The sequence below is a fragment of the Microtus pennsylvanicus genome, chromosome 8, assembly GCF_037038515.1.
Source record: "Microtus pennsylvanicus isolate mMicPen1 chromosome 8, mMicPen1.hap1, whole genome shotgun sequence".
NCBI classification, from domain to species: domain Eukaryota; kingdom Metazoa; phylum Chordata; class Mammalia; order Rodentia; family Cricetidae; genus Microtus; species Microtus pennsylvanicus.
This window is the reverse complement of record NC_134586.1, coordinates 4,538,425-4,610,513: the sequence shown is the minus strand read 5'-3', so window position 1 is coordinate 4,610,513 and position 72,089 is coordinate 4,538,425. Positions and strand designations below refer to the sequence as shown.

General features: G+C 45.6%; 1 protein-coding gene across 1 annotated transcript; it reads right to left on the bottom strand.

The window, feature by feature from the left end:
* Window positions 1-16,252: 16,252 nt before the first annotated feature.
* Window positions 16,253-66,460, bottom strand: Lmntd1 (lamin tail domain containing 1). The gene is made up of 8 exons (XM_075982157.1): window positions 66,412-66,460; window positions 62,401-62,651; window positions 58,901-59,096; window positions 47,378-47,564; window positions 45,455-45,574; window positions 39,563-39,783; window positions 38,677-38,849; window positions 16,253-16,308 (listed from the first exon to the last, which is right to left on the bottom strand). Exons 2-8 carry the CDS (start codon window positions 62,585-62,587, stop codon window positions 16,253-16,255), a joined length of 1,140 nt encoding a protein of 379 aa, XP_075838272.1. The 5' UTR covers window positions 62,588-62,651; window positions 66,412-66,460.
* Window positions 66,461-72,089: the final 5,629 nt, after the last annotated feature.

Below are 72,089 nucleotides of genomic sequence, written 5' to 3'. Positions count from 1 at the left end.
GCCCAAAACCCCAAACAAACAACAAACACAAAACAAACACAAAAGAAAATAAATGAAAAGAGGAGAAATGGGGCACAAGAGCCCTGGGATTGGACCCTCCCAGACCCACAAAGAACAGTCTTCTAAATCTATCATGGAGACATCAGAGAGGGCAGAAGGAGCTGGAGAGGCCAGATGGATTTCAAATAAATCGTGAAACTACCCAGGAAAAACAAAAAAATAACAGATAGAATCTAATATTCTGTCATCAAGACTCCAGGTCTTGAACGTCAGTAAGACCAAGGGTTACGTGATGGTGGACAGGGTTTTCCCGAGCAGGCTGGTAAGGCACACTAGTTGAACCAGTGAGCTCTGACCTTGACTGCAAGGCCCTGCTGCCAAAACAATAAGGTGGAGGTCAACTGAGGAGGGTTCCTTACCTGGGGTCCACACGTACACGCACACACACATTCCTCCATGTCACAGACATACGGATGGAAGAATCTATCTTCACACCTGTCTCTAGCTGTGTTTATTGTGAAGTTTCCATCATGGGACACGTCACAGTTTCTAAAACGCCAGACCTTTGGGTTTGTTCCTATTTTTTTCTATTACAAAAATGTTTATGTTTTGAAATAATATTGTTCCCTATATTGTTGTTAAAACAATTCAATTATTTTTATTTAAAAAGAGCAAAGTCTTTTCTCCATACTGGAGCCTCTCAGTGTCACTGTTTTCTGTGACGCTAACTTCTCTCTGGCATGCACATCCTCTATGGTCCTCTTTAGCCCTTTGTTTACTGTTTGAACAGTGGGAGAAACTCCAAAATGATCATAGAAGTTTGAAAAAGCATTTAAAAAATTACACTTATAGATAGGGCTCTTTTGGTTGAGAAAAGAAATTTATAATGTAGAATTCTTCGTTTAATTATAGCCAGTAATTTGAATGACATTTCTGCCATTGGGGGGCTGAGAAACAAAGCTTGTCACAAATTTAAAGTCAGCCTGGGTGACATATTGAGTTTCAGACTGGCCTGAGTTAAATAGTATGACCTCTATCTCAATAGAGAAAACTAAATCCTGAGACCAAGTCATAATCTCTGATAACTGCATTCAAAGGTTTAGCCCAAACGGTTGCTGTTCACCACGATCCCCTCTTGCTGTGTCTTTCCAAGGATGCATTTGATGGGTGGTTGTTACTGTGGATTTCTCCCCAGAGCTTTCTAATGTGTGGTGGGTGTTTTATGGAAGGGTTGGGTTCATGTTCTGCTTTACATCACAAGATGGTTGTGGGACAGAGTATCGGGAAAGCTGGGAGGCCACCATCATCGTCGGTGTCTGTGAGTCAGGCCTCCTGCACAGGGTTGGATATGGTTGTCAGTCTGAAACTGATAGCGTGTTCGTGTCACAAGACAGAAACAGAAAGGAACGACAAAGAGGGCCTGCTACCCATGACTGGGAAGGTCGTGTGATTTTCCCTGGAGAGATAAGAGCACACACCTCATCTCTCAAATAGAGCAGGAACAGCAGGACTAAGAAATGATTCTCCAACTCCAGCCTGGAGAAGCAGTGGATTTTCTGGGGCTACTTAAAGGAGCCTGGAAACTAAAGGCAGCTGCCTGGCTGCAGAGCCCACCGCAGCAAGAGTCCGTTCAGAAAAGCCACTGCCATGGATGGGGCATGGGGGATGAGTGCTGAGGGGGGATCTGGTCAGAGATCTGCAAAGGGCAGAGAGCTACGGAGAGAACTGTAGCAGAGACATGCATGCCTAGACACACCGCCCGGAGCAGGAACACAGAGCGGTGCTCCACGCCACAGTCTCAACCACCACCGTGCATTCTCATAACATAAATGATGAATGGAGGGGAGGCAGGTCCTTCATTTTTATCAAGAGCATAAAGAAATGGTTTGCTTTATCTTGGTATGTTTTTGTCAGAAAGGCAAAGAAAAATGATAGTTTTTCCTCTAGAGACTCATTAGGAAAAGGTGTATCTGGATAAACTGATGTTAAACGTAGCCCTTTCTGAAGGTTGGTGAATGGAATGGACTAGATTTCATTTTATATGGACTTTGAGACTTAGTAATAAAATTAAATCTAAGTTTAAATGGCTCTTACTGGATTTCAAAAAACAATATTTACCAAGTGGCTATCCCAGCAGAACTAGCATTGTAATATTATTGGATTTTCAAATCATTTTTTTAAATTTTAAGACATTTAAATGTACTGAAGTATTTCTCTCACTGTGTATCCAGAAAATATGTTATGAATTTTCTCTAAATCATCTTGTTTTTTGTACTGTTATTTCCTCAAAAGTTTACTTGTAGCAAAATGACAAACAATAAATCATGTTAGTTCAATAACTGAAAAATAAAATGGACATACAATCCAACCACAATTTCAAAAATCATGGGATGCAAAAGCAAAGTAAAGAACAAAACCAAACCAGCCAGGGAACTGTACCCCTTCCTTGGGACCAAGCATGGATCCTATTTTTAAATCAAACCCCACTGTATATTCATGACACAAAGTACAGCTGTGAGGATAGGTATTTGCCAGGCATTATAAAATGGCATTATAAAGTGCATTTCAGACGCACAAAGTAGTTATACTTATTTTGTGCCTCCTTACTATTTTAGATTTAAAAGATTCATTTTGCCAGCCTGGTCTACAGAGCTAGTTCCAGGACAGGCTCCAAAACCACAGCGAAACCCTGTCTCGAAAAACCAAAAAAAAAAAAAAAAGATTCATTTTGAGTGTGCCTATGTGCATTGAGTGCATTGTCCTCAGGGTCAAGAGAGGGCATTAGATCTCTTGGAGTTGTGCACTGAAAAGATTTGTCTCTCATATTGGTTTAATAAAATGCTGATTGGCCAGTAACCAGGCAGGAAATATAGGCAGGGCGACCAGACTAGGAGAACTTTGGGAAGAGGGAAGGCTCAGTTGTCAGTCACCATCCAGATGTAGAAGAAGCAAGATGAGAATGCCTCACTGATAAAAGGTACCAAGCCATGTGGCTTAATATAGACAAGAATTATGAGTTAAGTTATAAGAGCTAGTTAACAATAAGCCTGAGATAGTAGTTAATAATTTATGTAGGCCTCTGTGTATTTCTTTGGGATTGAATAGTTGCAGTACCAGGTGGGACAGAAACTTCTGTCTACAGAATTGGAGTTAACAGGTGGTTTTGAGCCATCCAACATGGTTGCTGGGAATTGAACTCAAGTCTTGCAAGATCCCTCCAGCCCTTCTCAGATTTTTGTCCTATTTTAGCCTTTGGCCTTGGGGGAAGACCTCAAAGTCTAGTCTATTGCTTCCAAGGAGTTTTGTACATTACTCTTTTAGATATTCAATGGGTATAGGGATTTGCTGAACCAAAATTTGATTCATGGGGTGTGGCATTTTAAAGTCACTTCCAGATTTCTGTACTATCTTTGGGCAGTATTTGGGCACAAATGCTAAGATTCTTTGGGAAATTTTTTGATAATTTGACAACATTAAGGCAGAGCTTCAAAGTTGCTTATCATCTAGATCTCTACTATGAAGTGTACACAGATAACGGGTTAAACCCCAGTACATGTCCTTTTGGTTCCTAGAAGGGGAATTGTGCGAGACAGTTGATCAGGGTTTTCAAGACTTCCTTCCAACCAAATCCTTACTTAGTGGAAATTAGTCAGAGGGCACATCCTCAAACCACAGACACATTGCCATTTCTTCCCCTTTCTCTCTCTTCACATGTACTGTGTCTATATGAAATATGCTAATAAATGGTTTATCAATGACATATCACATAATATATATGAAAGAAAAAACACATTCCTGAAGGTTTCTAGCTAACTGACCTTCATTGGGAAGCTAAGTGTTCACCAGGCTAGCATGATGACATGAAGTCAGATCCCTCCCCATCACTCAGTCAAAAGCCAGGCACATGCAATGACATGTGTTTGTAACACCACTGCTGGGAGGGCAGATCCTTGGGGCTCTCTGGTCAGTCAACCTACTCTAGGGTTAGTGAGAGACCTCATCTCAAAAAAAAAAATAAGGGTAATTACTGAGGAAGATGCTCGATTTCCAGCTTCACATGTGAGTGAACACACCCGACATGCATGCACATGTACTCACATACACAGGTACTCACATGCATTTTGATCTCTCTCTCTCTCTCTCTCTCTCTCTCACACACACACACACACACACACACTTTTTATAACAAGTCTTTATTGATTCTTAGGGAATTTCACATTATGTACCCCAGTCCCATACAACTCCCAGTCCCTCCATTCTCTCCCCTCACCACTGTAGCCTCCCCCTACAAGATCCCCCAAACCAATTAAAAGCAAAACAAACAAAACCCCACCTCACTCCTCCGTCTCTCCAACACCTCTTCATTCATCCTAGTGGCACTGGGTGCTGTGGTGGATCACACAGTACATCCTTTTGTCCAGTCAGCCCCGCTCACAAAATGCTCATTGCAATGAGTCATTGGTCTGCTTCAAGGCCCCTGGCACACCATCCCCACTGGAGACTCGCCAAAACTCCCTTCGAATATCCTGCAGCTATCCCAAGTCAGGGGGACCCTGCAGCTATGGTTCCACAGGACCAGGCCCTCCACACACCCCAACAGGTCCTAGATGGGGTAGGGTGGGCCAAGTCAAGGTCCAGGATGTGGGTCTCAGTTGTAGCTGAGCCGACTGGTCCAGGCCACTGGAACCACCTCCCTCAGTCAAGGGGCAGTCGTCATCTCTCCCACGCCCATGCAGAGGGGTGGGGCCAGCTCTCTCATGGGGGTGTGGCCAATTCTCTTGCAGCAGTGATCAGCAAGGGGCAGGTCCAGCAATCCAGTAAGGGGCAGGGCTGGCTCAGTATGGCCCTCCTTCAGATTTCAACATGCAGGGTTCCTATGACCCCCAATAGCAACAAGGAGCCATGGGCATCCTCACAGACCCCAGCTGCAGCAGGACCAGGGACCCAGACATGGCCCTCAGCACCAGCTTCAGCCTGGGCATCATCATGGTCCCGTGGCAGCACGGGCCACCCAGATCAGTATGGCCCTGGTGGCAGCAACATACTGCCCAGGGCACCAACATGGTCCAGACTGTCCAGACCTTGGGCATCCACACAGACCCTGGTGGTATCAGGAGCCACAGACATCAGTTCATGCCCTGCTGCTGCTGGATCACGACACACAACGTTTAAAGTTGTTTTCATGTGTTTTCCCCATGGTGATGGACAATGGTTGGCTGTTGACTGTGAGTCTGTTTGGAAGGCCGCTCAGAATGAAGATCAGGATAAAATGGAGACGCGACAGGGACTCCTCATCCCTTGCTCTGAGTTTCAGGCTGTAAAGTCACTGTCTTCAGCATGGATGTGTTTGGCATTGTGAAGTGATTAATGGGCTCAGTTCAACTAGGACCCCCAGAGGAGAGCATGCTGTGACCAGATGGGGCTGTATGCAGATCGGATCCCTAAGTCACCAGCTCCACTGTCTCCAGCAGGTTTCAGTTTACATTTCCCAGTAATTATATTTTATTTGTCTAGATAAATTATCCTTAAAATGCTAAGATTGTCAGCTTACTTTGACGAGGAAACAAAGGATTAGTTGTAAGAGTTAAACCAACACTAACAGCCAACCAGCATACCTGTGTGAACCCATGTGTCTCATGATTTGGGTTGTCTCTCGTTCCTTTTAGACAGAACGGCTTAAATGTCAGGTGCTGAAGCCCCCAGTGATTCAGCAACAAGAGAGTCAGAGATGAGTCGTCCCTCCTACGCTTCTTACAGCAAGAGACGAGAAGTGGCTTTAATCACATTTTCTATTTTCCCAAAGAAGGCCCTCCTGTCTCCTGAGCCAGCCTGGAAAGAAGGCCCTCCTGTCTCCAGAGCCAGCCTGGAATTTCCTCAGAGCTCCTCAGGCCCCAGGTGCAGGGCTGGGCGACTGTGTCTTCCTCCTTATTTAGAGGCACAGATCCAGGAACAGCTGTCGACAATTAAATTAATTATCCTTCGTCAACAGAGGCTCCGAGGCTCCGAGGCTGTTCCCAGGTGCCGCGGGTTGCAGTGCGCTTGGCGCTCGTTCTCTGCCGCCCGCCTCCCTTGGCACAGTACCACGCCAGTGTTTCGGTCAAAGACTGTAAAATGACCATCGCCCAGTTCACTGCCCTTTCCTGCTATGTCCACACAGTTCAGTCTGATCGCCATTTCTTTAAGAACTATGGCCCTTCCTCCCAGGTTTTGACGTGTCCCTAAAAATGGAGGAAAATCAACAGAGAATAAAATGGCCATCAGGCCTATCAGGGTGTCTTGAAGGAGGACCAACGGTTGTGATGTAGGGTTAGGGGGCAGGAAAGTTATGCATAATAACCGTAGGTATTTACCTCTTTGGTTAAAACACCCCTTTCCCGACACGCCTACTCTGAAGGCTGTGGATACTTTACAGACGGCAGGACCGCGTGAGCCCCTAATCAGCCTTCAAGGTCGGATCTGTTTGCACAGATCAAATGAGGGAACCAAGGGAACTTTCCTCAAACTGGCCAGACATGTGGGCCTAGGGAGGGAGGAAGAAAGAAGGGGAAGGGAGCAGACGGGGGAGAAGAGGGAGAGAGCAAGAGTCTGAGAAAAAAACAGCAGCTTTTGGAGCTTGGACCTATCTTTTGGAAACCAGAAAGCAATTAGGAGTTGAGGATGGGAAATGCAGATATAGAAAATATCTGTACCTTATCCACTAGAGTTTTCAGTTAAATACAGAAAATATCTGTACCTTATCCACTAGAGTTTTCAGTTAAATACAGAAAATATCTGTACCTTATCCACTAGAGTTTTCAGTTAAATATAGAAAATATCTGTACCTTATCCATTAGAGTTTTCAGTTAATATAGAAAATATCTGTACCTTATCCACTAGAGTTTTCAGTTAAAGGGACATTCTCTAGGTACTTCTAGGATTTATTTATCTCTTTTATATGATACAGTGATTTTTTTCTAGGATTTATTTTTATGTGTATGTGTAAATGCCTTCACCAAAGGCAAGCCCAGTGCCTGGAGATGCCAGCACGGTGCATTGGGTCCCCTGGGTTTGGAGTTGCTGGTTTGTGAGCAGCCATGTGGCTGCTGGGAACTGAACCTGGGTCCTCTATAAGGGCACTTGGTGCTCTTAACCAGAGCCGTCTCTGCAGAGCCCTCTTTTAAGTACTTTTAAAAAGAAAAGCGACCATTAGCATTTTCAATATTTATATATTTGGTGGTTGGTTTTGTCAACTTGACAAAATCCAGAATAACCTGGACAGGGTCTTAGGGAGGAACGATCTACATTTGTTTAGTCTGTGGACAGGTCTGTGTGGGATGGTCGTAGCTGATATAAGAAGACCCAGCCTACTGTGGGCTGCACCATCCCCTAGGCAAGAGTCCCCGATCTGCATAAAGTGGAGAAATCGAGGAATCGAGCTGAGCATAATGGAACTAGCAGCATGCGTGAATCTGTTTCTCTCTGTTCTAGACTGGATGTCATGTGGTGGTCCCCACACTGTGGCTTCCTCTCAATGATGAGCTATAACCTAGAATTATAAACTGAAGTAAACTTTTTTCCACAAGTTGCTTGTCAGGTTTTAAAGTTACTTTTTATTTCCTATTTTTATTATTCACAGGAACAGACATAAAGCTAGAACAGATAAAAGGATCCAACAATGTTGTGAAATAATCATTTTGTACACTGTAAAGATGTGTCTTTGCCAAGGCGCCTTTGGATTGGTTTAATAAAGATCTGAATGGCCAATAGCGAGATGTTAGGCAGGACTTCTGGGTAGAGAGAGAAGAAGAATCTAGGCATGGGAGAGACACTAGAGGACACAGAGGAAACAGGAGGTGCGAGATGAGAGAGAGATAAAAAGCCACAAGGCAAAACGAAGATTAATAGAAATGAATAGAAATGGGTTGGTTTAAGTTATAAGAGTCAGTCGGAGAAGCCAAAGCTATAGGTTGAACTTTTATAATTAATAATAAATCTCTATGTTGTTTTTTTGTAATCTGGTGGCCCAAAGAAAAATTCATCTACACACCAATGTTTCTTGAAGCATCATTTACAACAAAAAACAACTCATTTAGTTATCCCATAAATGAATGGAAACAGATGACGAGGGCTTTGGTGCAATGGTGTGTGAGCTGTTTATGAAGTCTGTACACACTTGGTACAAAATTACAAAAAAACCACAATGTCACTAAAAGCAAAAGGAGATGAAATCGGGGTATAAGGGGTGGATGCACTGAATTCAACATGTTTCTTCCAAATCTTTAATGTGCTTATAAGTTTGTTGGTTTGAGTCAACAGTTCAGACTTTTTCACACTGAGAGATCATGTAAAGATTACGAATAAAACCCCAAAGAAACCAGAATTTATTTTTGTTTAAGTAAAATCCATGTCTGTTTAAGTAAAAAACTGGTTCAGAAAAAAACATCCTTTGGGCTCTCTGTCCCGTTACCACGTTGCCCAACATGTGAAAGCTTTAGATAAGTGTGTTGTGTAATTTACTCTCCTGCAGGAATTATGCTTTTTCTCTTATTCATCCTTTTTAAAAGGAGGGAAACTCAACTTCTTACAAAAGCCCTGGATATTGGGGTTCCATAGGGCTCCCATTATGGGAGAGGGCAAGTGATAAATTTTTTACTCCCCCCCTTTAAACTTCTATCCTTTGTTTGAGACAGGGGCTCTAGTAGCCTGGGCTGGCTTGAACTATGTCACCAAGGATGACCTTGCGGCTCCTGAGCCTCGGGCCCATCTCTCAAGGGCTGAGATCCCAGGCATTTGCCACCATATTCATTTACGCAGTGCTGGGGGTGAAATGTGGGGACTTATACATCCAGGCTGGCTTCAAAGGTAACTTTAACCCTTGGAAACTGCACTCCCAGGGGCATTCTGGGAGTTAGTACTTCATTTACACAGACAAGAGGCTAATGGAGGCTAAGGACAGCCCTCACGTTTGTGGCCCTGCTGGACGGCACAGAAGGGACCCATTTCTGATCCTGGAGATGAAGTCTGCAGCTCTCCAAACCTGTTGAAACTGAACTCAGGCCAATCCTTGAACGTTCATTCAGAGAAGCTTAGGAAAACAGGGGTTCCAAGGTGATGACCCCTAAATGTTCCTGTGTGGATGTGGACATGTGCTAACCTCATCCAGAGCCCCCAACCTAGGGGACACTCCCAGTGTCGGAAGACAGTGAGGCAATGCCCTGGAAGCTCCTGCTGACTGGTGTAACTGGAAAGGAACCTAGTGAGGACCCCAGAATCAAGGGTGTACTTGGCTCTGGCAAGGACAAAGGGTCGTACTCTTCAGAACACACTCACAGGAGTGATTAGCACACACAAAGACTGTATTTTGACCACTGGAGAAGGGCTGTACTCCTCAGAACACACTCACAGGAGTGAGCAGCAGACACACAGGGCGTATTTTGACCACTGAAAGAGATGATGTGCAGAAGTATTGAAAGGAGACAGCTTCTTGATAAAGCACCGAGGAGCCAGAGACACAGAAGAAATGACTCCACAACACAGTCCACAAACACAAGGAAGACCGAGTTGCGATGTTTTGGATCTAGGAAGCCTCTGCTGGCAGGAGAGGAAACTGGAGATACCCGAGACTTATGTGGACCCTTGTTTTCTGTGTTTTTACCACAAGTTTGGAGGGAAAGGGTACACGGAAGGCCATTAGGAGACTGTTTATCAGCCAAAGTCCCAGGCCTTTCTGGCTGTGTGCTTATTTCTAGTGTGAGCAAATGAGTCATCACGCAGAGAGCTGAAGAGATTGGAAGCCAAGTCAACACTCACTGTGCACTCTAAGGGCTCCTTCTAGTGTCTCCAAAGCACTGCGGTGGCTGTTGCCATAGCAACCACGGAACACAACAGCCCACACAACTTAGCCAGTTTGGATTTCAAAGGTGATGCCTTCTGGCCACCTTGGCATAAAGTGGGACGAGTTTCTGAAAATGTTCAAGTTGGCCCGAGTTTGGGGAATTCAGAGAAAGCATGATCTATGTGTCTCAGCCAGGCTGTCCTTACTCCACACCACACATGGCTGGTGCCTCTGAGAACCTTTAGAACCAGCACTGCACATGAGGAATCACCTTGTCAAGTGAGGGCTCTCTTCTCAGATACTTTAGACTGTGCTGTGGCTTCTCATCTTGGAGATGCTAGAGATACCAGATGTTGGTACCAAACATTCTGATCATTTTAAAATATTCAGTACATCAGCCTTAAGTTTATCCACAACTCTGAACAGCTGCTATCCCCTCTCCGTTTCTAGAACCTTCTCAGTACCCCCACAGACTCTGTGTACCCATAAAGTAGCTTCCCCATCCTCTTTCTCCACCACAAACTCCTGGAAAGTTGGGCTGTGTGATGTGGGATTCCCCTCTGTATGCTGTGAATATCATTGGTTAATAAAGGAACTGCTTTGGGCCTGCCTATAGCAACCTATAGGGGAACAGAGCTAGGTAGGGAAAACTAAATGGAATGCTGGGAGAAAGGAGGTGGAGTCAGAGAGAAGCCACGGAGCTGCCACAGAGACAGATGTGCTAAAACTGTGCTGGTAGGCCATGGCCTCGTGGTATGCACAGATTAAAGGAGATGGGGTAAATTCAGATGTAAAAGCTAACCAATAAGAAGTTGGAGGTAATAGGCCAAGCAGTGATTTAATTAATACAGTTTCCGGGTGATTATTTTGGTTCTGGGTGGCCCGGAAGAACAAGCTCTCTCCTCCTACAGCTGTGCTCTCTAGCTCTTGTCATTTCTCCATCAGATAAAGCACTGCCCCCAAACTACTTGCCCTTTTGTGTCTAGCTCACGCCATTTCATGCTCATGTGTCTGAATCTCATCTTTTTACAGCTCACTAAGATGACATTGTATAGAAGCACATATTTTACAAATCCATTTATCTGTTGATGGATACTGTCTTGAATGGCAAAGGTACCTAAATATGAAGGCTGGAAATGTGCTTCAGTTGTCACGGAAATGTAGTTGATCCAGTCAGGGACTTCCTAGTGTCACTGCTAGTACAGACGGGAATTAGCAGATCTTGGCTCACTCGCTGTGCTGTTCAGTTGTGGGACATCCCACACTGTGAAAATGCACCGCTGTGCCTGGCGCAATAAAAGCCGAATGGCCAACAGCTAGGAAGAGGTTAGGTGAGACTTCTGGGGACAGAGAGGACTCTAGGAAAAAGGGGCAGATCATCAGCCAGAAGGAGAGGAAACAGGAGGGGTAAGACGAAAGAGAGGCCATGCCACGTGATGGAATGTAGGTTAATATAATAAACGTGTGAATTTACACTATAAGAGTTAGTTCAGAGAAGCATATACTGAAGGCCAAGCTTTCAAAATTAATAAGAAGTCTCCATGGGGTTATTTGAGGCTGCTGGTGGAAAAGACATCCATCTGCAAGCTGTGATTGTCTACTCAACTGTACTAAAACAGGGGTTAGGGAAGCATACCAACTGGGTGTATCTGTGAAGATGCTTCCAAAGACGGTTGGCCTGGCCTGATGGATGAATCAATTTCTTGATGGATTCATAAAGTCCCGTTGGGAGGCAGGGAAATGTGGGAGTTGGGTTCTTGGGGTTGTGTCATCCTGGCCATTTCCCATTTCTTCCTGCTACTCGCTGTCTTCTAAGTGGGGTGATGTCTCTGTGACATGCACTAGGGTTTGTTCAAGAGCATGGGGACCATGGCTGCACCACCTTCCTCTTCCTTCAAGTTCTATCTGTTAGACATTTGGTCAGAGAGACCAGAGGCAAAGTGTAGGGTGGTCATGGAGGAGAAATCATGTCACACTCATGTGGAGGAGGATGATGGAGGAGAAATCATGTTACACTTATGTGTAGGGCGGTCATGGAGGAGAAATCATGTCACACTCATGTGTAGGAGGATGATGGAGGAATCGTTTCTGTCACACTCATGTGTAGGAGGATGATGGAGGAATCGTTTCTGTCACACTCGTGTAGGGAAATCATGGAGGAATCGTTTCTGTCACACTCGTGTAGAGAAATCATGGAGGAATCGTTTCTGTCACACTCGTGTAGAGAAATCATGGAGGAAATGTTTCTGTCACACTCGTGTAGGGAAATCATGGAGGAATTGTTTCTGTCACACTCATGTGTAGGAGGATGATGGAGGAATCGTTTCTGTCACACTCGTGTAGAGAAATCATGGAGGAATTGTTTCTGTCACACTCGTGTAGGGAAATCATGGAGGAATCGTTTCTGTCACACTCGTGTAGGGAAATCATGGAGGAATTGTTTCTGTCACACTCGTGTAGAGAAATCATTTTGTGCTGTTTCTGCTTTCGCCAAGGTTTTGTTATCCATGTTTCCCCTCACTAATTCAACTCTGTAACATGCACACTTAGGCGACAGCTTTATTGCTCGGCAGAACTTCCCTACTGCTAAGACTCTAGCTGTGTTACAAGAATGGCTTATCCCGAGCTTTGAACAGAAAAACCAGAAGTCTAGGGTAGGTTACAGGTTTACCAGACGTTTCTACCTCTCATTCCCTTTATATTGGCACCAAGCTAGCTTTTCCTTGGAATGTCTAAGTGTACCCCAGACCTACAGCAACCAGGTAACACATTTAAAATGGAACAAACAGGACACAGCTTTGTTTTCCCTCCCTCTATAAAGTCTAGGCAGGAGGCCTCAGCCTGGGACAGCCTGAGTTCTGGTCTCGCCTGTGGGTAAAATCTTGTAGATACTCCCTGGCAATCTGCTGCCTTTAAACCATGTAATGTCTTTAACCAGCATGACGAGAGCGCAGCCTGCTGGCCCCTCCATGCTTCCCACACAGCGCACCGTGATGCAATAGGAGGAAGCGGGGCAGACAGGATCGGCACAGGCAGCCAGCGGTAACCACTGTGGCCAGCAGACGGTGGTGAGATGGCGACAGGACTTTGGGAACTGATGCATCACTGGGGGCTGAAAGGAAATGATAAGATTATTGCAGAGATAAGGAGGTTGCATCACAGAAAACAGACAGGAACACTGCTGCCAGGAAGGGCAACCACATTTCCAAGGCCATTAACAAGCTGCCATAGTAAGGAACAGTGGACGTTTTCTTTCTGAGCTGTTGTATCCTGACATCCCTCTTAGAAAAACTGAGCCGAGGAAAAGCTGTTGCAGTTGTCAGGGTCTGAAGGAGGGTGTCTGCAGGCTGTAAGGACACCCTACCTCCTGTGTGGGCTGTTGGATGAACAAGGATTGATGCCCACAGCTTGGTTCCCAGGACTTTTCACTAGTATGTCATTAGGAGTACCTAATCCAGGCACTAGAGTGCCTGTGGAGCCTGGGGCTGTTGCCGGTTGTGAGTTAACACTGCCTCAGTGGTATTTGTCCAATCTATAGATCTAGAGCAGCGACAATGCCTGAGGCAGGGTGGGTGATGTGTGACTAGACCCTGTCTGCTGGGCTCTGTTCTGTGTGCTGTCCCAGGCTCCCAAGTGTGTCCCAGGTCTTCAAGTTCATGGCAGGCGGCTAGTCCAATAGGGAAAGTCCCCCGCCGTCCCCGTGCTCTCTGGTGTGTGGGAAGTTCTGTTTCTGCAGCATTCTGTGACATGCTCCCCTATATAGCCTTCAGGCCTCTTATCAACTTGGGGGTTCATGACCTGTGCCCCAAGTCAGGTCTGGCAACCCATACTCATTAGCCAATAAAAAGAGCCAAATTAGCAGCGGGGAGCAAAGGAAGGAGATTTATTCAATGTGGCCACACTGGGAAGAGGGACAAAGAGATACAGCAACATTTCCCAGAGTCCTCAGGGTTGTGAAGTGGGATCAAAGTTTAAACAGAGGGCCAGGGATATGTAGATCTAAGCAGTCCTCTCAAGATGTGGTCCTGCCCACCACAGACCCAGCCTTGTCTGGGCTTCAGTCTCACTGTAAATGGGTCTCACGAGTTGTCAGAACTGTGAGAAATCTCTCTCCCAGAGATAAAATCCCCCTGGCTGGTGCCTTTCCCTTCTTCTGTGAGAGATTCCTGGGAAACCCTCAATTCTCAGAGGTCCATTGTTTCATCAGTCTGATAGTCAGTTGGAGAGACAATTGTCTCTTCAGAGTATCTGGATCCCCAGCAGATCAGTCACAGTCTCACACGGTTGAGCCAAGGGCTGAGTAAAGACAGGTTCACGAGCAAGACTGCACACTATCATGCAGACATGCTATTTGCCAAGACCCTGGGGCAGAGGTTGGATTTGCTTGCATTTGTCTCAATAGTCAGCAACCTATTGAATTAGTCACATGGGAAGTGAGGCCTGGATCTTTGTGGTTTCTGCAATACTAAGACTCTCAGAGTGGCCAACTCCTTTGGGGATGAGGATGTTTCTCTAGGGTTGGAGATATGGCTCATGGGGTTAAGTGCATACTGCTTTTGAAGAGGACCTGAGTTCAGTTCTAAGTTTGCTTCCCAGCCCCCAGGTCAGCCTGCTCATGTCTAGAACTCCAGGTCCAGAGGACCCGACCTCTCTTCTGGCTTCTAGGGACATACCTGCTCTCACATGCACATTAGCTACCCGTCTATCCTACCCCTGCCTATAATTAAAGATGAAATAAAACTTTAACATGTCTCTTCCGTGGTGTTTTTATCCTGGACAGGCCGTAGGGTAGGGCAGTGAGACAGAGATAACCTTAGAGCCCAGGTGGGGACACTGGCCATAGGCTGAGACTCAGCCCTAATGTGTCACTTACTACCTTTAATGACTTAGTTACTGACGCTCTGAGAGCTAAGGTTTCTTTAGCTGTACACTGGCCTCCCTGACCTCAGGCACAAGCACACGGCCCGGCTCACCCAGGACTACTCGGAGAGGGCAACAAGAACCAGACAAGCCGTGTCCCAGAGACACCAGCAGGCAGGCAGAGATTCCGAGAAAACAGAGGAAGGTAAGAGGCCTTGAACTTTTCAGAGCAGAGCAGACTGTAACCAAACCAAACCAAACCAAACCAAACCAAACCAAACCAAACCAAACCAAACCAAACCAGTCTGCAGTCATCACAGTTGAGCAACAGCACCTGAGGAAGACGATCAACCCTAAACACCTTTGTCAAGCCAGGCCGTCCAGAGGCCCTAAGATGATTCACAGCACCCCCTTTTAAAACCAGGCAGATCACCCACCCACCTCACTGAGCTCCTGTCTAGCACGGAACTCTTAGGTCTGTTTCTGCTGCTGTAATAAGAAGCTATGACCAAGACAACTTACAAAAGAGGTGTTTATTTTGGGCTCAGAGTTCCAGAGGATTAGCGTCCATGAGCACCATCGTAGGGAGCATGGCAGCAGGCAGGCATGACACGGGATCAGTAGTTGAGAACCCACATCCTGAGACAGAACCGTGAGGCACAAGAGCCACCCAGGTCTGGTGTGGGTGTTAGGAACCTCAAAGCTAGTGACACACCAACAGGGTCACAGCTCCTAATCCTTCCCTAAAACTCCACTAACTATAGACCAAGATCCAAACATCAGAACCTATGGGGGCCACTCTCCTTGACACCTCCTTGATGTCTTTCCTGGACTCAAAAACTTGGGTGTTGATCTGATCAAACAAAGATGAAGCAACACCAAAAGTGACCTCTTAAATGATGCCGAGACATTAGGAACTGGATCACAGAAGATGGCACGCCCACTCTTCCGTATCATTAACAATGTTCCAGCATGGAGCCCTGCAGGCTCTTAAGCCAGAGAAGCTTCTGGTATACCACTAATACACATGGCTCACACAGAATGAATCACCTTGATTCACATGTAGAGTTCACATGTAGACTCTAGATTTCAGTGGCATATTACTTACCTATCAAAAAGGATAAAAAGAAGATCTGGGGAAAATTATTTCTCATTTTTAATAGTTCATCATTTAACAAGAAAACAAAACCTGATGGGTTTGAAAGCAACAGAAAACTAGAGATGACAGATATGTTGCCAGGCTTTGGGGTGCACAACTTTAATCTCACCACTCAGGGAGCAGAGGCAGGTGGATTTTTGTGAGTTGGAGGCCAGAATATTCTACATAGCAAAGTACAGGCCAGTCACAGCTATGCCACCAGGTCCTGGTTTTTAAAACACAAAGATAGTAAAAAAAAAAGAACAATCCATTTTTCGAGGTATTACAAATACCTTATTACATCAGGAGAATGAGGCAGGAGGATTAACACAAGTTTGAGGCCAGCTTTGGCCATAAAACAAAACCCTCAAAAATGTATTATAGTTACTTGTGGTACTGTTTTTCTACAGAAAAAGCAAGTTTACAAGAGTTACTTACTTTCACAGATTGAGCTTTTTTCTATTTTTTTCTGACTTTGATTTCTTTTTCTTGGTCCCTAGAAATAAAAAGGGCAGGAGTTTAGGTTTATGCTCCGAGTGTGGACTTTTCACAGCAAAGCCAGTTCTAGTGTGAGCTAACAGGGTTTTATTTAATGCGGATAAATCTGTATTTTGAAGGCTGTGTTTAGTGGAAACTTGAAGCAAGTAGCTTAGCAACCTGAGAAAAGTGGTTTCCAATTATTGTGAAGTCCAAGCTATCAGTGAGCAATTTAAAATTTATGTTCAAAATATAATAAAAACCAAGAGAAGAATATAACTCTAGAAAGTGTGTGCACGTGTGTGTGTGCGTGTGTGCAAGCAATTTATTTTCAGTACTGAAGACAGACTGAATGTGCTTAAGTGCTCTGAACTGAGCAGTATCCCCAGTCCTCTATCTAATTTTCTAAGTTTTTGGAGATTGGAACAAGTTGCCTCCAACTAGCTGCATAGCCCAGGCCGGCTTTGAACTCATACCTTCCCTGACTGGCCTCTTGAGAAATATTTTTTAAGCAGAGAATTATAGAGTAACACGCTGTTCACAGTATTTCCCTAGTGGTATCAACACTCACACATGCCACAATGACCCTGTGACCAGGAGAGGGGGTAGGGAAATGACACTGTGTCATCTATCTGCCACCTTAGTCAAAGTGAGGTGGCATGTGTCTCTTCATTGTCAGCCTCACTGATGCTCAATGCTCTTGAATAAAACATCAGACTTTGCATATAACCCACACTTTTCTTTGAACCACATCTGCAGGACTTGTAAAACACTATATACAGTGTGACTGCCCTGTGTGGCGTTGTTGTACTGATTCTTTAAGGAATGATGATCATGTGGTGTGGGAAATCCTTCTCTATATGTGTTGTTTTATTGGTTAATAAAGAAGTTGCTTTTGGCCAATGGATTAACAGAATAAGCCAGGCTGGAAGATACACACACACACACACACACACACACACACACACACACACACACAGAGAGAGAGAGAGAGACAGAGAGAGAGAGAGAAGGCAGAGTCAAGGAAAAGGCATGTAGTCACCTCTGGGGACAGACATCTTCTCTGGAGTCTGCCAAAAATTTGCCAGTATGCCATGACCTCATAGTGAGGCACAGATTAATGGAGATGGGTTAGTTTAGGATATAAGAGCTAGCTAGCAATATCCTTAAGCTATTGGCCAAACAGTACTGCGAATACTATAGTTTTTGAGTGATTACATTGTGATCTTGGCAGCTGGAAATGAACAGTGTCCATCTACTGGTGTGCCTACTTGAGCTGACTACATCCACATAAAAACCCTGAGAGAGCTTTGTAGAAGGAGCTGCGGGCTGTGTTCCTGCCACCTGGCTCTTGGCCCCCTGGCTAGCTTATGCCCCAAAATAATTACACAGAGACTGTATTCTTTTAAACACTGCCTGGTCCATTATATCTAGCCTCTTCTTGGCTAACTCTCATATCTTGCTTAACCCATATTTAGTAATCTGTGTAGCACCACATGGTGGTGGCTTACCAGGAAGATTCTAGCCTATGTCCATCTTGGGCTGGAGCTTTATCGCATCTGCCCTGGAGAGGAGAGGCATGGTGTCTGCCTAACTTCCCTTCTTCCCAGCATTCTGTTCTGTTTACTCTGCCTACCTAATTTTCTGTCCTATCAAAGGCCAAGGCAGTTTCTTTATTAACCAATGAAATAAACTCAAAACAGAAGACCCTCCCACATCAGAGCTTGAAAAGAAATTCTACACACACACACACACACACACAGAGAGAGAGAGAGAGAGAGAGAGAGAGAGAGAGAAAGAGAGAGAGAGAGAATTTAATGCAGCTTCTTGCTCTATTTGCTGAGAGGTCTTCCTTATTCAGCGGCAGCAACGAAAACAAATAAACAAAAAAAAAAACCCTGCACAGTTTCAAAAGGATGCCCTTCCTGGTTTGTGCTAGTTGCACAAACAGCTCTGGCCCTTTCAGGAGGCCAAGTGCTTAAATGGGGTCTATGAGTAGCATGTTACAAATTGCTTAATGGTGACAAAGACCCTCTGTGACCCTGGAGCTCGGGCAATGTACATGACTCAGAGGCAATGAAGATGCCTCTTCCATGTTGGACTTGGTGCATCCAGCAGGCAAGATGGCAGAGTTGATCCTAGCTATGCCCATTTAGCATTAAAAAACAAACAAACAAAAACCTGCTCCTGGTCAGAAAATAATTACAGATACACAATAAAGACAGATTCAGATTAAGAAAACCTCTAAATGGGGCACAGTGTTGGATAAATATATGCAGCCTTGAGAGAGGAAAAAGAGTATAGACAGTCATATGTTGTAGGAAGCCAATTGTTCATTTTACGGCTATATATACAGGCTCCCGAAACAATCACACAGAAACCATATTATTTGTAATACTGTTTGGCCAATAGCTTAAGTGTATTTCTGGCTAACTCATATCTTAAATTAGCTCATCTCCATTAATCTGTGTATCGCCATGAGGCTGTGGCTTCATGGTAAAGTTCTGGTGTCTGTCTCCAGTGGGACTACATGGCTTCTCTCTACTCTGCCTTCCTTCTCCCAGCATTCAATTTGGTTTTCCCTGCCTAACTCTGTTCTGCCCTGCTCTGCTATAGTCTCAAAGCAGTTTCTTTTCTTTATTCTTTTTTGGTTTTCCAAGATAGGGTTTTTCTGTAGCTTTGGAGCCTGTTCTGGAACTAGCTCTTGTACAGCAGGCTAGCCTCATACTCACAAAGATCCGCCTGCCTCTGCCTCCCAAGTGCTGGGATTAAAGGCATGCACCACCACCATGTAGCTTCAAAGCAGTTTCTTTATTAACCAATGATATTCATAGCATATAGAGGGGGGATCCCACATCACCTCTCCTTTTCTGTTTAAATGAAAAGGAAGGTTTTTGTTTACTGAGGTTTCTGTCCTGCCCAGTTCTCGCAGTCTTTAAGTCCCAAAGAAATCACACAGAGGTGTACATTAATTATAAACTGGTTGGCCTAGTATTTCAGGCTTCTTATTAATTCTTATAACTTATATTAATCCATAATTCTTGTCTGTGTTAGCCATGTAGCTTGGTATCTTTTTCGGCAAGGCAGTCACATCTTGCTATCTTGCTTCCTCTATGACTGGGGTCACGACTACTTAGCTTTCCTCTTCCCAGAATTCTCCTGTTCTCATTGCCTCACCTCTACTTCCTGAGTGGTCACCCCGCCTATACTTCCTGCCTGGCTACTGGCCAATCAGCATTTTATTAAACAAGTACAAGCAACAAATGTTTACAGGGTAAAGCCATTGTCCCACAGCAATTCCCCTCTTCCCTTTTTATTTAAAGAACAAGAACTTTGAATCGAATCTCCCTTGTTTAGCTTTTTCCTGACCATTATCCGTAATAACTTGTAACCAACATTCTAAACAAAGGAAAATATCCATAGTCCATTTTTTGGGAATGTGGGTGTAGTTTTCCAGGCTACTTCCTACTGAATTGGGGTGCTGATAATCTTATGGGGACCTAAAGAAAATTTAAAATTATGATCAAGTTATGAGTTAAATATCCTCTGAAGCTTGATCATTTCAGTCAGATGTCTTGAGTCAGTTCTGGACGTAGAACTCAGACATCGGGGTCATCCACTTCTATCAGAGATTTCTCAAGGGGTCTTCCTTGATCAAACCTGATTTTTCTTAACCAGGAATAAATCCACAGCCTCTCATTTCCTGTGGAAACAAAAGCAAAACCTCTTCTCTAAAGTAACATACCTTTTGACTTAAATTCTGAAGTCGAGGTATTTTGTCCCAGCCACCCTGAACCAAAATAACCACGCAGAAACCACATTAATTAAAACAATGCTTGGCCCATTAGCTCTAGCTTCTTTTTGGCTAACTCTTATATTAATTTTACCCATTTCTACTAATCTGTATATCACCATGTGTCAGTGGCTTACCAGTAATGATTCAGCATGTCTGACTCTGGCAGCTCCATGGAGTCTCTCTGACTCTGCCTTCTTCCTCCCAGGATTCAGTTCTGCCTTCCACACCTAGCCAAGTTCTGCCCTATCAGCAGGCCAAGGCAGTTTCTTTATTCATTAATGGTAATCGCAGCACACAGAGGAGACTCCCACATCACTACTGGATATTATGGGCCAGTAGGCTAAAGATGGGTGACCACAACGTTACAGAAGAACTTTGGCTGACTGTCCAGGCAGCAAGATGTCTCTGTCAATTCTAGAGTTTTGGAAGCTGCTTACAATGCACTTCCTGTTTACTTAGGTAATATTATATCCTTCTGGAGTCTTTGATGGAGTTGAAGAATAGTTATAGTTTTTCTTAGTTATGATAAAAGATTAAGTCGAAATAAATACTGTAACTGTAATTCTTGTTTGGTACCTGTTTTGTTATATTAATTCTACTATGTTCAAGTTAAAACCTTCCTTTTTATTTAAAAAGAAAAGGGGAAATGGTGTGGGAAGTCTTTCTGTATACATGTTGCATTTACTGGTTATAAAAGAAGCTGCTTTTGGCCAATGGCTTAACATAATATAGTCAGGCTGGAAGAGATATATAGAGAGAATAGGCAAAGTCAAGGAGAAGTCATGTAGCTACTACTGGGGACCGACACCTCCGCTGGAGCCTGCTGAATTTTTGCCAGTAGGTCACAACCTTGTGGTGATGCACAGATTAATGAGGGTGGGTTAATTTAGGAAATAAGAGATAGTAATATGTGTAAGCTATTGGCCATAGTATTGCAAATAATATAGTTTCTGTGTGTTTATTGCAGAACCAGGTGGGACAGAAACCTCCGCCAACTATCATGTACATGGTCAGTATTTTATTTCTGAATATTTTATTCTGTGATTGTCAATTTGAAGTTGGTTAAGTCTGTGGAAGGACCGTGAGCCTAGGAGAGATGACTGTACTTGATGGAACTGAAGGTCATATTGCATAAACACAATGGTTACATATGAACCAGTGTATCAAACCAAAGAGTGGAGAACTGAATAACACTAAGTACAGATTACTTTCATGTCAGAGATGAGATCACATTTAAACCGGAAAAGTAACAAATAAGAAAGCCAATGTCCTAGGTAGATTGCTGTGGTGATGTGTGCTCCAATCTCAGCACGGAAACAGAGACCAGAGTTTCAGGTTGTACTGGCTACATAGTAATTCCAGGCCTGCCTGGGTTACACCAACCAGATAGACGGAACATCCTAGCACAACAGGAAATGCTCCCTGGGCATACCTAACAATCCACAGTTACTAGGTTTTTCCAGTGTTTGATCACGAAGAACACCCTCAGGTCTTGGCTGTGAGGGTGACAGGTGGCAGATGCGTCACCGGCAGTGACTTTCTCAGCCATGGACAGTTTCCTGCTCCCACTGAATCAGGATTCTATTTGGCACAGGCTGGTGTAACCTTCCTGAAAATTCCCAGGGTTGGGCTATAACCAGGGTCCTAAGGGACTTGCCACAGGCAGTAGCATAGATCTAGAAAGAAGAAAGGAAGGAAGGAAGGCATCACTGCCCATTTTCCCGAACACTCTGTGGGCATGAAGTAGACCTTGTATGGATTTCTTGTATGTCCTTGCAGTCTGGCCTGAGGACGAGGGCTTTGGACGCTGGAAGTCCAAACACAGGGATGCAGCTCCACAGACACTTAGAGGAGGTCCCATCCTTCCATTTTCGTCTTGGAGGGTGACAGCAGTTTTTGGGTAATTGAAACTGAGATGTTTAGCCCCTTCTTAATTTAACTGGAATGCTTGACTTGTGTAAGGAAATGGATCATTGATGACATAGTTCTCCGTAAGTGGGGTTACGTCTGCTCCTCACTAAGAGCAGACTATAGCATGTGTTGAAATGTTTTGAGGTAAAGGATGCAGTCGTGATGGCCCTGGTTGTTCTGTCAGGACTGTGACTATTAAAGAAACGTGCGAGGAGAGGCGCACCGTGCTGCCTCACACCTCTGCTTCATTATTTTAAAAAAGTTATAAAATCACAGTCCACATTCTGGAAATCGGTGGAAATGTTATTATCCTCAGACACGGGGTGACATGCTCTTCTTTAAGTGTTCTTAGTTTGATAAGGGGACATGAACAGATACCTGGACACCCTGCAGTGTCCTCTCAAGTCATTCCCTATTCCCACTGACAGGAACCAGCCTTTCCGTTCTGCAGGAAATGCTGGCTTTTCTGTTGTTTAAAACTTCCTGTATAAAGATTCATACATTTTTTTTGTCAAATTGTGTCCGTTTCCACCCACCTGGGAACTAGGGTTATAGTTGTGTGGCACCATGCTTGGCTTCACATGGGTGCTAGGGATCAAATCCAGGTCCTCGTGTTTATACGGCAGGCATTTCACTCATTAAGCTATCTCCCCCAAAACACACGCCTGATACATTGCCAGCCATAGAAATGTGAATTCAGAATCCAGACATTCCAAATTCTTAACACGATAAATGTAGACCCCATAAAACAAGCAAGCACCAATGAACAGATGCTAGCCTGAACACATAAAGGAAATTCATATCAAACGTGTGGTTCCTTGTGGAAAATTTTTCGATCCCAAGACAGATGCCAGATCTAATGGCCTGTAACGAGTAATGGCCCAGAGTCCAGCTGACGTAAAGTCCCCTAGGCGTGATCTTGGGATATAGACCTTACGCTGATGAGACTTTAAACACCTTATTACTGCATTAGGCTGTGGCTTCATTTATTTTCTAGTAGTTGGCTCTCATCGTGTGGCTCTGCAACCTTCAGAGAGGAAGATGAACTGTTATTACCACAATAACATTGATGCTGACAATGGCAGCAGCTGTACTGTGCACAATTAAAATGAATTCTCACTGCAGAACACAACATGCATCATGGCTGATGGGTCAGGTGCCTTAAGCAGTATGCAGCACAAAGCCTGCTCAGTAACAAACTGTGTGGGACTATGGTCTGTACCCCGTGATTTGTATTTTAAATAAACACTGATTGGCCAGTAGCCAGGCAGGAAGTATAGGCGGGGTGACCAGGCAGGAAGTAAATGTGGGGCAAAATTCTGGGAAGAGGGAAGTTTCAGTCTGAAGTTGTCACCCAGACACAGGACGCAAGATGTGACTGCCTCGCCGAGAAAGGTACCAAACCACGTGGCTAACACAGACAAGAATAATGGGTTATGTAAGATGTAAGAATTAATTAATAAGAAGCCTGAGCTACTCGGCCAACCAGTTTATAATTAATGTAGACCTTGGTGTATTTCTTTGGTACCAAATGGCTACAAGACCAGGTGAGACAGAAACCTCAGTCAACAACAAACTGAAAGTTATTGTCTTCCTAATGCACCCAATATACCTGACAAGAAGCAACTTGAGGGAAGAAGGGACTAGCTGCAGAAGCAGCATGAGATGGTGGTGGTCACATTCGTCAGCAGGCAGGGAGCAGACAGGAAGAGAGGCTGTCTTGGTCCACCACAAGGATCCCACTTCCTCCAGGGAGGCTCCACCTACCTAAGCTTCCAGGACAGTCTCCAGTGGGAACCCAAGTGTTCACATACAGGAGCCTGTGGGGGTTCAGTTCAGTTCGAACCACAATAGGCGCATATTTGCTCTGTCACCATCCTCAGGGCTGGTTCTCACTGTTAAGCCTGGTTGCACAAGGACACTGAGGAAGATGTACCACGATTTCTGATTGATCTTAATAATAAAACCTTGGAATCAGATGTTAGGGGTCAAAAGTTGAAAGATAAGAGCAGAGAAGCCAGCCACTCGTTCTTACCTCTACTGAATCCTCAGAGCGAATGGGGTATCCTGTCTCTACGAATCCTCAGACTGAATACTCAGGCCTTGAGCCCCTGTTTCTTCCCACTTTATTTTCCTCTCTCCTCCCAGCCACATGCCTTTCTGTCTCCACCTCCCTCGTGCTGGGATTAAAGGCCTGTGACTCCCAATTAAAGGTGTGAGCCATCACCTCCTGGCTCTGTTTCTCTTTAAGATTGGATCAATCTAATGTAGCCCAGAGTGGCCTTGAACTCTACAGAGATCTGTCTAACTGTCTCTGTGCTTGGATTAAAGGTATGTGCCACCACTGCCTGCCTAGCTGCACACTCTGATTTTCAGGCAAGCTTTACTTGTTAGATCATGAACAAAATATCACCACACACAGACTTTAACGGCAACACTGGCAAGAAGACAGGGCTTCTGGCTGTGGTTCTCAACCTTCCTAATGCTGCAGCCCTTTATACAGCTCCTTAGGCTTTGGAGACCCCAACCATAAAATTATTTCATTGCTATTTCATAACTGTAATTTTGCTACGGTTATGCATTGCAATGTAAATATCTGCTATGCAGGAGATCTGATACAGGCCCCAAAGGTTGGTGACCCACAGGCTGAGAACTGCTGTGCTGTGCCGTGCTGTGCTGTGCTACGCTATGCTAGAGGACCATGGATGGGATGCTGCAGGCACATCTGCTTGGGAGTGGCCTCCGCCTTCATTCAGCGATTCTGTGCTCAGCAAACTTCAGCAGTTCTGCCAAGAATGCCTCAGCTGCTTCTTTCTGCTTCCTTCTTTCATTGCAAACTAGTTTTAGGAGAGGGGGTTCAGTGCCAAGTGCACTTGTTGCTTTTGCAGAGGGCCTGAATTTGTCTCTCAGCAATCCTATCTGGAGGCTCACAAATGCCCGAGACTTCAGTTCCAGGGTATCAGACCCTTTCCTGACCTCCATAGGTACAACACACATGCATATACATGGCAGACACACAAATGTACACAAATAAAAAATAGCTGCTACACTTGACAGACACACACATACACACATATAAAAGAATTAAAAATTCTTAAAAGAATCCAAGCACATAGAAAATGGTGGGAGTTGACGGAAAGCCTGAGCTAATGGGCCAATCAGTTTATAACTAATGTAGACCTCTGTGATTTTCTTTGGGGCCTGGTGACTGCAGGAACCGGGCAGGACAGAAATCTTGGGCAACAAGAAAATATCAGTAAACATTCTGCCTGTGATGAAAATCTTCACAACCAAACTGAGGGAATTTGTAAAAGCCCACACATTAGTGAGGCATATACTTTGGCTGTCTATGCGGGCAATTCCTGAGAGGACAAGTTGGGGAACAAGACTTATCCTACACATGGGCATCACCATCCTACTGGTGGGGTCCCAGACAGGGAAAAAAGAAAGCAAAGGTGTTGAAGGGAGCTGCAGGCCGCATTCCTGCCACTCAGCTCTTGGCCGCCTGGCTAGCTTATGCCCCAAAATAACAACACACAAACTGTATTCATTTAAACACTGCTTGGCCCATTTCTATTAATGTGTGTAGCACCACGAGGTGCACTTACCAGGGAGATTCTAGCCTACGTCCATCCTGGGTCGGAGCTTCATCGCATCTGCTCTGGGGAGCAGCGGCATGGCGTCTGAGCTCACTTACTCTTCCTCCCAGCATTCTGTTCTGTTTACTCCACCCACCTATGTTCTAACCTATCAGGCCAAGCAGTTTCTTTATTAATTAACCAATGAAAACAAAGGATATATGACACTCCCACATCACAAAGGTAAGAGAAAGGGAGGGAGCCAGGTGGGCACCAGCACTGTTCTCTGTCTGCTCTGACTCCCACATGTGAGGAGACAGTCTATGGCCCCCGCCACTCCTGCCAAGCTGCGCCTGCCCCCACAGTCACTGCCAGAGAAACCCTCTCTGAAGTCACTTTTGGTCACGCCAATGAGGAAAGTCATGCACACGCCATCCACAGCCATCGCTCACCTCCCAGAGTCCACCTTTCCCCACCTTTGTATGATTTCTGCTGCTCCATCATTGAACTATTCCGTACCACATACGATTCCAGTATGGTTTTCCCAGGAACAGGCCAGGTAAGTACAGGCAACCAACACGCAGGAACAGAACAACACTCAAAACCCAAAATTCATGTCCTAATTCAAATCTCTCTCTCTCTTAAAAGATTTCACTCATGTGTGCATGTGTGCACGTGCATGTGTGTGTGCGTGCTTGTGCATGTTTGTGCCTGCAATACATATGAATGTGTATGTGTGTGTACACATGCTTGTGTGTATGTTTGTGCATGTGTGTGTGTGCATGTGCATGTGAGTGTGTGTGCTTATGACTTCTATTGCCCACTGAGGCCATCAGAGGGTGTTGGGTCACCTGGAACTAGCATTACAGGTGGTTGTGATCCTTCCATACAGGTGCTGGGAACTGAACTGTCTCTCTGTTCTGTATTTAACTGCCCTTAAAACATCTGTTAGCTGTGAACCCCTTTTCTCTTCTTACCAGGAGCCCACTATCTGAAGTTAAGTCTAGAGTGGCCACAGTTCTGTGGAGGTCATCTGTCTCAGAAGCAACAATCCAACCTAAGGATGGCATGAACAAGATCATCAGTGTCTCGGTTAACAGCCCTGAAGACATGCTGATAGAGGCAGGCTCCTCCACCTAGCACACGGCTGCATCTAGGGCAGCTTTGCCCGCTCTATGGTGCCACAGGGGAGACTCATAGCCCAAAGATCTCAAGGAGATGCTGTGTTCAGAATTTGTTTATAGTTCGCTGTTCGGAATGTGGGCCACAACATGGTTCTGTTAGTGGTAGCAGGGGTGGAATTAGTTTTACTCTTGGAAGCCTCATGTCTGGGTGTCTCTGGACCTCTAGGTCTTGCACCTTAAAGGAACAACATTTTACTGATTAGCCATCTGTGCCATAAGGGGAGCCTGGAGACCACTGAGCTACAAACTCCGTTAATATCAGTGCCCAGCATATCCTAGTGGGTGGCCGCTCTGACTTACTTGGGAGGCCACTTCCTCCTGTTAAAGAAGTTTCCCATCATTAATATTCACCATTGTTATCCACGGAGGTCACCGATGAGCACCTATGGATTCTTTCTCCGCCCTCGGCAGAGCACGGTTATCATCTCTCATTACCGGTCACCGATGAGCACCTATGGATTCTTTCTCCACCCTCGGCAGAGCACGGTTATTATCTCTCATTACCGCACCTTCCTTCCTATCTTTCTGCAGCATAAAATTACAAGTGAGTATCTGTGTATATGTGTGTGTGAGCACACACTACATGGTGCACGCATAGGCCACAGGTCAGCCTCGGGTGTCATCCTTCAGACACTGTCTGTTTTCCTGAAGGCAGCTCTCTCATGGCCCTGGAGCTTGCCGGTTGATTGGCAGGTGTACCACGAGCTCCACGGCTCCTCCCGTCTCCACTTCTCCAGAGCTCTAAGTCTAAACACCGTCACTCTATGCCAGGCCTTAGAAATTGGGTTCTGGGGTGTGGGACTCAGGTCCTTGTGCCTGCAAGAAAAGCACTTTATTGACTGAGCTACCTGCTCAGGTCTTGTCATCACATCAAAAAGGATAGAAAGTTTGCAAACCACGACTGTGTAGCCTGAGGACAGTTAACATCATAAACACGATGCAGGCCAAGAAACGGGACGTCTCCTTGTTCCTCAAGTAATTTCTGGGCAGGGCCCCACACCTCTTCTTTCAGTCACATGGGACTCTCCCAGTTGTTGAGACCATGGTAAGGTTTTGAGTTTTATGTGCACGGTCTCACCCAGTAGACTTCTTTGGCTGAGACCTTTGGCTCGGAAGGGTGCTGACAGTGTATACTGACGCCACTGCAGCGGTTCATTCCATGTCTAATGGACTCATCTATTTGGTGGGTGATGGACTGGGTGCCTCCAGCGTCAGGGCATGATCAATCAAGACCCAGCTGCCATTATGGCATGTGTCATAACAAATGTGTTTGCAAGCATATAGAGTCACTAAGAAAAGAATTATGGAGTTAAGGGGTAATAGCATGTAAGAATTTTCCATTTTCTTGACTTCTACATTTGGGGCTTCTAGCACAGTACTGAACATCAGTCACAGTAATGAGAATTCTTGCCTCTCTCTAGACTTGCAAGAAACTTGCTTTAGGATTTTGGAATGTTATTTGTCAAGTTGAAATTTTTTAGTTCTAAGTTTTAATATTTTTACTCTTATGGATAAGTATTGAACTTTATAAGGTGTATATTTTATATCAATTGAGATCACTAGCTATAACTTTCTCAACATTTTTATGTGACACATGGTTAAATATTATTATTACTATTCTACTATACAGGTATGAACATTTTCCAGTGTGTATGCACCACGTGCATGCCTGCTGTCCTTGAAGGACAGAGGAGGGCAATAAGTCCCCTGGGACTGGAGTTACAGTCAGTTGTGGACAGCCATGTGGATCCTGAGAGTTGAACACGGTTCCTCTGCAAGAGCAGCGAGTGCTCGTAACTGCTGGCTGTCTCTCCTGCCCCACGATTACGTTTTAAAGGTTAAACCATTTAAAAAATAAACCTAACTTGCCTGCGGCAGTTATTCTAGATACCCTGCACACCAGAAATGCCTCGCTAGGAAATACACGGTGTATGTGCCTTACAATGTCACGGCTGTGACACATTGTGCTCTAGTCTGGGCTAAGTTGTCTCATGCATCCTCGTAAACATCTGAGGTTAGCTGCATCTGCCTCAGCTGGACTGAAGAGCTAAGACTCCTCGGTGTAGTACAAGACACAATTCATCCTGGAATGTGGAACTCATCTGTCTGTTTTCTTAGGACTTGCACACATCTGAACTTTTCAGAGGAATTTCATCCTGAAATAGCAATGAGCTTGTCAGCATCTGTCAGCTTCTGTCCATGTAAAGTTACAGGGAACAAGGGAAACAGGACTCTCCTCCTGCACTTTTGGGAGACCGTCAAACTCTCTTCAGAGAAGCGTAGAAAATAAAAACTGTATATGCCGCACAGTGAGCACGCACACATGGGATGGTGGAGGACTACCATGGCTGAGCACACTCATGGGATGGTGGAGGACTACCACAGCTGAGCACTCATGGGATGGTGGAGGACTACCATGGCTGAGCACTCATGGGATGGTGGAGGACTACAACAGCTGAGCACTCATGGGATGGTGGAGGACTACAACAGCTGAGCACTCATGGGATGGTGGAGGACTACAACAGCTGAGCACACTCATGGGATGGTGGAGGACTACAACAGCTGAGCACTCATGGGATGGTGGAGGACTACAACAGCTGAGCACTCATGGGATGGTGGAGGACTACAACAGCTGAGCACACATGGGATGGTGGAGGACTACAACAGCTGAGCACACTCATGGGATGGTGGAGGACTACAACAGCTGAGCACACTCATGGGATGGTGGAGGACTACAACAGCTGAGCACACATGGGATGGTGGAGGACTACAACAGCTGAGCACACATGGGATGGTGGAGGACTACCATGGCTGAGCACTCATGGGATGGTGGAGGACTACCATGGCTGAGCACACACATGGGATGGTGGAGGACTACCACAGCTGAGCACACTCATGGGATGGTGGAGGACTACAACAGCTGAGCACACATGGGATGGTGGAGGACTACCACAGCTGAGCACACTCATGGGATGGTGGAGGACTACCACAGCTGAGCACACTCATGGGATGGTGGAGGACTACAACAGCTGAGCACTCATGGGATGGTGGAGGACTACAACAGCTGAGCACACTCATGGGATGGTGGAGGACTACCACAGCTGAGCACACTCATGGGATGGTGGAGGACTACAACAGCTGAGCACACATGGGATGGTGGAGGACTACAACAGCTGAGCACACATGGGATGGTGGAGGACTACCATGGCTGAGCACTCATGGGATGGTGGAGGACTACCATGGCTGAGCACACACATGGGATGGTGGAGGACTACCACAGCTGAGCACACTCATGGGATGGTGGAGGACTACAACAGCTGAGCACACATGGGATGGTGGAGGACTACCATGGCTGAGCACTCATGGGATGGTGGAGGACTACAACAGCTGAGCACACACTCATGGGATGGTGGAGGACTACCACAGCTGAGCACACTCATGGGATGGTGGAGGACTACCATGGCTGAGCACTCATGGGATGGTGGAGGACTACAACAGCTGAGCACACACTCATGGGATGGTGGAGGACTACCACAGCTGAGCACACTCATGGGATGGTGGAGGACTACCATGGCTGAGCACTCATGGGATGGTGGAGGACTACAACAGCTGAGCACACACTCATGGGATGGTGGAGGACTACAACAGCTGAGCACACTCATGGGATGGTGGAGGACTACCATGGCTGAGCACTCATGGGATGGTGGAGGACTACAACAGCTGAGCACACACTCATGGGATGGTGGAGGACTACAACAGCTGAGCACACTCATGGGATGGTGGAGGACTACCATGGCTGAGCACTCATGGGATGGTGGAGGACTACAACAGCTGAGCACACTCATGGGATGATGGAGGACTACCATGGCTGAGCACTCATGGGGTGGTGGAGGACTACAACAGCTGAGCACACTCATGGGATGATGGAGGACTACAACAGCTGAGCACTCATGGGATGGTGGAGGACTACAACAGCTGAGCACTCATGGGATGGTGGAGGACTACAACAGCTGAGCACACTCATGGGATGGTGGAGGACTACAACAGCTGAGCACACTCATGGGATGGTGGAGGACTACAACAGCTGAGCACACTCATGGGATGGTGGAGGACTACAACAGCTGAGCACTCATGGGATGGTGGAGGACTACCATGGCTGAGCACACTCATGGGATGGTGGAGGACTACCATGGCTGAGCACACTCATGGGATGGTGGAGGACTACCACAGCTGAGCACACTCATGGGATGGTGGAGGACTACAACAGCTGAGCACACTCATGGGATGGTGGAGGACTACAACAGCTGAGCACACTCATGGGATGGTGGAGGACTACCACAGCTGAGCACACATGGGATGGTGGAGGACTACCACAGCTGAGCACTCATGGGATGGTGGAGGACTACCATGGCTGAGCACACTCATGGGGTGGTGGAGGACTACAACAGCTGAGCACTCATGGGATGGTGGAGGACTACCACAGCTGAGCACTCATGGGATGGTGGAGGACTACCATGGCTGAGCACACTCATGGGGTGGTGGAGGACTACAACAGCTGAGCACTCATGGGATGGTGGAGGACTACCACAGCTGAGCACTCATGGGATGGTGGAGGACTACCATGGCTGAGCACACTCATGGGGTGGTGGAGGACTACAACAGCTGAGCACACACTCATGGGATGGTGGAGGACTACCACAGCTGAGCACACTCATGGGATGGTGGAGGACTACAACAGCTGAGCACACTCATGGGATGGTGGAGGACTACCACAGCTGAGCACACTCATGGGATGGTGGAGGACTACAACAGCTGAGCACACTCATGGGATGGTGGAGGACTACCATGGCTGAGCACACTTATGGGATGGTGGAGGACTACAACAGCTGAGCACACTCATGGGATGGTGGAGGACTACCACAGCTGAGCACACTCATGGGATGGTGGAGGACTACAACAGCTGAGCACACTCATGGGATGGTGGAGGACTACCATGGCTGAGCACACTCATGGGATGGTGGAGGACTACCATGGCTGAGCACACTCATGGGATGGTGGAGGACTACCACAGCTGAGCACACTCATGGGATGGTGGAGGACTACAACAGCTGAGCACACACTCATGGGATGGTGGAGGACTACAACAGCTGAGCACACATGGGATGGTGGAGGACTACCATGGCTGAGCACACTCATGGGATGGTGGAGGACTACAACAGCTGAGCACACTCATGGGATGGTGGAGGACTACAACAGCTGAGCACACTCATGGGATGGTGGAGGACTACCATGGCTGAGCACACACTCATGGGATGGTGGAGGACTACAACAGCTGAGCACTCATGGGATGGTGGAGGACTACCACAGCTGAGCACACTCATGGGATGGTGGAGGACTACCATGGCTGAGCACATACTCATGGGATGGTGGAGGACTACAACAGCTGAGCACACTCATGGGATGGTGGAGGACTACCACAGCTGAGCACTCATGGGATGGTGGAGGACTACAACAGCTGAGCACACATGGGATGGTGGAGGACTACAACAGCTGAGCACACACTCATGGGATGGTGGAGGACTACAACAGCTGAGCACTCATGGGATGGTGGAGGACTACAACAGCTGAGCACACATGGGATGGTGGAGGACTACAACAGCTGAGCACACACTCATGGGATGGTGGAGGACTACAACAGCTGAGCACACTCATGGGATGGTGGAGGACTACCACAGCTGAGCACACTCATGGGATGGTGGAGGACTACCACAGCTGAGCACACACTCATGGGATGGTGGAGGACTACCATGGCTGAGCACACTCATGGGATGGTGGAGGACTACAACAGCTGAGCACACTCATGGGATGGTGGAGGACTACAACAGCTGAGCACACACTCATGGGATGGTGGAGGACTACCACAGCTGAGCACACACTCATGGGATGGTGGAGGACTACCACAGCTGAGCACACATGGGATGGTGGAGGACTACCACAGCTGAGCACACTCATGGGATGGTGGAGGACTACCACAGCTGAGCACACTCATGGGATGGTGGAGGACTACCACAGCTGAGCACACTCATGGGGTGGTGGAGGACTACAACAGCTGAGCACACACTCATGGGATGGTGGAGGACTACAACAGCTGAGCACACATGGGATGGTGGAGGACTACCACAGCTGAGCACACTCATGGGATGGTGGAGGACTACAACAGCTGAGCACACATGGGATGGTGGAGGACTACCATGGCTGAGCACACATGGGATGGTGGAGGACTAAAAACATTTGACTAGCCCTCTTAAAGCAGCTTTAGCACCTGTGTATAAGCACACACACACACACACACACATTCACACACACACGCATGCACACACGGCTGCTGTGGTAGATATAGAATGCTCATTTACATTGCTGTAGAACAAGACAATATGAGAACAGAAAATAATATTAAAATGGAGTGATATGGTAATGGGATCAGCTCTCCACGTAACACTAGAGTTAGTTCCTTTATGCTGTATGATTTTATCACAAAGAGCAGATACGCCTAGTGCAATGCCCTTTCCAGAAGTTAAAAGCAAAGTTGCCATCCTGTGCTGGTCTACAGATCCTTACATGTGCAGTTAATGTCCAGAAGTAAGGGCCAGAGTGGTGTGGTCTGATATACACTTCAGACTAGAACAAGGACAAAGGCTTTAAGGCAGTGGATGTGGCAGTCATCACGACAGAATGTGAGCACCATCCGTTGTGAGGGGTTAGCGTAGGGCGACTTTTACATCCTATTGCATATTTTCACATCCTCAAAAACCGTGGTTGGTATTAATTAGGCGTGGGGTATGTAGACGTTTCTCTAAGTTATCCTATTCTTTAGTATCTAGCTCCTGCACTGTATTTAAGAAACAACTAGAGGCAAAACCACTGTACTCTGCTGAAGTGTCTTTCTTCTGCGACCCAGCAAATGCCTGTTTGTTACAGCGGATAAAGAGCAGGACTTCGAGAAGCTGCAGGTGTGGTTGGTCAGCTGGTCTGCTTTCTTTTTGATGATTGTGTGCGCATGTTAGAAAAACTATCAGAGGATGAACACACAAGGTAACTTCCCCTTGAAGAATTCATTATACGTTTCTTCTTCTTTTCGGCGGGGGGGGGGGGTTCGAGACAGGGTTTCTCTGTAGCTTTGGAGTGTCCTAGAACTAGCTTTTGTAGCCTAGGCTGGCCTCGAACTCACAGAGATCCGCCTGCCTCTGCCTCCGGAGTGCTGGGATTAAAGGTGTGCACCACCACCACCCGGCTTCCTTATAACATGAGGCAGTGACTCAGGAATTTCTTTCCCCAGCTATCCATCTATCATTTAGAACATGTCTGTTGGTGACTGACTTTCGCAATAGAAACCAAAAGAACATCCTGGCAATTCTGATGCATATTTATCTGTGCATATTCATAGCACAGAGAAATAGTTTCTGAGTCACAACAGAAAGCTGCTTCAGGAAAAGTTGAAACTAAATTCATTCGCAAAGCAAGTCATTGAAGGTAATTCATTGGAGAAAACCATATTAGATATCTTGAAACTCTCATGTAAAAATCATGGAATCTGATTAATGGAGATGGGATAATTTAAGATATGAGTTAGCCAGAAATATGCTTAAGCTATTGGCCAAACAGTATTGCAAATAATATGGTTTCTGTGTGGTTATTTTGGGGCTGAGCAGCCGGGAACAAATAAGTGGCTTTTGTATAACAAATTGGCCCCAGGATGCACAGATTAATAGAGATGGGTTAGCTTTAAATATGCTTAAGCTACTGGCCAAACAGTATTGCAAATAATATGGTTTTTGTGTGATTATTCTGGGCTGGGAAGCTGAGAAAGAGCAAATGGTCTCCTACTACAAATTGACACTCCAATGTGTGCTAGCTAAATCCACATAAAATCTGAGAGGGCTTGGACAAGAATTCTAGACACTAAAAAACAAAGTTTAGCCACATTTTTTCCTAAATGGGCTGCTCCTGATTCATCAGTAGTCGGAAAAAAAAAACTACAGAGTTTTGAACCAGCTGCTTCCTGGGCCATGCTGGAGTACACACTCTGACTCTTTCAGGAGATCAAATATTTAAATGGGGTTTGTGAGCAGAGTGTTACAACTTTCTTAATGGCAACATAGACCCAATGTGTGCCTGAAAATTGGGCTGTGAATATGGCTTGTGCTAAACAGACCTCCACCCCACCATGTTGGACTGGGCAGAACCAAAAGGCAAAGCCGCCTCAGAAGCACTTAGCATTTTAAGAAGCGCTTCTGGACAGAAAATAATTGCAGATACACAATAGGACAGATTCAGATATAAAAGACCTCTAAATGAGTCACAGTGTGTTTAAAACACGTACGTAGGCTAGGGAGAGAGAAGAAAAGGAGGACAGAGACAGTAAACGTAATATAAAAGAGTACAGAGAGTCATAGATTAAAGGAATTAAATACTAAACTTAAAAAAAAGTAATAGAGTAAGAAAAATAAGCCATGTAAAGACGGAATATACACAGAGAGTCTAGATTATGTATATCATTGTGTTTTCTTTGAATTCTTTTGACTGTGAAGGAACTAAGTACAGAAAGACATTTCATTTTATGGGCTGCTAAACTAAACCAGCATAAAGGTATCTTGACTTCAGAATTTGGATCTAAGAATAAGTTGCTTTGGAAAAGAGGTTTACATTTGCTTCCACAGAAGATGAGAACCTGTGGAATCCTTCCAGACTAATATGGTTTGAGGGACCAAGACTCCCTGAAATGTCACTGTGAATAACCCCAAAAATACTTTGTCCAACAAAAAGCAGGTTGGAGAAAACTATGCCCAAATTCCCTAAATGAGTGTTTATAAATGTTTGTTTACATTTAAAGGGGATATGATATAGAGATCAATACTTTGCATTGGTATGGATCTTGGTTTATTGATATAAATTTAAAGTCAATTCTGTTACATGTATATTTCTGCTTTTTATTAAGGTATTGTGTTTGTGCAACTCATTTAAATATGCAATGTATAATCAATAAATATAGGTTAATAGATAATCATTTAAAATAGTCAAGCTTGTAGTCATGTTATTTAGGTTTTCTAGATATATAGAGGCATATTTCAGTTAGATAGGTATTCTTCAAATCTTTCAGAGACCTTCAGAATATGTCATTTAAATGTTTCAAGAAGTTAGGACTTTTCATAACAGTGAGACACATCTACTCCTGGCAGCACCAATAACTTCAAGAGAAAGATGGGCACTGAAGAGGCTCCATATGAAGTTTGCTAGCCATTTGGTCAAGGAACTGCTCTTGCCTGGACTGCTTGATATTATGCTGAGTGAATTGGAGATGCAGGATCTGCAGAGAAATGACTGCTGAATTTGCCTAAAAATGAGATGGTCTTTCAGGGTTTCTGCTTCATGAAAGAGTCTGCCAGACATTCTGCAATGTCTGTTGTGACTGACAAACTGCCAATAGAAGGAAAACTGTCTTTGAAATTTCCTGCTTCACAGAAAAGTCTGCAGGATACTGTGAGCCAGTAGGCTGAAGATGGGAGCCCACAACATTAAAGAACTTTGGGTGACTGTTCAGGTAGCGAGATGTCCCTGTCAATTCGAGTGTTTTGGAAGTTGCCTACAGTGTACTTCCTGTTTACTTAGGTAATATTATATCCTTCTGTAATCTTTGTTAAAGTTGAAGAATGGATAGTTATGATTACAGTTTTCCGTTATGATAAAAGATAGATATAAATATTGTAACTGTAATTCTTGCTTGATACCTGTTTTGTTATATGTAATTTTACTATGTTCAAGTTAAAACCTTCCTTTTTATTTAAACAGAAAAGGGGAGGTGATGTGGGATTCCCCTCTGCATGCTGTGATTACCATTGATTAATAAAGAACTGCTTTGAGCCTATGGCAGGGCAGAACAAAACTAGGTGGGGAAAACTAAACTGAATTCTGGGAGAAAGAAGGAGAAGTCAGTGAGAAGCCATGCAGCCCTGCCAGAGACAGATGCAGGAACCTTACCCAGTAAGCCACAGCCACATGGAGATACACAGATTAATGGATATGGGTTAATTTAAGATATTAGTTAGCTAGAAATATGCTTAAGCTATTGGCCAAACAGTATCGCAAATAACATGGTTTCTGTGTGATTATTTCGGGGCTGAGCAGCTAGGAACAAACAAGCGGCCTTTGTACAACAGGGTCCTAAGAACCACGTTTGTCTCTCTGACAGAGGATCTTTGCTTAAGGAAAACCTCGACAATTCAGATTCAGATTTTATTTCATAGCTGGGAAAGCATGGGCATACAACTAGCATGCAGTTTTATGAAAATGGATTATCACTGATAATATCTACTAATTATTATCAATTATTAGAACCCATTATTCCACTTCTAAAGGGGGCTAGTCATCTTTTCTCCAGGAGGTACCAGCAACTCTAACACTGTGGCTTTTAGTGTTTAATAGGAAATTCTAGGTTCATGGTTCTTAGAGGTCACAGACAAGGACAAATATCAAGGTTGTGAGCACTGAGCATGGCCATCTATCTCTCACTGTGGACAGAGATGCCTGTGTATTGTACGCCGGGATTCTGCCTAAGAGTTATTTTTAAATGCACAACTGCCAAACAAGGCTATAAGCTATGGCGTCTCCAGATTACAGCCACTGTGTGAAACTATCTCAGTACTGGAATCTGGTTCCTTCTTGGTACAGGGTTCTTCAAATTCAGTTCTTCTCAAGAGTTTAGGGGCCTGTGGGGAGCCTCAAATACTCTCAACCAGAAGAAGTCACACAAACACAATTCTGCAGCAAGTATAAGGCCCAGGGACTTATCAAAATCCAATCACAGAGTCTGGGTTAAAAATGTCAACTCAGCCAGGCACAGCCATGTATGCTAGTAATCCCAGCCCTCAGGAGGCTGAGGCAGGAGGCTCAAGACTTCAAGGCTATTTGGGGACATCTAGGAGGCCCTATCTCAAAAATCCAAAAAGTAAAACAACAACAACCACCCAGTCTAAGATCCTATTCAGGACGGAACTCCTGGGAGAATGAGAACAATAACTTGGGGTCACTGTTGGGCTCTGTTTACAAGTGGTGGCTATTGGTCTCCTGTTACAGTGTAACACATGGGACCACTTTTCATAAGCCTTCAAGAATTACTACAGGAGCTGAGGCTGGGGAACCGTCCTAAGTTTACAGACAGTCTAGGAGTGAATTTCAGGGATATATAGAGTGAGATCATTTCTCAAAATAAATACACCCCCTAAACAGATCAGCCACATGCTGGCCACGTGATTCTTATGGCTGATCGGTTCAATAACAGGAAGTTAGCTACTCTACTACAGCCACTGCAAGTAAACAACCTATATACTTGCTGTAAGAGCCTTTGTTATAGAGTTGATGATCAGTTCCCCCAAAGGATTCTGTATGGCTTAATCCCCAACACTAACCGTGTTTAGAGGTGAGAATCAGAGGGAGAGGATTCGGGGGCGGGGACAGGATGCAAAATCTGAATAGACTCTAAAGACGGAACTGGCAGATGGGGCTGGATGGAGGACGGAGCTCCCCTGTGGCTGAATCTTATGCTGGCGGCTTCCAGACACAGCTCCTTTTTGTTTGTGGCTGCTGTGAGGTGAACAGTTCCCCCCACCCCACCCCTTCTGTCATGGTGAAAAGCAGGCAAACCACACAGCCCTCTACCTAGCTCTGCATGAGCCAAAATGAATATCTTCTTCAAACTATTTCTCTCAGGTAATAGTCGAGACAAAGAGCTCAAACAGTCTGGCACGTGGGGCTGAGTAGTGTTTAATACTTCGCACATGAGCACAAGCTGTCCCCTTGCTCTCTCCTCTCCCCCGAATCTTCATCTCTTCCTCTCTCCTGGCATATGCTTGCGTATGGCTTACCTGGGGCTGATTCAGGCTTGGCTGGCTGAGGCTTCAGCTGTGCACCCAACCTGCTCTGGGAAAAGTCTGGGTCCTCTGATTCGATGAGCGAACAGTAGGGATGCGGGGAGGCCTCGGGACTGCGGCACCAAGGACTCCGATTGGGTAAAACGGTTGGCGAGATTTCCTTTTCTCTGCGACAAGAGAAAGACCGATTTGAAATCATTTTTTTTTATGTAGTAGTGTTAGTATTGGAGGTGCGATGAGAGAGAAAGCCCATTTAAGGAACCTAGAGGGGGCTGGAGAGCTGGCTCAGCAGTTGCCAACACGGGCCACTCTTCCAGAGAACCTGCTTCAGTTTCCAGCACCCACACGGTGGCTTTTAGCAATCTGTAACTCCCAGAAGTCCTCTGCTAGTCTCTGTGCCTACAGGCTAAACACCCATACATAAGATAGAAATGAACCATAATAATGTTTAGAAAGAGTATGTCTTTCCTGGATCTGGTAGCCAGGGTATTTATTGCGTCACCTATAGCATTTGGCTAAAGAGGAATGGAATTCTGCAACTCTGTCCCTAGCTAGCTGGAGGATAAATTCATTGCATACTTCTGCTTCCACTCTACCTGCTAAGCACATGGAGACGCTGTCACCTTCCCACCTCTCTACAGTTACCTTGCCTCGAATAGCGAATAGCGAGCAGTGCCAAGAGCTTCTTCTTAAGGGGCTCAGGGACCTCAGGATTAACCCTTCAGAGCCTGTACGCAGGTCTCCGCTCTCTTCACAGTGCTACACTGTACTGGAGCCATGGCCCATTGACTGATGATCGTACACGGGCTCCCAGGGCATCCCACAGGCTCGGGTACTGATGGGGAAGAGCTCAATAAATAGGAAATGAAGTATTCTTTACCTTTCAAGAGCAGGGCAGGTGTGCCCTATCTGGCACTGGGAGGACTCTCTCTTCGCTGACTCTTGTTTTTCCTTATTTATGGAGGACGCAGATGCCACTGTCCACCCAAACAGATGGCTTTTCACTGTTGGAATCACTACTGAGCATCTCTCAAATTCAATGTCGGTCTCTAACTTCTCCCATGCTTGCTTCCAGTGGATCGGAGTGTACCAGGCGATCGCCTAACAGAAACCAAGAGGGCTCTCAGTATGAAATATCACTGGAGCTGTATGTCTATACAGCCACAGGCCTACTGCACTGTTATTCAGCTTTGGTTCCGGGTTTCTGTGTCTCCCCCTTGGGCCCTTCTTGTTACCTGGTCTCTCTGGGTTTGTAGATTATAGCTTGGTTATCCTTTACTTTACAGCTAATATCCACGTATGAGTGAGTACATACCATGTTTGTCTTTCTGGGTCTGGGTTACCTCACTCAGGGTGATTATTTTTTGGTTCCATCCATTTGCCTTCAAATTTCCTGATGTCATTATTTTTAACAGCTAAGTAATACTCTATTGTGTAAATGTACAACATTTTCTTCATCCATTCTTTGGTTGAGGGGCATCTAGGTTGTTTCCAGGTTCTGGCTGTTATAAATAAAGCTGCTATGAACATAGCTGAGCAAGTATCCTTGTGGTATGATTGAACATCATTTGAGTGGTATTGCTGGGTCTTGAAGTAGATGATTCTCAATGTTCTTAGAAAGTAACATATTGATTTCCAAAGTGATTGTATAAGTTTGCATTCCCACCAGAAACAGAAGAGTGTTCTTCTTGCTCCATATCCTCTCTAGCATAAGCTGTTATTTGTTTTTGATCTTAGCCATTCTGATAGGTGTAAGACTGTGGAGGCCCAAAAATGTGAGCCTATTCCACCTTGTCTGATGGTCAGAGACTTTGGAGTTTGCTCAGTATTGTTGACAGCAAGTGTAGCTACACATCCTGACTCAGGATATGATTACTCGGGTCTTTTGACATTACGATGGCTCGTGCACGTAGATCCATTCCATCCTGACAGATGGTCAGGATATGAAAGCATACTTTTGCTCCTTCTTTTGTAATATGAGGTTACCTGGGAAATGACTTCCTTCAGGATACTTGGTCTAGGGTGGCTTCACTGCCTAAACAGCAGAATGCTAATGACTTGATATCTCAAAGTGTTGAAGCAATTAACTGTTGAGTTGTCCTTTGGATCATGTTAAAGAAGTCTTTTGTTGCCTTCTCCCTTTGGTACTGGGGTATAAAAGTGTATGGAAAATTAAATGTGGTGATTTCAGTATTCACCGAAACTCCCTCCCAGTACTATTCTATGGTTTCTGTTTCATTAGTTTTAAATATGTCTTTGTGTTCTTTACTTACATTTCTGATCCCCATGAGCCTACCCTGGCAAGAGTTGTATTTGTTAAGATGGAATCTCAGTCATTTTGATTTGCATTTCACTGATGGCTAAAGTTGATGAACATCCCTTCAAGTATTTCTCTGGCATTTGAGATTCTTCTGTTGAGAATTCTCTGTTTAGGTCAATACCCCATTTTTAAATTGGATTATTGTTTTTGATGCCTAGTTTCTTGAGTTCTTTATATATTTTGGAGATCAGCCCTACGTCAGATTTGGGGTTGGTGAAGAGATTTTCCCATTACGTAGCTGCTGTTCTGTCCTACTGACAGTGTTCTTCACCTTACAGAAGCTTTTCAGTTTCATGAGATTTCATTTATTAATTGTTAGTCTTAATGCCTGTGCTACTGGTGTTCTATTTAGGAAGCTGCCTTCTGTGCCAATGTGTTCAAGGCTATTCCCCAGTTTCTATTATTAGGTGCAGTGTATCTGGTTTTATATTGAGGTCTTGATTCACTTCGACTTGAGTTTTGTGCCAGACAATAGATATGGATCTATCTGCACTCTTCTACATGCTGACATCCAGAAATGTCAGCACCATTTGTTAAACATACTTTCTTTTCTCCATTGTATAGTTTTGACTTCTTTGTCAAAAGTCAGGTATTCAGAGGTGTGTGGATTTAGTTCTAGGTCTTCAATTTAATTCTATTGGTCAGTGTGTCTGTTTTTATGCCAATGCCATGCTACTTTTATGCTATAGCTCTGTAGTAGATCTTGAGATCAGGAACGGTGACACCTTCAGCAGCTCCTTTATTGTACAAGATTGTTTTAGTTATCCTGGGTTTTTTGTTTTTCCATATGAAGTCGAGTATTTTTCTTTTGTGGTCTGTAAAGAATTGTGTTGAGATAATGATAGGGACTGCAGTGAGTGTGTAAATTGCTTTTGGCAAAATGGTTATTTTTTACTATGTTAATCCCACCAATCTATGAGCATAAGAGATCTTTCTACCTTCTGTTTTCTTCTCTACTTTCTTTCTTCAAAGACTTTAAGTTCTTGTCATAGTGGTCCTTCACTTACTTGGTTAGAGTTATACCAAGATATTTTATATTGTTTGTGGAGGATTACCTTTTTCCTGATTTCTTTCTCAGCCTTTTATCATTTGTGTATGAGAGGGTTGCTGATTTTTTTTTTTTGAGCTAAGCTTGTACCCAGTCACTTCACTCAAGGTGTTTATCAGCTGTAGCAGTTCCCTTTTTGGGATCACTTTTGTATACTATCATATGCAAATAGTGATACTTTGACTTCTTTTACAATTTGTAACCCTTTGATCTTCTTTTGTTGTCTGATTGCTCTAGCTAGAAATTCAAGTACTATATTAAATAAATATGAAGAGAGTAGACAGCCTTGTCATTCTTGATTTCAGTGGAATCACTTTGAGTTTCTCTCCATTTAGTTTGATGTTAGTTTTGGGCTGCTGTATATTGTTTTTATTATATTTAGGTATTTTCTTTGTATCTCTGATCTCTCTTAGATTTTTATCATGAAGTGTTTTTGGGTTATATCAAATGATTTTTCAGCATCTCATGAGATGATCATGTGTTTTTTTTTTCTTTTAGTTTGTTTATAAGTGGATTACATTGCCAGATTTTCATGTGTTCAACCATCCCTGCATCTCTGCAGTGAAGCCCACTTGATGATGGTGGGTGATCTTTTTGATGTGCTCTTGGATGCAGTTTGCCAGTTAATTTGTTGAGTATTTCTGCATCTGTGTTCAGGAGGGAAATTGGTCTGTAATTTTCTTTCTTTGTTGAGTCTTTGTGTGGTTGGGTATTAGGGCGACTATGGCCTCATAGATTTTGGCAATGTTCCTTATGTTTCTATATTGTGGAATAATTTGAGGTGTACTAGTTTTTAGCTCTTCTTTGAAAGTCTGGTAGAATTCTGTGTAGACAAAGGTTTCTATACTATCTGGTCCTGTAGCTGTTCAGTTCCAAATAAACACAGAGGCTTATATTAATTATAAAATGATTGGTCTATTAGCTTAGGATTTCTTATTAACTAACTCTTACATCTTATATTAACCCATAATTCTTGTCTGTGTCAGCCACATGGCTTGGTACCTTTTATCAGTGAGGCATTCTCATCTTGCTTCCTCTGCGACTAGGTGATGGCTACAGACTGAGCTTTTCCTCGTCCAAGATTTCCCCTATTCTGGTTACCCTGCCTATACTTCCTGCCTGGCTACTAGCCAATCAGTCTTTTATTAAACCAAAACAAAGTGACAAATCTTTACAGGGTACAAGACCATTGTCCCACAGCAATTCTGTCTTGAAACCATCTGGTCCTGGGGTTGTCTTGGTTGGGAGACTTTTAATGACTGCTTCTATTTTCTTAGAGGTTATATGTCTATTTAAATTGTTTATCTGATCTTGGTTTAATTTTGGTATGTAGATTTATCAAGAAATTTGTTCATCTCTTAGATTTTCCAATTTTTTTGGAGTATGACCTAATGATTGTCTGGACTTCCTCAGTGTCTGCTGTTATGTCCCCTTTTCATTTCTGTTTTGTTAATTTGGATATTCTGTCCCTGCCTTTTATTTAGTTTGGATAAGGGTTTGTCTATCTTGTTTATTTTCTCAAAGAACCAACTCTTTGTTTCATTGGTTCTTTGTATTGTTCTCTTTTTTCTATTTTATTGATTTTAGCCCTCAGTTTATTTCCTGTTGTCTACTCCTCTTGGGTGAGTTTGCTTCTTTTTTTTCCTAGAGCTTTCAGGTGTGATTTTTAAATTGCTAGTATGAAATTTCTTTAAATTCTTTATTAGGCACTTGATGCTATCAACTTTTCTCTTAACACTGCTTTTATTGTATCCCATAAGTATGGGCATGTTCTGCATTGGCTTTTACTGAATTCTAGGAAATCTTTAATTTTTTCTTCCTTGACCCTATGGTAATTCAGTTGAGTGTTGTTCAGTTTCCATCAGTTTGTAGGCTTTCTGAAGTTTGTGCTATTGTTGAACTAAGACTTTAAGCCATGGTGAGCCAATAAGATATGGTGGTTATTCCAATTTTTTGTATCTTTTAAGATTTGCTTTGTGGTTAAGTATGTGGTCAATTTTGGAGAATGTTCCATGAGGTTCTGAGAAGAAGGTGTATGCTTCATCTCTTTTGATAATTTTGGTTTGAAGTCTATTTTGTTGGATATTAGGATTGCTACACCAGCTTGCTTCTTTGGTCCATTTAATTGGCTAAGCATCAGTCTTAATCTGAGGCATTTGATTGGCTAATCATTAGTCTTAATCTAGGGCATTTGATTGGTCGACCATCAGCCTCAGTCTGTGTTTCACTGATGATATCTCAAGAGAATGAGTAAGTCACCGAGATTACATACCCTTATGTTTACAGTCAGAGACAATCGTTAGAAGTTCCCAGTCCTAAGCTCATCAAAGGGCTGAAGAGATAACTTAGCAGGGAAGATTGCTGCTCTTATAGAGGACCCGGGTTCAGTCTCCAGCACCTACACCAGATGGTTCACAACCACCTGTAACTTCAATCTAGAGACTATGACACGCTCTGTGGGTACACACATACACATCACAGCACTAACTCAAACACACACCACACAGTATACATTCATACACATACCATACAACACATACTCACATACCACACACACAGCACAGATTCACATACACAGCACACATTCACATACATAGCACACACACACCTACACACACACAGAAAAACACACACACACTAAAATCTTTAAAAACTCACTCTAGCCTGTTCTACATGCAGAGTGACCCAGTATGGCCATGCAGTGAAGGAAGAAGGAAACTCATATCCTGATCAACACAGTGTGGGGGCTAGTGCTTCTGCAGCATAGTAAATTTGTCTTGGAATAAGAAGACAAGAATTTTAGAAAAATCTGAAGACCAGTTTTGAAAAACAAATAGTACTTGACTGTCGTAAGGAGGGATATGGTTAAATCCTACAGGTATGTCCGTGGGTTACTAACTATGCTAGAATCATACCAAGGAAAGCGTAAAAGTATCAAGCATTGGGAAAGAATCACAGATTTTAACATATCCAGTTGTAGTCTGTATAAAAGACAGTCATTTCAAATTAAGAGTATAAGCCCTTCCATTAGCTTAATCACCTCCTGAGTGCAGGGATCAAGACTTTGTGTTACAATTCTTGTGCGAGTTCAGCCTGGAGAATAGGCGAGAATCTCAAGAAATAATTTGCATAAACTGACCAGAGAATGCTGTATCCATTTCCTTCCTTATCCCACACTTCCAGATAGCATCAAAAACAAAACCCACCCCCGACTCTGAATCTGTAGCAGCCTTTATAACACAGGACAGCACAGCTCCTGCTGGCCAGCTGTGAGCACAGAGCGGAGGGACAGCTGCGGAATTTGAGGGGACTCTAGTCATGCTTTGCAGGAAGTGAGAGCAACAGAGCAGAAGGGGAACATGTGGGCTGGCTGTCAGGTAACAACCTTTGACCCCGACACTTACCTCACCGTTGGGTTTGCACAGGATCGTCGTGCAGTCAGGACTGGATCGGAACCTGTTCTGTTCCTCCCAAACAAAGTCTGTTGGTGGCTCGGGCTTTGCTTCTGCTGCTGCGGCCCACACCTTTGAGAAAGCAGTTTGTTGCTGACAACTTAGATCCATAGATGTCACACTGTTAGTAATCTTTCTGAACAGATAAGGTTTTCAGTGTCATTAAAGATGAGAAAGGTCTCCCTGCATTTGCCTGGGCTGGGCTCCAGGGCACACGGGACCCTTGTGTCATGGCCTCCTGCGGCTATCTGTGCTTATAAGTTATTTTAAAATATAATGGAACACAAACAGTGACTGAGCACAGTTTAAACAACTGTCCAGTCCATGGCCTGTGGGCTGCGAGTGACCCAGGATAGCTACAAAGGCAGCCCAACTGCACATTGTAAACTTACTGAGGTATCTTTAAGGGTTTGTTTTGTTTTGTAACTTGATTGTATTGTTGTCCAATGTGAACTTTGTAGAAGACAACGTCTTATCACAATGTCATGCAAAACAAAGATGATATACTCCTACACCCTACTGCCAAGGACTGGACACCCCAGGCTCAGAGAGACATGGGCAGAGTGGAGAACCGACTTAGCATCTGCTCTCTGGGCCAATAATCTCTTGGCTTGTGTTTTAAGAACGTGTTCTCTTAGTGTAGGACCTTAGGATGTAGCTAGCGGACAAGACAAACTAAGACTGTATACTAAACTGGAGAATGGTGTGGAGATGGAAGTGTGGGATCTATTGGTCCCACCATAAATCACAAACATCACAGTACAAAGTCCAAGTGTCCAAGAGGCCGCTGTGCCAAGTCACAGGCTGGAGAGGGGTTTTCTCTTTACACACCGGGCTGATATTCTCAGCTCACAATGTGCCCAGCTCACTCTTCTTCGCTCCTGGTATCCCCCAGCTCACCTTATTATTATCTCATGGTACCCTTGCTCATGGGGTTCAGCTCAAGGTGGTCCTGGCTCATAGTTTTCCCTAGCTCCTGATATTCCTTGCTGATATTCCCAGCACACTAATATAGTTTCAGCTCACAGCATCCTCAGCTCACCATAATCTTAGATCCTGGCATTCTCGGTTCACAATGTTCTCAGCTTCTGGTGGTCCCAGATCATGATATTTCAAACTGATTATATTTACCAGATCACAGAACTCTCAGCTCCTGGAATTCTCACATCATTATATTCCCAGCCTACGGTGTTCCTAGCTCATTATATCCCCAGCTCATGATATTCCACCTCACTCTATTTTAGGAAATGTGATTCCCAGCTCTTGTTTTTCCCCAGATCACCGTATTCTCAAATCCTGGTCAAATCTTGAGATTCCCAGCACATGGTCCTCCCAACTCACTGTATTTCTAGCTCCAAGGGCTCCTAACTCACAGCTTTCCCAGGTCATGGTATTCCCAGCTCAGCTTGTTCTCAGCTCCTGGGATTCCTACATTCTTAATCCACTGTATCTTCTAGACATGGGACTTCCATTCCAAGGTATTCTGGGCCCAAGGAATTCTCACTAACTATTTCTCAGGTCACGGTGTTTCTAGCTTAAAGCATTTCCAGTTCCTGATACTCTCAGCTCATGGTTTCCCAACTCAGTGCATTCTCAGCTCAGGGTGTTCCCAGGACATTGTATCTCTACATGGTATCCAATGTACACTGTTCTCACATCATTGTGTTCTTGGCTCCTGGTGTCCCCAGCCTACAGTGTTTCCAGCTCATGGTGTTCCCAGCTCATGGTGTCCCCACCTCATGGTGTCTCCAGCTCACGGTGTCCCCACCTCATGGTGTCCCCAGCTCACGGTATTCCCAGCTCACAGTGTTCTTAGCTGATGGTGATCCTAGGTCATGTTACTCCAAATTTATGATGGCTCCAGCTCATACTTACTGTCACCGTGGAACTGGCCTGCATCGTGATGTTGTGGGGAAATCGGTACAGGGAAACTGCGTGCCCGTTCACATTCTGTTGGAGAATGTAGTTTCCAATCTCCACTTCTTTGTCTTCGGAAGAGTTAACGAGCCGCACGAACAATCCCTTGACGTTTACATCAGCTATTTTGATGTCTTCGAGAGAACTAAAATATAAGATATAGAAGGTGGGTTTGGGTAGAAAGGTCTTTGGTACATAGTAAGAACTCAGTAATACAGTGCCTGCCTATAATCTCAGCACTCAGAAGAGCAGCAGGAGAATCACAAGTTCAAGGTCAGTCTAGTCTAGGCAGCAAGCTCCAACCTAGCTAAGGTGTCATGAGAGCCCCAAAATGAAATAAAGCCCAGATAATGAATGGATAGGCTATAGATGGAACTTGCAGATTTTTTTAATGATTTACTTTTGTGTGTATGGGTGTTTTGCTTGCATGCATGTCTGTGCAGTACACGTGTGTAGTATTCAGCCACTGGGTCATGTGGACTAGAGTCACAGACAATAGTGAGCTGCCATGTAGGTGGGGGAAACTGAACCTGGGTCCTCTGGAAGGGCAGCCAGTGCTCTTAACCACTGAGCCATCTCTCCAGCCCCCGAACTTGTGTATTTAGCAACCTAAGAAAACAGTCTTGACCTATTAGAGCAGTAATAATATCCATTTGACATAAAACAAAGAAAACCCAAGATGTGCTCAGGTGCCCAGTGTTACAGGAAAGCGTGGTTACAGCTTGCTCTGCGTCTTGCTCTCAAGAGAAGCCACCATGACACCAAACACTCAAAAGGAAATCAAGGGGCTGGAGAGATAGCTCACTGGCTAAGAGCACTCTCTGGCCTTTCAGAGGGCCTGGGTTTGGTTTCCAGAACACACAAGATAACTCCCAACCTCTGGTAACTCCAGTTCGGGGAGCTGATGCCCTCTCCTGGCCCCAAGGACATCACACGCATGTGGTACAGTCATACATGCAGGCACTCACACATATGCATAAAAAAGTAAGTCTTAAACTACGGACACCAAAAGTTAAAGCACAGAGCTGTTTCTTGATAAAGTGACCATGAGGATGAACAGCCACTGTGAGTTCAAAATAATCTGGATGCGACATTATACACACATAATGGCATTTTTGCCTCTAATTTGTATCTAGACTATAGTATGTTACAGAGCCTGTGTTAGCTATGGACACATCTGCATTTTTCAGAGTGTCGCTTGCAACACGCCTGAAGGTCATGACTGGCTTGTAGTGTGTTAGAAACAGCACCAACATTTCTCAGCTGATTATAATAATTCAAGTTGTTCACATATCAGTCATTTGACAAAAACATATTTGCATTGCTTTATCTCTCTATTTTCCCTCATTTTCTTATCTATATGCCAAATTTAAAATGTTATTGCATACATGTGTATGAATTTGCTTGTTCATATGTGGGAGGCCCACGTGTTTGCACATGCTCATGAGTGTGCGTGTGGAGGCATGAGTTTGATGTTGGCTGTTTTCCTCTATCACTCTGCCCTCATCCCCTCGAGGCAGCAGCTCTTGCTGAATGCAGATGGCTCTTTTAGCTGGTCTGGCTAGCCTCGCCCGGAGGTCTCCTGTCTTCCCTTTCTGAGCACTGAGGTTGCAGGAAGCCACTAAGCCTAAGCAGCTTCTACACAACTTATGGGGACAACTACTCACAAGTCCCTAGTGGTACCTCTGAGCTCACCCTTCTGACCAGCTGTGAACTGAACTGTATCACTGCCTAAAACTGGCCTGACGTCCCTCTCTTCTCCTCATGACGTCTCATGCCCGCATTCTCCTGCTTCCCCCATGTCTGTTTGTCTGGGTGGCCACCGTCCTTAGCAGGCCCTCATCTCTGTGTGACACAGTCACAGCACCCCAACAGGTTTCTCCAGTTCTTCCCCCTTCGAATGCTCTCCCTTTAGCTTCCAGAACAATCTTTGTGCAGTCCCAATCTGACATTGCCACATTCCTACCGGAAACTCTGTGACTTCCTTTCAGAGACCAAACCACTTCCTACCTCAGACTTGGCCTGCGGCCACAGAGAATTCCTTGAGAGAGCATAACCCCTGTGGCTGCGCACGGCTCTCAGGGCCAACACAAGGCTGGTCCTGCCTCCTGCTGCCCACATCCTTGCCAGCCCTTCCATTTGAGAACAATTAACTTTTTCAGTACCACGATTACAAAATGTGTCATGATTTCAATGCGCTCGCCCCTGACCTGGCCACTTAGTTTTCCTTTTTGGCAAACTACATTTAATACCACTTTATTCACCTTTGTATCAGTTATTTTGCATTTTCATAACTGATTGATAGTATAATGTTTAATCTATGCACACACATCCCCAAGGCAGAGGCCACAGCTCTCTCTCAAATCAGTTCAGGGACTGTATGAGCTAATCTTCGTGGCTGTGCTATGAAGTCACAAATGCTATCCCTGCTGGTTGCAGCAAGGGCCTGGACACTGAGAGGGTCTATCTGCTCTATTGACGGGGCTTCCAGCCTGTGCCTGGGATGAACAACCAGATCACACTGCTTTGCAGTATTTACTTTTTTCCTTTTTTGATAATTCTTCCCTTATTTTCTTTCTTCAGTGTTGTGCTAGCTGCGTTTAAACTGTTGTGGTAGCCTAATGTACCCATCTTTCACCTCGAGGCCTGTGACTATGCTCTTGAAAAGCCGGAGAGGTTCTGCAGCCGCAAAAGTGTAGGTTGTAAGAGAGAGACTACCCTAGCTTTTTAACAGGCCCCCAATCCAATGAGTCCTTAAAGTTCAGGGAGTAACTCCAAGTGAGCAGCGGGACGACCTGAGCACACTGCTGCTGCTGTTGGTGGTGAGCAGCAGGAACGACCTGAGCACACTGCTGCTGCTGCTGGTGGTAGTGGTGAGCAGCAGGGACGACCTGAGCACACTACTGCTGCTGCTGGTGGTGGTGGTGAGCAGCAGGGACGACCTGAGCACACTGCTGCTGCTGCTGGTGGTGGTGAGCAGCAGGGACGACCTGAGCACACTGCTGCTGCTGCTGCTGCTGGTGAGCAGCAGGGACGACCTGAGCACACTGCTGCTGCTGGTGGTGGTGAGCAGCAGGGACGACCTGAGCACACTGCTGCTGCTGCTGGTGGTGGTGAGCAGCAGGGACGACCTGAGCACACTGCTGCTGCTGCTGCTGCTGGTGAGCAGCAGGGACAACCTGAGCATACTGCTGCTGCTGGTGGTGGTGAGCAGCAGGGACGACCTGAGCACACTGCTGCTGCTGGTGGTGGTGAGCAGCAGGGACGACCTGAGCACACTGCTGCTGCTGCTGCTGGTGGTGAGCAGCAGGGACGACCTGAGCACACTGCTGCTGCTGGTGGTGAGCAGCAGGGACGACCTGAGCACACTGCTGCTGCTGGTGGTGAGCAGCAGGGACAACCTGAGCATACTGCTGCTGCTGCTGGTGGTAGTGGTGAGCAGCAGGAACGACCTGAGCACACTGCTGCTGCTGCTGGTGGTGAGCAGCAGGGACGACCTGAGCACACTGCTGCTGCTGCTGGTGGTGGTGGTGAGCAGCAGGAACGACCTGAGCACACTGCTGTTGCTGCTGGTGGTGAGCAGCAGGAACGACCTGAGCACACTGCTGCTGCTGCTGGTGGTGGTGGTGGCTGCAGGGCCTGTGTGTGAACACTGAGGACTCCATGATGATGCTCGGCCAGGAAGTGGGACCCCAGTCCCCAAGCCAGAGGAACTGCATTTGGCTAAGTCTGAAAGAACTTGATCCCAGGTTCTCAGCCAGGGCCTTAGATTAAAACTAAGAACTTGATCCCAGGTTCTCAGCCAGGGCCTTAGATTAAAACTAAGAACTTGATCCCAGGTTCTCAGCCAGGGCCTTAGATTAAAACTAAGAACTTGATCCCAGGTTCTCAGCCAGGGCCTTAGATTAAAACTAAGAACTTGATCCCAGGTTCTCAGCCAGGGCCTTAGATTAAAACTAAGAACTTGATCCCAGGTTCTCCCCCGAGCTCAGCTGTCTGATACCTGGCTGTGACTTCGTAAAACTCTAACAATAAAAGTCAGGCAAACCAACCCAGTCTTATACCTACAGAATTGTAGTGAGGGCCAGCAAGATGGCGCAGCAGGTAAAGGCCCTTGCTGCCAAGCCTGCTGACCTGAGTTCTATGCTTGGAATCACATGTTGGCAGGAGACACAGGAACCCCCGGTCGTTCTTTAGTTTCTACATGCGTGTGCTCGCTCCCTCTGCCCACCCTCTCTCTCACACACAGATAACAAACTATGTTCAAAGAGAGGTGCTCTTCCGCTTATTTTAAGTCAGGAAGCTGGTGGCAACAGAATAAAACTAACACACACACACACACACACACACACACACACACACACACGTATGATTTAGGAGCACCAAGTCAGAACCGCTGCCTATCTGGCCTGCAGGTTTCATCCCAATGCTCTTCTTGAAGACTTATTTCAGTGTCCCTTGTCACTGTCTCCTCCTCTTCCTCTTCTTCCTCACAGTAAATCAGCTGTGCGGCAATGTTTTCACTGTGTCTTTGAAGATGTCTTTAGATATTTAAGCATGCTCTTTCAGAAGTCTTTACAATGGACCTGTGTTGTCTGGCTTCTTTCTTTATGTGCTGTGAGTTGGCAACGGTCATTGAATCTTTGGCTTGTTGTCTTTAGTGCTTTGGGAGAAATTGTCTGTTCCTGGGAAAATAGTTCATCCACATATTCATTCTGTTTCCTCCTTACTCTTCCGTAACCACAGCCATAATGAGATTTTTACATTTTATTTATTTGACTACATTTATTCATGTGTGTGTGAGCATGCATGTGTGTGTGTGTGTGTGTGTGTGTGTGTGTGTGTGCATACATACAGGTGCTGCTGGTGTGTGTGTGTGTACATACATGCAGGTGCTGCTGGTGTGTGTCTGTGTGTGTACATACATGCAGGTGCTGCTGGTGTGTGTGTGTACATACATGCAGGTGTGGCTGGTGTGTGTATGTGTGTGTGTGTGTACATACATGCAGGTCCTGCTATAAGTATGTAAAGTCAGAGAACAGTTTATGGAGTTGGTTCTCCTTCCATCATAGGCACCCCTGAAATCAAACTCTCAAACCCACTTTTATTTTTTATAGAACACATTTTTTTTCTTTTTAGATTTCCTTTGTCTTACCTCATAATGGTCTCTATGTGACCTTTGTTCTAAAGCATGATATAGGATGGTCATCTGTCTATGTGTTACTTTCATTGGTTAATAAACAGACTGCCTTGGCCTTTTAATAGGGCAGAAAATTAGGTGGGCGGAGTAGACAGAACAGAATGCTGGGAGGAAGAAGGCAGTGAGGCAGACACCATGCCTCTCCTCTCCGAGATGGATGTAGGCTAAAATCTTCCTGGTAAGTCACCACATTGTGGTGCTACACACATTAATAGAAATGGGTTAAGCAAGATGTGAGAGTTAGCCAAGAAGAGGCTAGATATAATGGGCCAGGCAGTGCTTAAATGAATACAGTTTGTGTGTTGTTATTTCTGGGGCTAAGCAAACCGTGTGGGAGCCAAGTGGGATGAAAAGCAGGCCTGCTTGCCTCATCACTACAAATGGCGCCCAACGTGATGGACTAAATCCACTTAAAAACCTGAGAGGGCTTAAAAAGGAGAGAAAGAGAGTTTAACACAGCTTTTTGCCGTTTGCTAGGATGTGCCATAGAGAGATTTTCTGTTTCAGCAATAGCGACAGAAAAAAAAAGCTGTGGGGGTTCCTGGGCTGTGTCGCCAGTGCAAACTCTGGCTTTAAAGCATTTCAATGGCTTTTATGAACTAGATGTTTGTGTGCCAAGCAGGCCCTCATGTACAGAATGGTGCCCAACGTGGATAACTACATCCACAGAAAGCCTGAGAAAGCTTGGGAAAGAATAGAGTAAAGTATGTTTTCCTGGTAGCAGCAACTTCTGGGGTCTGCTCTGCTTGCTACAGGCAAGCAAGCGCTCTCATCTAAGAGAAGCTTCCTGATTCAGTTTTAGCTGCAAAACCCTGCAGCTCTTTTAATAGGTCCTGCCACAAAACACTTAAAGGGTGTTGATGAAAAGTTGAATGCATACTTTTCGGTTTTCAGCCATAACAGGAAAAAAGCTGCGTCGTGTTAAAATGCCAGCTTTCTGGGCTGTCCTGTCTGAACAAACTGACTCAGGCAGTCTGACTGAGTGTGGTCTGTGAGTAGAATGCTGCAGCTTGCTTGCTGGCAGGGACCTTGAAACACCATAGAGTTGTGGCAATAAAAAATGGCTACAGCTGGTACCTCTGCCATAAAGCTGGAAAGCTAAGGAATGGACTGGATCCAGTCATCAAAGCCACGGCTTTAATCCTCTCCATAAAGACTCATGTGGTCAGAAAAAGTGGATATAGAGTAAAGAGAGATTCAAAGAGAAAAAAACCTCTAAATGGTTTACAGTGTGTTTAAAAATATATGCAGGCTTGAAAAAAAAAGTTAAAGTTCTTAAAGTAAAGAAAGAAAGAGAGTAGTTGGGTGTGGTGGTACACACCTTTAATCCCAACACTTGGGAGGCAGGGGTAGATTGATCTCTATGACCTCAAGGTGTGGCAGGACACACTTTTAACCCCAATGCCTGGGAGGCAGAGATGGCTGGATCTCTGTGAGTTCAAGGACAGCCCGGTCTGCAGAGTTATTCCAGGACAAAGATATACAGAGAACCTGTCTCAAAAAGTAAAAATAAAAGAAGCAGAGGTTAAAATAAAGGCACATAAAGATGGAAAATCCACAGAGAATCTTGATACTGTATGCTATTATGCTCTCTTTGAATCGTTTGAATGCTGAGGAAGGAGCAACAGCTGCTAAACAATATTTGTTTACAAATGCTGCTGAACTAATCCAAGATAGATATTTTGAAAATAGTTTGACTTCAAAATTTGGATCTAAGCTTATGATGCTTTGGAAAAGTTCTTCTTTTGTTTTCACAGAGGATGAGACCCTGTGGATTGTTTCTATCCCAATGTGGTATGATAGACCACGTACTCCTGAAAGGTTGCTGTGAACACCCTCAAAAGTTATTTCACTCAACTGCTGACTGAGATGAACCTGGCACACAGGTTACACCATAAAAGACCTGAATAACAGCACCCCCATACAGCAGGAAGCAGTTTGGAGAGAAAAAACTGCGTCCATGTTCCCAAATATTGTTTATAAATGTTCTTTTACATTTAAAGAGGGATATGATATAGATATGAATAATTTGCATTGGTATGGATTTAAGGTCAATTTTGTTGTATGTATATGTATTTCTAATATTGATTAAGGTATTGTGATTGTGTAGTTCATTTTTAAAATGTAATGTATAATTAGGAAATATAGATTGTTAATGGATAATGATCAATAATAGTCAAGCTTGTAGTCATGTTAGTTAGATTTTCTAGATATATAGAGATATATTTCAGTAAGATAGGCATTCTTCATATTTTTCAAAGACTACAGAATATGGCATTTTAAATGTTTTAATAACTTAGGGCTTTTCATGACAATGAGACATGTCTGCTGCTGACAGCACCAGCTACTTCAAGAGAATGGGCATTGAAGAGTCTCCTTATGGAGTTGGTTAGCCATTTGCGCAAGAAACTGCTCTTGCCTGGACTGTTGCATAAACTGGACACAGAGAACCCGCAGAGAGAGGACTACTGAACTTGCCTAAGGTGAGATGATTCTTTGGGGTTCCTGACTCATGAAAGAGTCTGCGAAACATTCTGCAGGACACAGCAGATAGTGACTGAACTGTCTTTAAAATTTCCTGCTTCATGGAAATGTCTGCTGGATACTATGGGCCTGTAGGCCGAAGATGGATGCCCCAACAGTACAAAAGAATTTTGGGTGACTGTCCAGGCAGTGAGATGTCTCTGTGATTTCTAGAGTTTTGGAAGTTGCTTATTTCTTGTTTACTTAGGTAATATTATATAGGTTGATCTTTTTTGTAGCATATATAAACAAGTAGATGTAGTTGCTTTTTAAGAATCATGCATGGCCAAGTGAAGCTTTATTATTGTCCTAAACTTTGTGTTTATGCACATAAATAAGACAAATTTGCTTGTCTGGAACAAGCTGTTGTTCGTGGCAGGGAACTTGATTCAGCCTCCTTCTGACACGAGACCAAATGCTACAGAGAAATGCTTCACACGGCTGTGGAAATTCCGAGGCTGCTGCTAATCTGATGCCACAGCCTTCGTAGCTGTCCCTTCTCTTCCCTGAAAAGTCTGCATTTGTCTTTACTGGGACAGTTGCCTTGAGACCTCTGCTTGTGATCTTCAGCGGGATGAGCCTGTCTGCAGCTTTTGTATGCATTTGATTTGTAAGGACCTTGAGAAGATCCAAGGCTATGTCACCAGGAAATGAATGGCACCTGTTTTCCTTAAACATGGCCCTGTGTAGTGTCAGGCTGCTGACTGTGCTTTCTGGCGTCCAAGTTTGTCGCCCTGTGACTTGCTGTCCATTCTGCTGACTGTGACAGTCTCAACAATGTTACAAGTGGCCTCTGAGTTAGTAATAGGGAGTGTATGATGGGGCCGTACTTCCTGGTGAAGAGGGGAGAGACTTCCACCAGGTAGGGTGATGTGCTCAGTCTGATTGGGAGTCTTCTGGTGACAAGAGGACCTCTGCAGTCCATGCACCAATCACGGCCAGAGCCCGTCTCAGCCCTGAGCTTGCCCCTTCTGACTCTAGACTACAGAATGAGGAAATCCCTTGGGAGAACTACTCAGCTTTAGTCGTCAATATGACACAGTGAAGGTCATCTGAGCGCAAAGCCTTGATCAGACTGTCTATGGGCAGGTCTGGGGGGTTATGTTTTCATTGTTAATTGATGTAGGAGGGCTCAGCTCATGGTGGGCAGCACCATTCCTTCGGGAGATGGTCCTGGGAAATCTAGGAGAGTCAGGTAGGCATGAGCCAGGGTGAGCCAGCAAGCAGAGTTCCTCCATGGTTCCTGCTCTGGCACCCGACACAGGTGGATTCTGACCTGGAAGTATAAGCCAGATAAACCCTTTCCTGCCCTGATCTGCTTGGTTAGTGTTTAACCGCAGCAACGGACAGCAAACTATATTGGAGGTAGAGAAGGAGGGTGGACGGGAAGGTCGCCCCTTAGAGTCATCTGCTCTCAAGGAACTAAGTGGGGCAGGGCTCAGTCAGAGGGGGAGCTCACACGTGACTGTGAGAGCTTAGGGAGAGCTCACACACGTGACTGTGAGAGCTTAGGGAGAGCTCACAGCTGACTGTGAGAGCTTAGGGAGAGCTCACACGTGACTGTGAGAGCTAGGGAGAGCTCACACACGTGACTGTGAGAGCTTAGGGAGAGCTCACAGGTGACTGCTGAGAGCTTAGGGAGAGCTCACAGCTGACTGTGAGAGCTTAGGGAGAGCTCACAGGTGACTGCTGAGAGCTTAGGGAGAGCTCACAGGTGACTGTGAGAGCTTAGGGAGAGCTCACACGTGACTGTGAGAGCTTAGGGAGAGCTCACACGTGACTGTGAGAGCTTAGGGAGAGCTCACAGCTGACTGTGAGAGCTTAGGGAGAGCTCACACACGTGACTGTGAGAGCTTAGGGAGAGCTCACAGCTGACTGTGAGAGCTTAGGGAGAGCTCACACACGTGACTGTGAGAGCTTAGGGAGAGCTCACAGCTGACTGTGAGAGCTTAGGGAGAGCTCACACACGTGATTGTGAGAGCTTAGGGAGAGCTCACACACGTGACTGAGAGCTTAGGGAGAGCTCTCACACGTGACTGTGAGAGCTAGGGAGAGCTCACACACGTGACTGTGAGAGCTTAGGGAGAGCTCACACACGTGACTGTGAGAGCTTAGGGAGAGCTCACACACGTGACTGAGAGCTTAGGGAGAGCTCACACACGTGACTGCTGAGAGCTTAGGGAGAGCTCACACACGTGACTGTAAGAGCTTAGGGAGAGCTCACACACGTGACTGTGAGAGCTTAGGGAGAGCTCACTCACGTGACTGTGAGAGCTTAGGGAGAGCTCACTCACGTGACTGTGAGAGCTTAGGGAGAGCTCACTCACGTGACTGTGAGAGCTTAGGGAGAGCTCACTCACGTGACTGTGAGAGCTTAGGGAGAGCTCAAATGTGTGTGTAGTGAGAACTCTAACAACCCCTCTGCTTCATGCCCTGTTTTCCCACAAACCTTTTTCTCCTGTTGGAAAATATTAAAGCGATCCCTGGAGATGTTGGAGATGTTGGTGTTGGAAAAGAAATACTGACTGGAAACATCCTAACTGTGCCCAAACAAGCGGGATGGAGTATCTGCCCCACCTGAGACAGTGAGAGCACAATCAGCACAAATGTTCCGGAAGATATTAGGGCATTGGTCCACGGCAAGGGGTGATGCCAACAGACAGGACAACAATGCATTATCTTCTGAGGTCCTCCCAGGCTGGACACAAGCTCTCTCCAACTGCCTGGGCAGGCCTGCAGGACCACCCTGACCTGGAAGAACATGGCTCTGCCTGTAGAGGGCTTGCCATGTATGCATGAAGACCTGGGTTGTTTGGGAACCTATGTAAAAAGCTGGGTGTAGTTGCATGCACTTAGAGCCCCACTGGTGGGGACATCCAGAGAACATTCCCTGGGCTCACTGATGGGCCTCCCAGCCTACGAGGGAGCTCGAAGATGATGAGAAATCCTGTCCCCCAAAACAAGGTGGATGTCTCCTGTGAATCACAGCAAAACCCTACATATGTGTGTGCATGCACGCGCGCGCGCGCGCGCGCACACACACACACACACAGCTGTTATTTGGAAGCATTAAAAAGTCTACACCTTTGCCTTAATCACCACATTTACTATGACAGGCCCTGGATGATTCTGATAGTGTTTCCAGGTGGCAGAACAAACACTGAGGTTTCCTCTATTATCTGTTAAATGGCATGTGGGCCTGAGTGACTGGAAACACGGCATAAGGGGAACTGCACACCCTGCTTACCTGCCCCCTAGAGCTCGCAGACCGCCCCCCCCCAACATGTCTTTGTGTCAGCAGCATCCCACAGCTCAGACTTGCTCAGAGCAAGTACAGCGGGGATGAGAAAACAGACTAACCAATGACACCCTTCTTCTTGGTGAACTCTTTTCATAAAAACTGATGGCCATTAAAAAGGATAACTGGTATAAAAATTCACCTTGTTCTTGTAGTGAACTCAACAGCCCAATGGAAGGAAACCACTACATCCCCGGAAATGATCGTGTGTGAGGGAGGGGGCTGACGCTGTACGAATTCTGTGGCACTGGGGTCTCTGCAACCTTCGGAAAACTCACACCCTTTGGTTGGTGCCCTAGAAACTTCTGTCAGCTATTTCTAATTGCTCAGAACACAGGGGGTTACAGTTCAGGGAATTCCTTAGGGGTTTTCTTAAATAAATGGATCCAAAAACAGCTCAGAGTTCTGCTTTGTACTGATATGACCTCGGCAGAAGATGGGAAGTTATTCGAATGTGTACCTGGATGTAAACTGGCCGACTTCTTCGAGAATCACAGACAGGTGTTTGATGACATCCTCGGATTGAGAAGAGCGTGCCGTGAGTTTTCTCGAGTCTCCAAACAAAGAAAGAAAATAATCTTCTCCTTCCCCCAGAACAAGTGTGGCTGAGTCAAAGCTCATTAGGTGTTGTTTCTTTGGAGCCATGAAGTTTGAGCCTTTCAAAGAAATTGGACACACAAGTGAGACAGACATATGGACAGACATCCTAAGAATCCAAGGGCATCTTTGCTCCTATTATCTTTCTTTATAGGGTTTACTATCCCTGTAAACTCGGTGAGAAGAATCAGAAACTCTGGTGGGAGCCTATAAAGCATGTGTAAGTGAACATTTTCAACAGCACCCTCATTTCTTAGAGATTATCTAAGCTGTCTAAAATGTTGCCGTGTAGTCTGGCATTTGTACGGACTGTGTAGCCATCTTGGCTCTGGCATCCTTGGGTGTAGTAATAAGAGTGGCGGGGCTGCATTCCCAGCACCCCGGCCGCCTGCTTGGCTAGCTTATGCCACAAAATAATTACACGGACACTGTATTCTTTTAATCACTGCTTGGCCCATTTCTATCTAGCCTCTTCTCGGCTAACTCTCACACCTGGACTAGCCCATTTCTAATATTCTATGTAGCACAGCTAGGTGCGCTTACCGGGAAGATTCTAGCCTAAGTCCATTCTGGGTCGGAGCTTCATGCGTGCATCTTCCCTGGAGCGGGGAGCATGGTGTCTCTCTGAGGTGTCTGCTCCCGAGAGGAGAGCTGTGGAGTCTGACCTCACTTCCTCTTCCTCCCAGCGTTCTGTTCTGTTTACTCCTCCCACCTATCTTCTAACCAATGAGGGCCAAGCAGTTTCTTTTTATTTAACCAATGACCTTCCTCCATCACTTGGGGACTTCTCATTCCTCATTCCCCACCATGGGCATGCTGGGTATTTAACTGATTATTTAGCTGCACTAGAAACCATCTGTACTTGTGAGTAAACACTGAAGCTGGCAAGTTTGGGTAGCATATATACAAATACAATCTTATTCTATTTAATGCCTGCTATATATATATACAAATACAATCTTATTCTATTTAATGCCTGCTATACTTCCCAAACTAAAGCCCCACCTGTGCAGCACCACTTTCTGCCAGGAAAATGAGGACTCTAGAGGCAAATCAGGTGCCGGTCTTTGGCTGGCACTGTCCCTTTCATAGGGTAAGGGTCTTTCTCACATGACCCTGGGAGGCATACAAACCACTCAGATTTTGCTTTAGACACATCTTTAACAAAACCAAAGAAAGGTGATCTACACAGAGGAATAAATAATAGTATTTTCGTTGTAGTGACAGGGTTGGGCCTAGGGCCTCAGGTGCACTATGAGCATCTTGAACCACCCAGCTCTATGAACAGCCCTGATGACTGAAGAGGGTTCCTCATGGGATTTTGTTGAGAAGAAATGAAAACTTAATTAGCACTGGCAGCCCAGTGGGCAGGAAATCTTTCTGTAATCCACTGCATCCTCCCTCCTGAGGAACAAGTGCTTGTGTTCTCAAAGGAACGAGGCATTAACCAAGATCTTGTTTTTAGTTCCCTGAGGACCACAGATGGCACTGGACTGGTACATCATGTCCCAGCGTCTACAGGCCTGAATCTGCAGAAGAGTCTGCGGCAGCTCAAGAAGACTGCATCCCAGCCCACCTCTTGCCGTGCAAAGTGAAGCCAGTAAGCTTCGTTCCCATTAGCAGGGGTTTCCACAGTTCAACCCAAACACACAGCAAACACAGTGGTCTGCATAGCATCAGAGAAGGCAACTTTTCCTTCTTAGGTCTAAAGTTTGTATTTGTATGTTTAACATTCTGCATATTGGTCAAGGATTAAGGTCAGCAAGAATTTTAGCAAGAGCCTTTAGATGATTCAACTTAGTCACAAAAACATTGACACACACTGTGTTGTATATGGGAGCCATATACAATCGTATATATCATCATGCCTAGGAAAATACCAGCCATACACAGAATACAGATGAAAATGAGCCAGACTATAAATGTCCACACAGAGAGAGAGTGAGGCATTCGACAGCCATGGACACACAAGTCAAATGTAGATTATTCTAGAAGGAGCTTACAAGTAGGCTAACGGCTGCACGTGTTGGCCTGTTGGCCTTGTGCTGGGTTCCCACACACACACCAAGCTTAGCAGAACCCTGTGAAGCTGGTATTTTACTCTCCACTCTATAGAGGGCAGAAAAGAGCTGGTTCTGCCTCTGCCAGGACAGCGGCAGCTAAGCATGAGGGCCAGCATAGCCCACAGCAACCCGGGCCAGCACCCTGCGCTGCTCCTTCCTGTTCTCTCAGCTACTGCATCTCCTGCGCTAGTTCCCTTTCTGATGTCTGATCTGCATGTACACGAGCCCTGCGTCTATTAAGAGCACAAAAGAAGATATTGCTTATTCTGTCAGTATTTTTTAATTAATTTATTTATTAAAGATTTCTGCCTCCTCCCCGTCACCGCCTCCCATTTCTCTCCCCCGCCCCCAATCAAGTCCCCCTCCCTCATCAGCTCGAAGAGCAATCAGGGTTCCCTGAAGTGTGGGAAGTCCAAGGACCACCCACCTCCATCCAGGTCTAGTAAGGTGAGCATCCAAACTGCCTAGGCTCCCACAAATGGATGGAAATAGAAAACACTATCCTGAGTGAGGTAAGCCAGACCCAAAGAGAGGAACATGGGATGTACTCACTCATATTTGGTTTCTAGCCATAAATAAAGGACATTGAGCCTATAATCCGCTATCCTAGAGAAGCTAAATAAGAAGGTGAATCCAAAGACAAACATATAGGCATCCTCCTGAATATTAACCATCAGGTGATGAAAGGAGACAGAGACCCACATTGGAGCACCGGACTGAAATCTCAAGGTCTGTCAGTATTTTGTAAATGGCCCTTCATGCTATACTCTGGACACTTTAACTCTCTAGCTGTCACTGTAGCTCGAGGCATCTTACACAGAGACGGAGAAGACATTGCTTAATCCTCACAGAGCGTTCATCTGGAGGATCACTGGAGCTATATATATATTGGGAACTTGAGTTCTCCGTCAGCTCTACAACATGCTTATAACCAGCCCACACGTCATCACGGCAGCTCTAGGCCTCTTGATCTTTCTAGCAGCGTTCAGTGAAGGGTCCTATCTACATTGCAAGTTTTGGTTCTCTAACAATTCTAGAACATGCTAACGGCAGACCCATAAGTCATCACGATAGCTGCAGACTTCTTCCTTACGGAGATGTCATATTTGGGCCACCTGCGTTTATAACTACTTCAGGTCTAGAGTCAAGGATTCTTGACCACAGCTAACCCACTCTGCGTGTGGTACAGACTGAGAAACTAACCTCACTGGGCACAAAGGATAATGCATCCTCAGGCAAGGAGGCAAAGAAAGAGCCAATCAAAACGCGCTGTGGGGGCCGTCGGACACTCGATACTTACTCTGCTTTGCCAGGCTGGTGTCCCCTCGGGAGAGGCTCCTGATGGTAGATTTAGAAGTAAGCGGTCCTGCTGAGGATATGGTTAGACCGCTGTTCTGGGCGCTAGTGGTCTGATAGAAGTTGACCGGCATTTCATCGGAAAGTGACTCTGACAACCGTATCTGCATGTTGTCCATATCTATCATCATTGGGAAAAAGTGAACTGAAGACGGCTGCTTGGCTGCTATCACGCTTTCAAATTTCTCTTCTCTTCTGTGTACAAAACAATAACGAACAAAGTTAGAAAATTAAAATGTCTGAGTACAGGAAGCTTGAGATTTTACTCAGAATTCTGCTTGCTAAATATCAAACAGCTAACAGGAGAAAGTGGCATTCTAAAACTCCGGTTCTAACTACGTAAATAATAAACATTATTAGCTTTGTCTCACATATTTCGTTCTTAAGTTAAAGATCAATACATTCTATTGTTGATGGTTTTGAAAATTAAAAATCTATAATAATCAGTATAATGCCTGCAGTCAGGAACTTTAGGATTTATTTCTTAGCTTTTTAATACATTTCTTTTACTCAAATCAAGACACGAGTATTTCTCTTCCCATTAGGGCACAGAGGACCTTAATGTCTGTTCACCGACGTGGCTTCTTCTTCAATTGCTGCAGCTGCTGAACTAAATTTCCAATATTCCAATATTGACACAATTATGTGGATGGTAACTGCACCCCATCTCTCACGGAAACCAGAAAAGAGGGGAGACTAGTGATTTCAAACACCCTGTAAGAAGTGAATTTTCGGGGAACACAAATTTCCTTTTTCTTTAAAAATAAAAAAAGCATTGATTTAGGCTCACACAATCATTGAATAAAGCCCCTAAACTATAGTACAGTTGTTTGTTGCACAAGACAAACAGTATTCTCAAGACTGACCTCAGGAAAAGGCTGGTGATGGATTCCACCTCAATTCCAATGGTCTCAGAGAAACTGTTGTGTTCGTGTGTGTGTGTATGTGTGTGTGTGCACATGCGCATCTTTGTGATGATTTAACAGGAACATTGTACATCCATGCGTTCTTCCGTTGTTTTGTCTGCATGTATGCCTGCAAGCCAGTAGAGGGCACCAGATCTCACTATAGACAGTTGTGAGCCACCAAGTGGTTGCTGGGAATTGAACTTAGGACCTCTGGAAGAGCAGCCAGTGCTCTTAACCCCTGAGCCATCTCTCCAGCCCTCATTGTGGTTTCTATGGGAGCCAAGGCCTGGGGCTTCCTCCCCTACCATCTTTCACAATGTCCTCAGCACAAATTATCATATTCCTGATTCTTCACCCTGCGAATTCCTTCCTTGGAAACCTTTTATCTGGAGAGCTCCATTGTTGACAGCAGATGTTGCTCAGTGTGCCTCGCGGAAAGCAGAAGCAGCTTTAAAATGCGGCGCGAAGGTACTGACTGAGGAGCCCTGCACTCCGAGGGCTCTCTGGAGTATGACCCTGATGGCTGTGGGCAGAAGACTTCAGGGGCAGACTCTACGTGTGCCGCCTCTGTGCAGCCAGAGACTGGACCGCATGGGAGGACTTCTCCCTCCTGCTGTCTGGACTGAGCCTGGGAAGCGCTTCAGTGTTCCTCACATCTGGATCTCACTGCTCAGTGGCTCAGTCTTCTCGGCATACTCATTTTGTAAGCTCCCCCCAATTTTTCCTTCAGTGAAACAACATCACTTCCAAATATATTTAATTCCAGAGCAAAGATGTGCAATAAGCCCTGGTGTAGCACAGAAACTCGGCCCAGGGACACAGGAAGTCTGGAATGTGAGACTGAAGACTCCAGGGCCCCACTCCAGTGGCGCAGCTAGCCACGCGCGCCCTGCACTCACCTGCCTGTGGACTCCTGAAAGACAGGAGTCTTCCTACCAACTCATGCGGTGGCATTTCATTTGTATTTTAATAAATAAAACTTGTCTGGGGATCGGAAAATAAAAGAGCCACCCTGGCCAGCCTTACAGACCAGGCAGCAATGACACACACCTCTTATCCGAGTAGCCACACTAGCTTGCCATAGAGAACAGGCAGTAGTGGTGCACACCCTTAATTCCAGAATTAGAGAGGATTATAAAATGGGAGGAGACAGCTCTCAGACACAGCCTCATCCTGAGACTCCTCGAGGCAGGTTTGCCATTTCTGGACTGATAGGGAGGTAAGAGCCTTTGTGGTTTTCTCTCTTTGTAACTGACAGACACTAGAATAGGACTGATGGCAGGAGCTTGTGTGGGGACAGGGAGAGGTTACTTTGGAACACTAAGGTATTGCTTCTCACCTAGAACATGGCAACAGACTGGTGCTGACAGTGAACACAGCCATCTCAGTCTAAAATAGCAAACACAGCATCCAGTCCTGAACCCTCCAGAGCCAACACAGCGTCCAGTCCTGAACCCTGAGAGCAGACACAGCGTCCAGTCATGAACCCTGAGAGCCCACAGTGTCCAGTCCTGAACCCTCCAGAGCCCACACGGCGTCCAGTCCTGAACCCTCCAGAGCCCACACGGTGTCTAGTCCTGAACCCTCCAGAGCCCACACGGTGTCTAGTCCTGAACCCTCCAGAGCCCACACGGCGACCAGTCCTGAACCCTCCAGAGCCCACACGGCGTCCAGTCCTGAACCCTCCAGAGCCCACACGGCGTCCAGTCCTGAACCCTCCAGAGCCCACACGGCGTCCAGTCCTGAACCCTCCAGAGCCCACACGGCGTCCAGTCCTGAACCCTCCAGAGCCCACACGGCGTCCAGTCCTGAACCCTCCAGAGCCCACACGGCGTCCAGTCCTGAACCTTCCAGAGCCCACACGGCGTCCAGTCCTGAACCCTCCAGAGCCCACACGGCGTCCAGTCCTGAACCCTCCAGAGCCCACACGGCGTCCAGTCCTGAACCCTCCAGAGCTCACACGGTGACCAGTCCTGAACCCTGAGAGCCGACACAGCGTTCAGTCCTGTACCATCAAAAGCTGAAAGCATTTTTTAGCAAACTAGACGAAAGCCATGCCAAAGCTTTGGTAGAAAGAATACTTCATGGCTGTAGCAGAGCACTGGACATGTTCTATGCTGTCCCCACAGATGTCTCCATGGCTGGATTCTAGTAATGTGTTAATGCTCATCACACACATTTTGCTGTGGGTGGTGGCTGTGCCACAGTTTTTGGGTTTTGAGAATCTCACACCATAGTTCAGGCATCTTCCTCAGCCTCCGGTGTGCTGGGAATACACCAAACCTCCATACCTGCTCCAGTCAAGCTTTGAAACTCACGGTCTTGGCCCATTAAATGGGAGCTGGAAACGCCACCCAGGGTTTTATGGTGATTTCTGTCTAGAGGAGTTTTGCACTGGAGGGCCCTGGAGAACTGGACAGCCAATGCCACGAATGACCGTATTCAGGGAACTTATGGGATCTGGAGTCCTAATTACCTTTCAAATTGTTCTTGTTTTACTTATTGGAAGGAGAAAGGAGGGGAGGGGTAAAGCGGGGGTGCAGGAGGGGAGGGGTGAAACGGGGGGTGCAGGAGGGGAGGGGTGGAGTGCGGGGTGCAGGAGGGGAGGGGTGGAGTGGGTGGTGCAGGAGGGGAGGGGTGGAGTGGGGGGTGCAGGAGGAGAGGGGTGGAGTGGGGAGTGCAGGAGGGGAGGGGTGAAGCGGGGAGTGCAGGAGGGGAGGGGTGAAGCGGGGAGTGCAGGAGGGGAGGGGTGGAGTGGGGGGTGCAGGAGGAGAGGGGTGGAGTGGGTGGTGCAGGAGGGGAGGGGTGGAGTCGGGGTGCAGTGCTTGTGTATGCACTACTATGCACCTGGAGGTCAGACAGCAACTCTGGCGCTGTTCCCTCCCTCCACCATGTAGGCTCCAGGCCTGCAAGGCCAACCCTTGTCTGCTGAGCCATCTCAGCAGTCCCCCCCCCCCCCACCTGGTTTGGTTTTCAACACTGCAGTCTAGACTTCATCACCATCCCTCCAAAACAGACCCCGCTTGCCCCGTCCATGCCATCCTTACATCTCTTCCTTCTGCGTTTTGTTCTCGTGCTTATTGACGTCAGGGTCACTGGTCAGGGCCTTCGGAGTGTCCTGCATCTTGGCCAGCAGAGGCGTCTGTTTTCTTTCCTAGGTAACAGATTATGCCATCAGGCAGTGACCACAGCTGACGTTCAAGGGAGACCTTCTTTTTAAAGTGATCTTACCTGCTAATCCAACTATTTGCAGTTTATGAAATTTAATGACTTCTTTGCCACGCTGCCACTTTAAAGAAATTTCTCTTGTAAATGTAAGTGCCAATGTAGCCAATATTTATATTGGCTAAGTGTCTGAGACAAACCACAGAGGGTGGGCAGGGCAGGGGGCAGCTGTAACCCAGGAAAGCACCCTTTATGACACCAGCCTCACATCTGGACACCACTGCCTCTTAGAACCTTGTCTCCATGGTAACAGAGCTTCTGGCTCTGAGCAGTGCACTCTTGGCACTCCTGCCCTGAAGTTTGTGCACCTTAAGTAATGTAACAGACACTGAAATGTTTAATGTCCTGCTATGGGTTGAGAACATAGGTCAGTATATAAATATTGGAGAGAATCTAGTACAACTTTGGTCCGTTCTCCTGCTACCCCCTTCTCTTCTTTCTCCCTCCCTCTGACAAAGACTTAGACAGAAAACATCTGGGACAGAAACAGAAACCATGTAATTCTATGGCACAAAGCAGTCTGTTGGTGGGGATAACCATGGCCAGGGAACAACCAAAATCCTTCTGGTTACGCCAAAATCACAAGGAAAATCCTGCCTGATTGGATTTCTTCTCTGTGTATGACATCACACTCCAGAGAATATGATGACCAGATATGAAATTATAGGCTTCAATACATTAATAAGATATAAAATTCATGGTGGCAAGGGATGAATACATTCATTCAGAAATTGAATGTCTACTCTGGGACTGACTGTAGCTAGGTGCTACAGACAGTAATGCCTAGTTCCCTTAGATAATAACACATCCCCTTCTGGAGTGATGAAGCAAAATATTTCGCTATTTAAATCCAAAAAATTAATGGTAAAAAAATTATAAATAAGGAGGAAAGGAAACTAGAGGGCAGTAAACACTCGGTTACATCTTCTCCATCTCAAACATGAAGCTGGCCTTCCTGTGGACACTATGGGCCTGTTATATAACAATCTCATTGGGAGGTTCATGGGAGGAGCTGAGAAAGGATTTGTCATTTCCAGGTTTCCTACCTCCACCAGTGCGTGTGGTTTCTCAGCTGTCACATGCTCTCCTGAAGTCATTGTGACCTCATTTGTCCATTCAGAGGTTCTGTTCAAATTCTCATAGTACTCGGGGAATTTTGATGAGCTGAGATGAGCTTCTGGAAGCTTACATGGCTCAGCATCCACTCCCCATGCAGTGGAATCACAAAACCAACTTCCTCCTGTGCTGCTGCTGGGGCAAACCCAGTGGTTTTGAACCAAGGACAAAGTGGACCACAAACTGTATTTTGTAGGCGAGTGAAGGTATAGGAGCTAAGATTCATGGATGTGTGTACATGCATGGGTTGTGAGGGGCACAAGGCCCCTTTGTTCCATGCCACCTAGCTAGCTTACACCCCAAATAATCACACAGAAACGGTATTCATTTAAACACTGCCTGGCCCATTAGTTCTAGCCTCTTATTGGCTAACTCTCACAACTTGATTCAACCCATTTCTAATAATCTGTATGTCACCACGAGGTTGTGGCTTACCGGGAAAGATTCATCAGTCTGACCTGGCATCTCCATGGCAACTCTCTGCCTTCCGCCTCCCAGCATTCAGTTCTATCTTCCTGCCTATCCAAGTTCTGCTCTATCAAAAGGCCAAGGCAGTTTATTTAACCAATGAAAGCAACACATATACACATATACTCCTACACCATGTATGAGTGTGTGCGTGTGTGCACACATGTGTGTGTGTGCATGCGTGTGTGTGTGTGTGTGTGTGTGTGTGTGTGTGTGTGTAGGGATTGGCTTTTACTGGACAGAAGCCAAGAATACTAGACTCACTACAACCTGACATAATGACATAATCTTGTAAACAGAGAATGTGCTTACGTTTCCTGGCTGCCCAGACCCAAATAATCACACTAAAAATACTGTATTAATTACAACACTGCTTGGTCTTGTGACTCAGGCATATTTCTAGCTAGCTCTTACATCCTAAATTAACCCATTTCTATTACTTTATACTTTACCACGAGGCTTGTGGTTTACCTATGGTAAGGTTTCACCATCCTCCTTCGGCATCTACATGGTATCTCCTTGACTCTACCTACTCTCTCTCTCTAATCTGTTTTCCCATTTGGCTTTACTCTGCTAAGCCATTGGCCAAACAGCTTTATTCATCAATCAATAAATGCAACACATATACAGAAGGACATCCTACATCATAATCTTGCTTAGCAAAAGATTTTCCCACACACCACCTGATAGGCCGGATAGTCACATGTGTGGAAAATAAATGATTTTTCTTTGAATCTGCAGTCTAGTTCCTTGTTACATATACATTCACAACTAGTTTTGCATACCTTTAATGAACACCAAAGTCCCACAGGAAATAACCCTTGGTTACTGAAGGAAGGCATATACCCTGCCCAGACTGGTAGGTCACTGCTTTGGAAAAGGGAGAACCCAGTTGCTGGGAATTCCAAGAGTCTTTCCATTGCCACTATCTTTACTTTAGGAAGGATATGGCCAAGCAAGAGCTGGGAAGATGATGCCCTGAAGCCTGGGTCGCTTACCATAACTCTGCAAGATGGGGGCATCCCTTCTCTAAGCGATGACATGGACCTACGTGAACCTTGTCCAAAGGCATTGGCCGGTGGATGCAGCAGGAGCTGGTCTCATGTTTGCTCTGACGTTCTCATCACTGCCTCATTCCCATTCGACTCCTGTCTGATGTGTGTCCTTAGGTGGTGATGGACACGAAGTCTGTTCATCCCTGAGCCAGATCTACCTGCTGTTCTCTTCTCTGCTCTGAAAGCATTTTTCTCCTGGCTTTCAGGTATTTTTGCACTTAGTCCAATGGTTGCTGTGGATAATGTTCTTGTACCCTGTAAAGATTTGTCATTTGTATTAGTTTAACCAAATGCTGATTGGCCAGTAGCCAGGTGGGGTGACCAGACTAAGAAAATTCTGGGGAGAGGAAAGTCTCAGTCTGCAGTCAGCACCCAGACACAGAGGATTCAAAATGAAAATGCTGCACCAAACCATGTTGCCAAACATAAACAATAATTATGGGTTAATTTAAGTTGTAAGAGCTAGTTAATAATAAGTCTGTGCTAATAGGCCAACCAGTTTAAAATTAATATAAGTGTCTGTGTGTTTCTTTGGGACTGAATGTTTGTGGGACTGGGCAGGATAGAAACTTGCATCCACACACGGTGAAAAGTTTGAGAATTTGTTATGGGGAATTGAAGTCCTGTGGAGTAGATGTGGGATAGACTAGATAAAAACTGAGTTTCACTTTTAATACTAGACTTTGGGAGACAGCGGCAGGGGGATCACCATGAGTTCAAGGTGAGTTTGGCCTGTATGGAGAGTACTAGGCAAGGTCTAAATAGAGACCCTGACTCAAACCCAAAAGGATATGCTCCATGTCTCATGCTTCGTACCCTAATGTGGAGACTGTGTGCACAGTGGGGGTGATGACCTGAGTGGAGGAGGTTATGTATGTAGACCGTTCCTTCCCTCTACAGCAGTGGGGATGCATGTGGGCTCCATGAAATGGAGGGTTCTGACATAAAGTGTTATGACATGGGCCATTACCGCAGGCTGAGTTTGACATGTAATCTTCTATCTGCATACACAGAGTATGGACTCCCACTGTATGGTATCTAACAGGTTAGGAATGTACAGGGTCCCTTCATTCCTTCACTGTCACATGGAACTATGAGGTTGTCAGAGGAGGCCAGAGGGCCATTTGTTAGGAGATTAAAGTTTTAGGTAGAGCCCGGACTGAAGGAGTAAAGAAGTATCAGGGCCTGTACTCATGGCTTCTGGTGTCAATTTAGGAGTGGACAGAGCCCAAGTAAGTCCCGAGTGGAAACAGGGAGGCAGGAGGGGCCACAACCCTCATGTTTCCTGTCTGCTTCCTGCTCAGATTACTAGTCATTACAGCTGCGGTGGCCATGACAGGTACAGTCCTCTCAAGGGGTTAGTCGCTCCTGAGTGACCCCATGGTGTGAACAAATGATGCTATTTCCAGTATTCAGATAAACTACAGACAGATTTCAACTGGGAAGCAGCAAGCTTAACCCTCACCTGAGAGGACAGGATAAATAACAAGGGTGCCACAGAGCCTCGCCCTTCACGAGAAGAGGACACGTCTAACTTTCACCGTCACAGGAAAGACCCCAGGGCTGGGGGTGGCTTGCTGTGCGCACAGCACGAGGCCCTGAGTTTGGACCCTCAGAACCTATATAAACGCTGCTTCTTGATTGGCTGCAGGGATGGGAAAGTACCACGCAGGCTTATTTGTTCTCTAGTCCCTGTGAAGGCCCTGCTGCACCATCGCACCCCACTGCACCCCTTCTGTCACTGGCTTTGACCCTTCCAATGCTACAGCCAAACTAGCCTGCAAGGTGTCAGCAGATACCGCCTGCTTCCCCACCCGCCACCTGTGTCTCGACACTGCCGTTTCCCATGGATAAAAACACGTTTCGCTGCACTCGTTCCTACCTCAGAAATGAACAACCAGACAGAACCATCTCTTCACTAATCCCCAGCCACACTTTGGCATCACACAACAGACTGGATGCCTACTTTGTCAAGGATTAAACAATGTGAACAGTGCCTTCATATGGTGGCTCCACTTTTATTATTAATATCAATACCATTATCACCTGTCTTTCCTGTACATTGTTTTCTGAGTCACCTAAAGCAGAAGCTCATTCTCTTTTCCACCCCAGGCAATGTCGACTTCTGTGGTCTGTACAGCTCGATTTCGCAACTTCACCCCATCATGATAGATCCTAAACTCACAGGCAGGGAACACTGTGGGATGTTCTTCCTCCCGTGCCCATAGCAGACACACCGTGTTTGCAGAAGGAAAACCATGCTCTCCACAGCGGTAATTATAGAATTAGTTCAGTCTCTCTCATACATTGTGTCTTGGTGGAATTACAAATTAAGAAATCCTATTCTATCCAGAAATGAGAGGCTGAACACTGTCTGAAGAATTACCTGGCAGTTCTCAGAGGGGCTGGCAGCCTCTGCAGGATTGGCAGAGACAAGAGGAGGCAGTGTGGGGACTCAGAAGCAAGGTAGAAAGACTTGTCTCCAGGGAACTGCTTCCGTTCTAATAGAGAAGTTCTTACACACCTCCATAAGAACGTACATATGTTGTGCTAGTGTGTGTGGGGGGGAGTGACATGCTCGTGTATACAATTGTATATGCACGTATGTGCTTTCCTATGGAGGCCCGGGATCAACCTCAACGGTCATTCCTCAGGTACCACCCACATCTATTTCTCTAGGAACCCAGTGGTCCCCAGTGCTCTTAGTGGTCCTACCCCCCAGTGCTGGGACTACACACCCAGCATTTCTAGTTGTGTTCTGGGAATCCGACTCGGGTCTCTCGCCTGGGCAGCAAGTTCTTTATTGTCTGAGCCATCTTCCCAGCTGCATTTCATTCACTAGTGTTTATCATCTACTCAGG

Excerpts from the sequence above, each read along its gene's own strand:
- Lmntd1 (XM_075982157.1), bottom strand. The coding sequence starts at position 62,587 with ATGATGATAGATATGGACAACATGCAGATACGGTTGTCAGAGTCACTT. Across the intron at positions 59,097-62,400 it reads CACCAGCCTGGCAAAGCAGA|GCTCAAACTTCATGGCTCCA; the intron begins GTAAGTATCGAG and ends TTTCTTTGAAAG. Across the intron at positions 39,784-45,454 it reads TGTGCAAACCCAACGGTGAG|GCGATCGCCTGGTACACTCC; the intron begins GTAAGTGTCGGG and ends GGTTTCTGTTAG.